Source organism: Lolium rigidum, chromosome 4 (genome assembly GCF_022539505.1).
Source record: "Lolium rigidum isolate FL_2022 chromosome 4, APGP_CSIRO_Lrig_0.1, whole genome shotgun sequence".
NCBI classification, from domain to species: domain Eukaryota; kingdom Viridiplantae; phylum Streptophyta; class Magnoliopsida; order Poales; family Poaceae; genus Lolium; species Lolium rigidum.
In genome coordinates, this window is record NC_061511.1 from 186,126,653 (window position 1) to 186,198,546 (window position 71,894).

Here is a 71,894-nt window from a genome sequence, read left to right on the forward strand (position 1 = left end):
GGACTCCGCCTTCCAAAGTGATTTCTTCCGGACTTTTCTAGAACCTTCTAGAACCTTCCATAAATGCACCTGGATCATTTCCAAACTTGGAATATGACTTCCTATATATGAATATTATTCTCCGGACCATTCCGGAACTCCTCGTGATGTCCAGGATCCCATCCGAGACTTCGAACAAAACTTCGAACTCCATTCCATATTCAAGTTCTACTTATACGACATCAAACCTTAAGTGTGTCACCCTACGGTTCGCGAACTATGTAAACATGGTTGAGAACTCTCTCCGACTAATAACCAATAGCGGGATCTGGAGATCCATAATGGCTCCCACATATTCAACGATGACTTAGTGATCGAATGAACCATTCACATACGATACCAATTCCCTTTGTCACGCGATATTTTACTTGTCCAAGGTTTGATCATCGGTATCACTCTATACCTTGTTCAACCTCGTCTCTCGACAAGTACTCTTTACTCGTACCGTGGTATGTGGTCTCTTATGAACTTATTCATATGCTTGCAAGACATTAGATGACATTCCACCGAGAGGGCCCAGAGTATATCTATCCGTCATCGGGATGGACAAATCCCACTGTTGATCCATATGCCTCAACTCATACTTTCCGGATACTTAATCCCACCTTTATAACCACCCATTTACGCAGTGGCGTTTGATGTAATTAAAGTACATTTCCAGTATAAGTGATTTACATGATCTCATGGTCGAAAGGACTAGGTAACTATGTATCGAAAGCTTATAGCAAATAACTTAATGACGTGATCTTATGCTACGCTTAATTGGGTGTGTCCATTACATCATTCATACAATGATATAACCTTGTTATTAATAACATCCAATGTTCATGATTATGAAACTAATCATCTATTAATCAACAAGCTAGTTAAGAGGCTTACTAGGGACTCATTGTTGTTTACATAACACACATGTATCAATGTTTTGGTTAATACAATTATAGCATGGTATATAAACATTTATCATAAACATAAAGATATATAATAATCACTTTTATTATTGCCTCTTGGGCATATCTCCAACACTTAGTACTAGCGGTTATAAGATTCTTATTTATATGTTTTAATGCAGAGATGAGATATCAACATAGCATCAGCTGTTGGTCGTATAGGCAATGCTGGAGCCATTGGCTGAACGTGGAGTGGAGATTGCATCACCGGGTTCGTGTAGGATTCTAGTGAAATAAAAACATGAAAGATATTATTTACTTATCTTACCTTTTGTGCTTCTGATCCAGCATCATTATCATGGTTCCCAACACCAACTTGTGGAGAAGCCATCGGTCGAGAACAAAATCCTTCCGCTTTACTCGTCAGATCGTGGACCTTCTTCAGATCGTGTGCCTTTTGCTTATGTGCATGTGCCTACAGATAGCGGCAAGATGGACTCGTGAAAAGTTGGGGATTTCCTGGCAATTCCATTTACAGAGCGGAGCTTCTACTTGTCATCCGGCGCTGCCGATTTTCCCTGGGAGCTTCAATTAGATAGCCTCGGAGATGGCCATTTTTTCCCCTCCGTTCTTGTTTGCATTACTGGTGGATTATAAGATTTGGCGGGTAGCCATATGTTTTCTGGACGCCTTGGCACGAAGGGGAAAATTTCCCTCCTATTCTGTGATCTGTTTTAACTGCAGGCTTGTACTACGGGAGGATTAGTACTTGCCCGCGTATGAGACGATCGTGTCCAATATTTTTGATCGCTTTCTCTGTTTTGTTTTGGCGAAAGTCAAGGGAGATGTGCGTGGGAGGGGGAGGTCCTTGGATGCTTGCCACGTAGCTGGGCGCACCGATGGGAGCAGAAACGGGGCGCAGGCAAGCCCTGCCCGGTTCTCGCGGGGCGCTGAATCAAATCCATCTGCTGCGCTAACACAGAAAGGGGTCCATAGTTATTATAGGAAGAAAATCATCAGCTATTAATTGGTGAGGAAGGAGAATTGCCAGTCACCCTCCAGGTCACCGATATGGGGCACGACGCATCTCGGCTCTGTGTAGTGCATCCCAAATAATTAATGTAAATCAGGGGTCATGGATGGAAACTAAATTAGTGGGAGGGAGGTGAGAAAAAGAGGCGCTAGAGGAGCCTAAAAATATTCCAACGAAAATTCAACCCATACTACCTTTGCCTCCCTGTACGTCTGTCTATAAGTAGCAATAGGGATGAAGCTACCGCGTGCGGCTAGCGCGTGCGACCGACTTAGACTTTGACTCTTGCTCGTCGAGGAGAGGAGAGGAGACTGAGCGCCATGACCGGAGACGAGATTGCTAGGTATGGTGTGATCTTTGTCATTCAAACACGGTTGGTAATTGCGTAGTTAGGCGCCTGGTTATTGGATCTCTAATGCTCTTCCATCAGCCTAGTGACTGATGCAGAAGCCGGGGTTTTATTCCCCATTTCGAAAAAAAAATCAGCCTGGTGACTGGATCGGGCGCAGGAGCAGGCGTGTCGATCGCGGGGAGTGAGCGAGGAGTAGCGTCGTCGGGTCGGGGCACTTGGGGATGACCGGAGGGGATCACCGTCGTCAATTTCACCAGGTAACTTGTTGACTGGGTAGGTTCTCTCGTTACACTTTTTCTTGGCTAAACTTTGCACAATTATTTTTTTCATGAGGATCCAATCAAAAAAATTACGTTTTTTTTTTGGGTCTTTCCTCGTGATCTGAGCTGTAATCTACTGATTGGAAGGATGCAAACATATTGAAGTGACCAATGAGAAACATGTATTACTAAAATCTACATGTGGCATATCACCCGCAATCTATTCCATCTAGGTGCGCTAGTTCCATGGAACCTCTATGAAGAAGAGCCCATCTCCAGGTGACCCTCATGTTGGTAATACTTTCTGTAGTAATCAAGTTTGGCACACTCGCAAATCCCGACGCTTCCAATTCCTAGGATATTTGTGGGGTTCTGTCATGTGAAAGCATTTCTAACTAAGTGTGAAACTAATGTAAGCGTAGGTATTTTGATACTAACCTGCCAGGGACTGTGACAAGGTATCAACTTGTCAATGCCTATGGATTGTAGGCTAGGGTTTAGTTGGAAGTAGAGGGCAAGTAGATCTCGAAGGTTTCAGCCGAAAAGTACTCGACGATTATGAAAACTAGGGTTTGTAAACAATGATTCGATGATCTGTCGTCCCTCGACTCCCCTTATATAGGAGGCGGAGCCGAGGGATTCGTGCTTTGTACAAGTTACAAAGTCCGGGAAGGTTTCTAACTCATCCCGTAAGATTACAAATAAGACTTTCTATTACAACTCTAGCTTTCCTTAATAATATCTTGGGCTTCCGAATCTTCTTATTCTTCGGGTAATGGGCCTTCAGTAAACCCCGGGTACTATCTTCGGCGAGGCTCATTTGGGATGCCTATGTCGACAGTTAGCTTCACTCGAGAATTTCTGCTTGAATCTGTAGGGGTCAGAGGGTATATAGCCTCTAGTGGCAATCCGCAAAAACCTACTTCAAGATCACGTCCCTGGACATGACCTCGGGATACTGGTGTAAACTTCGACGAGGTGCCGCTTAAGGTCTTACCATTCGTCGAGTCCCGATCAAATTTATCGGGTACCTAACGCGTCCGTTAGGATTTTTCTTCGTATCCGTTGATACGGATAAAAGTAGCAGAGCGCGAGTCTTTGGCGATGCCACGCCTCAGCGAGAACGGATCCGGGGTCTTACCTTCGCAAATTTGCGGCATTCAGAAATTGATCGCAACTTCGGCGTTCGAGAATATATTGTCGAGTGCTTTTTCGGCTGTTGGAATGGCACATTTTATCGAGTCAAAGATGACTTATATTGCTCTCCCGATGGGAGTATATGCAGAGTTATTTATAACTCGAAATATACTCTTTTGCTTTTCTATCTTTCTTCTTTTCATTCGTCTTTCTTTCTTTTTTATAATTTCATCGGGCACGCGAACAGCGTTCCCGATTGGAGTAGCCCCGAGGCTACGGCCAAGGACTTGTGCTTGGTTGTAGGCTCCACGCTTTATGCCGCTATATTTTCTTTCTCTCCCGAAGTTTTATAATTTCTCGGGTGCGCGAACAGCGCTCCCGATGGGAGTAGCTCCGAGGCTATGAACAAATATTTGTATTTGATCATAGGCTCACGCCATTTCTATTTTGTCTTTCTTGATCTTTTCATTTTTCCAAAGTAGCCCCCGAGCATTTGACCAAAAACTTGTATTTGATCAAAGGCTCTCCAATATTTTTGCATGTCGCCTTTTGATGCAGTCTGTTGAGTCGAATTTTCTCTTACGCCAAGGTGACGTTATTGCTGACGATAGCCACGATTGTGAGTCCAAAAATCGCGAGAAGTTTTTCTCCCGCTGCCTTGCGGGCCCAATTTATCCACTATATTGACACGTCGTGCAAGTGGGGGACACACGTCCTCCGCTTTTATCGGCGCACGCACCGTAACTTCCCCAACGTTGAGTTACTTTTTTACCCTTGTTGCCACGTGGCTATCATCTGTCACACATTTTCCTTATCTAACGGTTCGTCGTTTCACCGCACCCCTATATAAGATCATCTTCTTCCTCCTTGAGCACTTCCGCTCGCGCCGTCCTCCTTCTCTCATCTGCAAATTTCCTCCTGCGATCCACAACCTCTTAAGCTCCTCGCCTCCAAACTGCAAACCCTGCGCCATTGTTGATGCCACCGCGTCGATTGACAAGGCACGGTACGCCGGAATCCTCCATGGCCGCCGTGGATCTTGGGGCGGCGGAGTGGGAAAGATCGAAAATTTCCACTCAAGACATCAACATGCTCGAAGAAGCCGGGGATCAGCAAGAAACCCAAGGCATTGTGCTTCCCCGGTGAGGAGAGCTACCCAACCCCTCCAATGGGGTACCGGGTAAGTTTTGTCGATCACCTCATCCGCGGTCTGTCCGCCCCCATTCATCCTTTTCTCCGTGGACTGCTTTTTATCTACGATCTGCAACTCCACCACCTCACGCCAAACTCCATTCTTCACATCTCCATTTTCATCACTCTTTGCGAGGCCTTCCTTGGCGTCCAGCCCTAGCGGGCGCTATGGAAGCGCATTTTCTTCTGCCGCCGTAATGGCTCGCCCAATGTTGCCTATAATATAGGCGGCGTTGTAATTTCTGTTCGGCCCACTGTTGACTACTTCGACGTCAAGCTTCACGACTCAGTTCAAGGGTGGCGCAAGAAGTGGTTGTACATTCAGGAGGAGAACCATGGATGTGCGGAGGACAACATCCCTCCTTTTGATGGCGCCGAGAAAATCTTTCGCCGCCGCTCCTGGGACGCGGAGGCCACCGAAGAAGAAAGGGCGTCCACGAAACCTTGATGGCTCGTATCCACGAGTTGCAAAATACTCGCGGCAAAGAGTTATCGGGTGTCCAAATCACTTGCATACTTTCTTAGGACTAGAGTGCAGCCGCTTCAGGCTCGCAAATATCCTCTCTGGAAATATGCCGGCGACAAGGACGTAGATCGGCTGTCGGTGAATTTGGAGGTCAAGGATTTAGAAAGACTTGTCCGAAAAATTTCATCTCTCAGCAAAAAAGATGATGTCCCTTCTTCTTGCCGTGTGACACCATTCAGCGCCTCCAATCCACTTCCCAAGGTAATCTTTGTCTATTGTCTTGTTGTTGCTTTGCTATCTTTTTGTAACTTCTTTTCTGACATCGCTCCTTGTTTTATTTTGCACAGAATCATCCAGACCTTGTCTCGCTTCCTCCTCTTCCTGAAGGTGGAGAAGTCGAAGAAAGGGCCATTGTCACTGATGACAATCAAGAAGCTCCGTCTTTTGTGAATGAACCCGTGGATTCTCGAAAATCGGCGGGATCTTCCGAAGGCACTGCGTCGGCACTATCTCCTCCTCCCGTTGTTTCTCCAAAAGGCAAAAGGAAGAGGAATGACGTCGAAGATTCTGGCACTTCCAAAGCCGAAGAAGTTGATCCTTCACGTCAGAAGGCAACTTATGATCCATATCTCGCATCCCTCGTCAGCTCGTAAGTCACCTTGATTTCCCCTTATTTACGTAGTCGAAGTTTTTTGTCTCATCTTGCTTTTTATCGTTGTCGATCTTTAATCGCGGTGATGATGAGGAAGAAGTACCAACTCGTGACGTGGCTCCTCGGACGAGCGCGTCACATACTTTACTTGTTTCGGAGACGCTAGTTGAAGGAGAAGAATCCTCGCCTCCTCAACAAAACGTCGTCACCACCACTCCTCCTTCAAGCCCCCTTGCTCCTTCACCAAAAAGGACAAGGGTTGAAACGATCATCGAGCCTGCCCCTCAATTGGGTAGCTCTTCTCATTCGCTCTTAGATGATGTAAGTTTTTGACTTTCCTGCTAGTATCTATATTTCCTCTGTTTACTTCTTTTTGTGCCTTCATATTTTTCTCGTACCGATATTTTCTTTCTCTGTTCTTCTTTGACAGCCCATGATCAAAGAGCTTGTTCGCATTGGATCCCAATTCATTGGGTACCAGTGAATATGCCAGCGGAGATCGAAGGTAACAACTTTTTCTTTGTCATTGTTTCTAATCTTCTTGCTCCTATTTTTGTCGCAATTTTGATCTGTTCTTTTCTATTTTGGCAGAGAAACTTGCAGAGGCCAACAGGCTTGCCGACACTCTTGCTCAGAAATTGGAGCAAAGTGAAACGGCTCGCAAGAAAGCCGAACTTGATGCTAGCCAAGCAAAAGTAGAGGCTGATGAGGCCAAAGCAAAAGCTGCTAGTGTCGAAGAACTGCAGAAGAAACTTGATGATGTTGAAGCTGCTTTAAACGAGCACAAAGCCGCACAAGACACCCGTGAAAAGGGAATCCTCAAGCGCTTGAACACACAAAATCGTCGCTTCCTCGGTAACTTTGTTGATCCCTTCTATTTTTCTTAAGACTTGCTTTCTTTTGTTTTTACTTGCTGTCAACTAACATATAATTTCTATGGCAGGTCAAACAAGCCAAGATTTTGACCTTGAGAATCCCACCAATGATCCTCCGCTGACGCACTGTCTTATCTGGAGTTTCATGGCCAAGAAATTCGCGAAGGCGTGGTGAATGCTGACGCAGGATTGTCGAAGTTGTTCCCCTACTTCTTCCCGAAGAAAGAGGAGCCTAAGACTTTCCTTGCCCTTGCCAAGGACTTCAATCCACCGAGAGGATCTTGGACTGAAGATGCGCCAGGAGAACATGAAGGTTGCTGTTGAGAACACTATTGCCTTGGTCGGCGACGATCAACAAGCCGTTGACTTGGATGAAGGTAGGCGACACCGAGCGAGATAGAACAATCAAAATGGAGGTCGTTGATCAAGGCAGCCAAGCCCAACACGAAGAAAATCCTGGCCTATCTCGGGATCAAGCCATCTTCAACTCCTAGCTCATCAAGGCCGGAGGTCTAGTTGAATGCCTTTGCTTTTTCTTTCCTTTGCTTTCTCTATTTCTTTTGCTTTTTTGTCGCCATTTTAGCCTTGGCAACAATTACCCTGTTAGTCCCTTTGGAGAACTTCTTTTGTAATGTTCGTGTAAACTTTCTAGAAATCAATGAAATTCCTCTTGGTACTATCATTGATCCTGGGACTTTCTTTTCCAGTTAATATTTGATAATTATTCGACCAACCCTTGCTCTGCCGATGCTTCACTGCGTCTTCCTTCTCGAAGAAAATACTAGTCGATGATAATCCCCTCGAAGGTTCTTCAAGCAAACATTTGTCGGAAGATTTGCAAGAACTTCGACAACAACTTCAATCCATGAAGAAACAAACTACGGCAATGATGGAACAATCTCGGAAAGCGTCCGAACAAGAAAAACTTGCTCTCCAACAAGCCAAAAAGGCTATGGCTGCCAAGGATACTGCCGTATTGGAAGCAAAGGGAGCCACTACCCGAGAAAATAGCATGCTCGAGCTAATGTTGGAAGCTAGCACAGATATGTTAGGTATGTTTTTCCAACCTCACAATGCCTCCTCTTTATTTTGCTGTGCCCTCCTTCAAATTTCTTGCCTTGTCGCTTAATAGGCTCGGTTCTTGATGCTGCCGCCGAAGATCGAAGAGTAAACGAGAGAACGAATCTTCTTGTCAATCTTTCCCTTAACCATGGCTGTTTATTTTGGGCCACCCCTGAACGAACCCAACAAATTGTCAGGTTCCAAGATCGTGCTTGCCAAGTGCGCGAATTTCTCAATTTTTGCACGACAACATTAACCCTTGTTTACAAGACTTTGTTTCCTCGAAATGAGGTTCCCAAAACTCTTCCTGAATTGCTGGAGATATTCGAGAGATGCTCCCCGCATTCATAATTTTGTGCGAGCTCAATTGACTGCTGGAGCAAGGTTCGCCATGATTATGATAAATATTTGTCATCCAAAATTAGACCTGACGAAGATTGTTGCTGATTGCACTGGCCAAGAAATCGCGGCGAAAAAATGATATTGACACAATCAATGAGATGGTAACTCCTGTGGCCGAGTCGATGATAGATGAGCTTCTTCGGATGGACTCGGAATTCTTCGTCAAGGGGTCCTATGCTTGAACACAAAACAACCGAGAGGCTTGTCCATAGATAGTATTTTAGGCTTTGACTGATTTGTACCATATTGCAAAACCTTGTGTCTCTATCTTTTTTGATTTCTTTTTTATTTCCGAAGAAATTTGTTGTATATTGCAAAGTGCTCTATATTGTTGGAGCCCCAGAGCCTTACGGCTAGAGTTTGTCTTGTTTTTTCCATCTCGAAGATTTTTCCTTCTGTTGTAATAAGACATCCTTGTTTTTTCATTGATGGATTGCAAGCCCTCGAGTATCTTAGTGTCGAAGTTCTATATTTTTGTTGCGAGGTTCTTGGACCAAAGCAATAAGATTTTTGACGTGTACACTATATTTATAATTGTTAGCTTCCGATTTTTATATTTGGCGAGGTATTAGTGTACCAAGGCGAAATATTTCGGTAAGTCTAGTTTGTCTATATTGTACGTATTTTGAGACTTGAAGGCGTTGAGCCCCCGAGCGTGTCGAAGAATAAGAAGTATATCTCCACTATCTTTATTATATTGCAGCACCGCGAGCCCGCCTCATTAAAAACCTTTCCGGCCCCACTCGGTGCCCCGAAAAGGAAAAGAGTGCGTCCGAAAACTCGCGGGCGTTTCGGTACATTGTATTTTTACGAGAGAAGGACTATATTTCAGCTCTAGGCGTAGAACCGCCCGAGCTGCGCCACGTTCCGGGGTTTTTCTCGGGAACCCCTGTCTTCTTGTCCTTGATCTCGTACGCTCCTCCGTCGATGACTTCCGTGACGATGTAAGGTCCCAACCATGGTGACTCGAGCTTCTACGTACTTTGCTGGTTGAGCCGTAGGACCAAATCACCGACACTGGAAAGATCTCGGCCGCAATCGTCGGCTGTGGTAGTTCTTCGAGTCTTGCTGGTACTTGGTAACTCGTGACGAGTACTTCATCTCGAGCTTCATCGAGTGCATCCATATCATCCTCCCGAACTTTTCGTGATGTTTCTTCGTCATACTCTGTTACTCTTGGAGAATCGTGCTCTATTTCAATTGGTAGTACGGCTTCAGCTCCGTGGACGAGGAAGAACGGGGTTTCTTGTGTCGCCGTGTTTGGTGTTGTTCGGATGCTCCACAAAACACTTGGCAATTCTTCGGCCAGGTGTGTCGAGCCTTTTCAAGCGGTCCTAGCGGACGTTTTTTAATGCCATTGCGAGATGATACCATTGGCTTTCTCGACTTGACCATTAGTTTGGGGATGTGCAAGCCGACGCGAAGTGCAATTTGATGCCTACTTCGCACGATACGCCTTGAACTCCTTCGACGTAAAGTTGCTGCCATTATACGTGACGATGTTGTGAGGTACTCCAAATCGAAAAACGATGCCCTTCACGAACTTTATTGCTCGATGCTGCATCTGGTGAATTTATTGGCTTCGCTTCTACCCACTTGGTGAATTTGTCGACAACAACCAACAGGTACTCGTATCCTCCTGGCGAAGCTTTGTGCAACTTGCCTACCATGTCGAGTCCCCACTGGGCAAAGGGCCACGACAATGGTATTGGCATTAGTTCTGCCGCCGGAGAGTGCGGTTTTGCGGCAAATCTCTGGCACGCGTCGCAAGTTCGTACTATCTCTTTTGCGTCCTCGATTGTTGTCAACCAGTAGAATCCTGCCCGAAAGACCTTGGCTGCAATAGCTCGACTGCTTGCGTGGTGACCACATATTCCTTCATGCACATCCTTTAGGATTATTCTTCCTTCTTCGGGTGTGACACACCTTTGCAAGACGCCTGAAATACTTCGCTTATATAACTCCCCTTTGACCACTGTGAAAGCTTTGGATCGTCGAATAACTCGCCTTGCTGCAAGCTGGATCGTCGGGTATTTCCTTCCTGAGGATATACGATATGTACGCTTGCATCCAAGGGACTTCTATCATCATCACAAGTTCTTGGTCCTCTTCGTCCTCCACGGTTTCTTTGAAAGACGCCGAAGTTTTTTCTTCTTTTGCTTTTTTCTGCATCTTCTTCGGCTTCGTTGATCTCTCCGCTATTTCTTCCCAAAATACGCCCGGCGGGATTGGAAGGCACTGTGACCCGATGTTTGCGAGGACGTCGGCTTCATCATTGCTCAGTCTACTGATATGATTTACCTCGCATCCATCAAACAGCTTCTCAAGCTCATTGTACACCTCCTTGTATGCTATCATGCTATCATTGAGCGCATCACATTGGTTCATAACTTGCTGAGCCACCAATTGTGAGTCGCCAAAGATTTTTAGTCGAGTTGCACCGCAAGCTTTCGCCATCTTCATCCCGTGTATAAGGGCTTCATATTCTCGCTTCATTGTTGGATGCGTTTGGGAACGTCATCCGTAGGACATATTTTAACTTGTCGCCTTCGGGTGATATGAGTATCACTCTGCGCCAACTCCTTCTACTCTCTTGGATCCGTCGAAGTTCATTGTCCAAGTTCTCGACAAATGCGGGGGTCCCGTGTTTTGCGGCTCCATCCATTCTGCGATGAAATGCGGCAAAACTTGCGACTTGATTGCCTTTCTTTTTTCATACGTGATGTCCCGAGGGGAAAGTTCTATTCCCCAAAGGGAGACACGCCCTGTAGCTTCCGGATTGTTCAGGTATATTTGAGAGAGGTGCTTCATTGACTACTATTATCGGGTGTGCCGAAAAATAGTGGCGCAACTTTCTTGCTTGTTGTAATCACTCCATATGCTAGTTTACGATGCTGCGGGTACCGCTGTTTGGAAGGCGATAAAACTTCACTAATGAAATATACCGGCCTTTGCACTCCATGGAGTTTTCCTTCTTCTTCTCTTTCGACAACTAGCACCGTGCTAACCACTTGGGGTGTGGCTGCGATGTACAACAGGAGAGGTTCCTTTTCCTTCGGCGCCACCAGGACTGGTGGTGTCGAGATTGTGCGTTTCAGATCCTCGAAAGCTCTATCGGCTTCTTCGTTCCACTGGAATTTCTCCCCTTGTTTTATCAAAGCGTAGAACGGTAGTGCTTTTTCTCCCAGCTCGGCGACGAATCTACTCAAAGCTGCGACTCGCCCGAGTTAATTGTTGTATTTCTTTTAACTTGGTTGGCTTCCTCATCGTTACGATGGCTTGTATTTTGTCGGGATTTGCTTCAATCCCTCTTGCTGAAACTAAGAACCCAAGAAGTTCTCCTGCTGGGACGCCAAAAGAGCATTTCGTCGGGTTTAGCTTGAGGCAGAATTTGTCGAGGTTATCAAAAGTTTCCTTGAGATCTTCGATCAACGTCGTCCCCTTTTTTGACGTTATGACTACATCATCAATGTATACTTGCACATTTTTTCCAATCTGTGTTGCCAAACACTTCTGCATCATCCTTTGATACGTTGCTCCCGCGTTTTTCAAACCAAAAGGCATTGTTTTGTAGCAAAACACTCCGTAAGGTGTGATGAACGCTGTTTTTACTTCATCTTCTTCTTTTAATCTAATCTGGTTATAACTAGAATACGCGTCCAGGAAGGAAAGACGTTCGCATCCTGCCGTGGACTCAATAATTTGGTCGATCCTTGGGAGGGGAAAGTGATCCTTTGGACAATGTTTATTGAGAAACGTAAAATCGACGCACATGCGAAGGACTTTAGTGTTTTTCTTCGGCACCAACACTGGATTTGCTACCCATGTGGCCTCTGTATGCAGCTCTTTGATAAAACCAGCTTCTCTTAGTCGATCGATTTACGACAGCATAGCTTTGCGGTTTGGTTCCGAAAAACGTCGCAAAGGTTGTTTGATTGGTCTCGCTAGTGGATCCAAGTTTAGGTGGTGCTCGGCAAGTTCCCTGGGTACTCTGGCATGTCGACTTGGACACCATGCGAAGATTTTCCGGTTCTCACGGAGGAACTCGACGAGCGCGCTTTCCTATGCGAGGTCCATGTCATTTGCGATGGATGTCGTCTTTTTTGGATCCGTCGGGTGAATCTGCACCTCCTTAGAATTTTTCTCAGTGTTGAAAGTTGATTCTTTATTTGGCCTTGCAACGTCTGGCAGCACGTCGTAGTCAGTCATGAGCCTTGATGCCAAATACTCAGCTTGCATCCCGAAAGTTTCTGATAGTCGATGAAAATCCTTGTCACATTTATCGGCTAGGGCGAAGCTTCCTTTGATTGTGATTGGTCCCTTAGGTCCGGGCATCCTCCACAATAGGTACGTGTAATGTGGTACCGCCATAAATCTAGCATATGCTGGTCGTCCCAACGGAGCGTGGTATTGTGACGGGAAATCTACGACTTCAAACTCCAATTTCTCGATTCCGTAATTTTCTCGGGTCCCAAAGCCGAACGTCGAGATTAATCTTCCCCAACGGATAGCTTGGCTTCTCTGGTGTGATGCCGTGGAATCTCGTGTCTGTTGGTTTCAAGTTTGCTAGGGATATATTCATCTTCCTTAATGTATCTGCGTACATAAGGTTCAAGCTGCTGCCACCATCTATAAACACGCGAGACACGTCAAATCCTGCGATGACCGCTGGTAGTATGAGTGCTGACTGCCCTGGTCGAGGAACTTGCTGCGGATGATCTGCTATAGTAAAGCCAATGTCTTGCCACGACCAATTAAGGTACTCAGCTGTTGGTGGAGGCATTTTCTCTGCCATGAACACCTGTCGCGAGATTACTTTCTGAGTTCTATTGGATGGCCTTCCCTTCTGAATCATCGAGACCGCTCCATTAGAGTTGGGATCAACGTAAGGTGGTGGTGCAGGCGCCGCCACTATTCTTAGCTGATGTCGATTGTCATCTGTTATCGCGGGAGGAGGTGGCAGGTGAACCTCACTTCTGGGTTCTCGAGGATTTCTTTGCGCTGCCTGAGCATTAGCATGCCCTACATATCTCAGCATTGCCTGGAAATTTCGACAATCCTTCTGCAGATTTCCCGACTGTCTTTTTCCGTTGCTATCGAGGAAAAAGTGCATCTGACACGGCCCGTTCATCATTTCTTCGGGAGACACAAAAGGCCTCTGGAACCTTGGCCCGCTATTTTGCCTATTGTGTCGAGATTCATCTCTATTGTCACCTCGTTGCTCATTACTTCTCCGGTAATCATCTCTGTTGTTTCCTCCTGCACTTGCTCGGAAACCAGCCGAGATTTGACTCGGAGCATCATAACTCGAGTACTGCCGAGGAAATCGTCGCCTTGGTTGATAATTTCGACCGCGGTCCTCCTCTCGCCGACCTATGCCGTTTGTTGTGGACAGCATCTTCTCCATCCGCCCATCTCGTTTGCTATTTCCATTAATGCGAATATTGTCTTTGGATTGGTTCTTCCCAAATCTTCGACAAAATCTCCACGCCTGATCCCTGCGACAAATGCATCTATTGCCCTCTCGTCAGATATATTTTCTGCCGAGTTTTTGATGATGTTCCACCTTTGGATATATTTTCTCATTGGCTCGTCACGGCTTCTGTCGACATGCTCGTAACTCCTCTAGAGACGCGGGTTTCTTGCAGGTGGATCGGAAATTCTTGACGAATATGTCCTCAAAGCTATCCCAGTGTCGATAGACCACGGAGGAAGCTTTTTGATCCAAGATCGTGCGGCTCCACTTAAATGCACTTGGATGCTTTGCATGGCTGTTGCCCTGGTCCCTCCAGTTAATTTCACCATCTCGAGGTAATCAACTAGCCAATCCTCTGGATCTTGCAGGCCGTCGAACTTCTTGAAATTATCAGGCAACTTAAATCCCGAAGGGACTCGAGTTTTTCGTACTCTCCTTGTGAAGCACGGCAAACCGCACATATCCTCGTCGTTTAATTCTGGGGAATACCGATGTTCCCTTCTGCTTTGCCGTGCTCTGTCTACCCTTGCTTGTGCTGCCGTGTCTCTTGCTCCACTTGTTCCTTCGACATTTGCTGCTGCTGCTGCCGTAGGTCGTGGACTATTTTGCCTTGCTGCTCCTTCTGGCGGTGTTGATGCAAACGCCGTTCCCATGGCTTCAGCTCCTGCCACTGCCATGTTGTACAATGCCTCCCTTGGATCTCCTGGAGGTGGCCTAGATGCAAGGATAAAGGCTTGTGTCGCCATATACCCAGCTTCTGGTGTCTTAGGGATAATATTCCCTCTTGTGTCTATCGACATAAAAGACATGTCGAGATTTTGAACCAGGTACTCTCTTTCTCCTTCAGGTATGTGTTGCAATCTTGACCTTGCTGCGTTCCGAGCTTCTCTATGGCTATCTCCCGAGGTTCCGGATTGTCGACTTAACTCCGCCCTTCGCACCGCTTGACGCGGAGGCTGCCTCCTTTCTTCTATTTAAAGCTTATGTCTGTTTTTGCAATTCCCTTGCAGCTCGTGCGAGCCTATATTGATATGCTTGCAACTCTGCTGGCGTGGCTGTTGTAGCCATTGGTTCTGAGCCATCCATAGCTCTTGCGGCTCTATCCCATGCTGCTCGCGGAAGCTGAACTCTATCGCGAGGTTCAGGGCCGACGTATTTAGTGCCTAGACCTTGTCGCAGATTAGAGGGATCAACGTATGGATTTCCCAACTCGTCGAAAGCCTCAGATGTTTCCTCCTGGTCACGGCTTGGCTCTCCGATAACATAAATCTGATGATGCTTTGTATTCAGATCTATGTTGGGTTTGGTGACACCATCATTTAGACTGGTGAAGACCTTGCCCATTGTAGTAGATTTGTCGATGAAGCTGTAGCCGTCGACACTGCTTGAGCCATCGCTTATATAGGAGTCCGCAGATGACTCAAACGACATGTCGCTGAAGATCTTGGCGAGTTTTTCTCTTGCCCTAGTGCTGATGAAGCGTGACGACGAAGTTTCTTCCTCTCCTGATTCGGTTGACGATGTATAACTTGAAAAATTGGAATCGACCGCCGACGATCCCGACGAAATCGGAATTTCGACACGATACGATCCTTCTTTTTCGACGCGAAAGTGAAACCTTCCGAACGTCACCTCCATAGGCTCCTCCAGATGTGCATATGCATCCAAACGGGAGGGTGGGTGAGGAACAAAATCGACAAGACCAGTTGCGATCTGTTTACCTCGATCCATTGCGTTGTTTGCGGTTGATGAAGTCGACGATCTTGAACGTGCCATCGAGATCGGATCCTTGACGCCTCTAATTCCCACAGACGGCGCCAATTGACAAGGTATCAACTTGTCAATGCCTATGGATTGTAGGCTAGGGTTTAGTTGGAAGTAGAGGGCAAGTAGATCTCGAAGGTTTCAGCCGAAAAGTACTCGACGATTATGAAAACTAGGGTTTGTAAACAATGATTCGATGATCTCGCGTCCCTCGACTCCCCCTTATATAGGAGGCGGAGCCGAGGGATTCGTGCTGTACAAGTTACAAAGTCCGGGAAGGTTTCTAACTCATCCCGTAAGATTACAAATAAGACTTTCTATTACAACTCTAGCTTTCCTTAATAATATCTTGGGCTTCCGAATCTTCTTATTCTTCGGGTAATGGGCCTTCAGTAAACCCCGGGTACTATCTTCGGCAGGCCCATTTGGGATGCCTATGTCAGACTGGGTTATACTCCTTGCTTAGCCTGTGTAGGATGGTTTCTTTGTGAGTTATCCACATGTTCTATCTTTCTTTCTCAAGCTTAAATAGTAACACTGGTACATTAATATTTGATATCTTGTGGTACAACAACCATATGATAGATGCTTTTACGTGTTTCAATACTACCATAATGTGCACATGGATATTGGTGTACTCTTGTCAATAGGTTAGTGCCGGAAAATGTATAAAAGTGCAACGAAGTGTAAGCAAAACATATATAAATTGATGTAAAACAAGCATGGCTCATCAAAAATTATAGATACGTTTGCAACGTATCAAGCATTATGCAATCCTTCTCTTCGTTCTCCAATTTATATCTTGTTCCTTTACCAGCCTTGCCACCGGGAAATTGGCATAGTTCTAGCTTGGGGTCATTTTCGGGCACGTCGACATTGTAACAAGTGACCGGGTTATGCTGAGTGGAAACATCATCGGGATAGTACGTTCTCGTGGCATCTGCCATCTTTCGAAGGAATGTTGCATCAACTATGCATGCTTCAATCTTGGCCTTGTTTCCAGTTATCTTTCGAATATACTTAAACTCTCTCTCAATACAGAACTGCCAACGAAACTGCACCGGGTCACCCAAGAGTGCCTCGTTGGCGAGGTGCACAATGAGATGTGCCATGGGAGTAAATAAGCATGGCGGAAAGATCATCTCCAAATTGGATAGCAACTCTGGCACTGTTTTTTAGCTTTCCAATAACTTTGGACATATCTGCTTAGCATAGAGCGTGCGTAAGAAATGGCTCAACTGCGCAAACACTCGTCAAAATTTCTCGGGATATACCCTCGAAGCATCACCGACATGAGCCGCTGAATCCAAATATGATAGTTGTGACTCTTGAGGCTGGTGACTTTTCCCATCAAAAGATTAACTCCCTTACTTATATTCGAACAATAACCATCAGGGAACATCACGACGTATTTGAGCCACCTGAATGCCTCCTTCTTTTGGATGGAATCAAGGCAGAAGTTGGCATGTGGCTTGAACCAATTCTTTTGACGGCCAGTAGAACGCTGCATGTGTAATTTCTCCCTATCACAGAGCATTTCAACATCGACTCTAGCCTTGACATTATCCTTTGGCTTCCCGGGAATGTTCAGGCATGTGTGAAAGACGGAATCCGCGACATTCTTTACGGTGTGCATCACATCGATGTTATGGGGAAGTTCGAGGTCCTTGTAATACTCGAGCTTCGTTAAGGCTGTCTCGTGAGTCCAGTTATGCGTTACACCATATCCCTCAAATTGATGGCACGTTGGCTTCTACGGAGACACGAGAGCACGTAGCTCGGCTTCAACAAGTGTACCATCAAACTTTGGCACTGCTTTTTTCATGCACAACTTTGCCATTTTTGAAGTTCTTTTTGTCTTCTCTAAACGGATGCCTCCTTTTGAGAAACTGTCGATTTGTGTCAAACTTAACATACTTGCGACCCTTCTATAGCCAAAGGAACTCAAGCTGGTGCCTCCACACTGAGCATGGCCACTTACCAACTGTACATCATCCGCATGTTAGGGCGTACCCGGGCATGTCATGCATGGTACACTGCAACCAAACTTTCATGTAGAAGTTTGTCTTCGATGCTCGGTCGTACGTCAATGTCCCGTGGTGCCAAGAGTGGTTCAAATCTTCCACAATCGGCTGCATGTAGACACTCAAATTCTTCCCCGGTACTCGGTCCCCGGAATGATCGGCGACGAAACATGGTCTTTCTCGTCATTATGACTCCGTGAGGGAGATTGAGAGGAATAACAAACATGGGCCAGCAACTGTAAATTGGCAGCCGACATACCATTTGGATTGAAGCCATTTATTGCTATCGCAATTCTGACATTCCAAGCCTCAGCTACCGCAAGGGAGTACTTTTTATCGAAGTTCTTCCATGCCTTACCGTCGGATGGATGTGCCATCTTCACCTACTTGTTTTTATCCTCGAATCTCATCCCATACTTGTGCCACATCATCTGTTTGGCTGTCTCCTCGGGCATGTAAAGCCGCTGGATTCTTTTTATGAATGGAAGATATCGAAGAATCGACTTTGGGATGCTTGACTGCCTCAACTAACCATCCTTTCCTGTTACCTCTTCATACCTAGACTGCTTACAGATGGGACAGTACTTGTCCTCCGCAAATTATCTCCAAAATAGAACTCGGCCTTTCTTACAACAGTCTATCTTTTGATAATCCATGTTGAGGACCTTCACATTCTCCTCGTCTCGTGCAGGCTTTTAGGCAGACAATGACCTTTGGGCAACATGTCACCAGCCCATCTCAGATTAGCTTCGTAGCCGTCACAGGTGAAGTTGTCATGGGTCTTGTTGGTTAGACACCGAGAGACGGCATCGAGCTGGGACATCGGCGCACCCTCGTACAGAGGCTTCTTAGCCGCCCTCAACATTGCATAGAAGGCCTTCGTGGTTGGCTCTGCATGAAATAGTGAGTGTACAATTGTACAGCCATGTACTGATCAGCCTCCCGATGCTTCTTTGATTTAACGAGTGTGGATTCCAACAGAATGAGAACAACTAAAGTATCTCAGTTAACGCAGTCTTAATCAAAGTATACATCTACATTTTGAAAAATATCAAACAACCTTCGTAGGACGAAGGGAGTTCTTAGGATATCAAGGTCATAGGTCAAACAGTTCAACCTTAGTTTTGGGAAAAAGTTCAAAGGATTCATCTGTCACCACTGTTTTCAAAACAAATGAAAAAAATCTCCAACACAGGCCTTAGCTTAGGCATGTGTCTTCCTATATTAGAAGAAAGCCATCGAAAAACGGGAGCATTACAAGATGGTAGCCAGTCTACAAAGAAATTCAGAGAAAAAGGAAAAGGAGAACTATACAAGGATAAGAGCATCTCCGGTCGCGTCCCCCAAAGCGGTCCCTAAACGGCGCCGGATTCAACTTTTGGGGGACGACTCTGCTTCGTGCCACGCTTGGGGCGCGTCGCTCCCTAGTCGCGACCCCCAAACGCGTCCCCCAAACTTGTTTTTTACATTAAAATAACTTTTTTTTGTTTTTTTGCATTTCATTTCAATAGAGAGAAGGATCATTACACAAACTAATACATAGTTTGGAACATGGCTAAAACATTGCAAAATAAACCTAACTAGTGTTGGCCTCGCAGATTTCGTGCTTTCACTGCCAAGAAAGAACACTCTCAGGCACTCCCAGTCACCCAAATTGGAAAATCTAGCTCATTGGCCAGGGCCATCTTCGCTGCAAAGAAAGAACACTCGCCATGTTCAATAATCGTCTTTGTCGTCCTTGTTGTGGTAGTGCCAGCGGCAGGTCGTGTCGTCGAACACCTTCACGCTCATCTCCTCGCCGCGCTGGTAGTAGAAGTTGAGCACGCATCCGCTTGGAGGTCATGAGAGCGCGCAAACTTCTCCCAGCCGGTGTGGAGGTACATTTTGCCGCGCCTGTCGAAGAGCACGTCTACCGGCCACCGACAAAAGCCGCAGCTAGCCTCCCACAACGACAGCGTGGCCGGACAGCCTCTGGATGCCGAGTGGGTCGCCATTGAGGACGACGATGAACTTGAACTCCCACTCCCCCTCCAAAGACGACGACGGTTCAGGAGATGGCAACCGTGCATGTATTGCTGCTCCAGCACGACCCTGCGGCCACGGCCACGGACGCGACCTCTACCAGCCATGGAATGGCCCTTGACACCTGAGATGATGGCGGCTAGGGTTGGGGATTGAGGCTCTAGGGTTTGTGTGAGGGACAATGCACGAGCACCCCCTTTTATACGCCGGAGGGAGGTGAGGGAGCGGTGATGCGCATTAACGCCGGCACGGAGAGCTAGGCGCGATGAGACGTGTCGCTGCGCATTTGTGGAAACTGCATCGTCGCTGCGGGCCGATAACTTCTGTCGCGAGGTAGGCGACGGTTGCGCGTCGTTCGTGTGTCAATGACGCGTCGGGCCCGCTACTCCCTGCTTCGCTTCGCGCTCTATCCGTCATGCCCGAAGCGTCGCCTGTGGAGCGGGGACGATCTAGGGGCACCGGATAGCGTATTGGGCCACGCCGGGCGGAAAGGGCGTTTGGGGCGCGCGACTAGGGCCGACTAAATGTCTAGCACGCTCCAAAAAACTTTGGGAACCGCTTTGGGGGACGCGAGTGGAGATAACATTTGTCAAGCTTGCAGGTTCTATAAGGTGGCATGACTTCGGGAGGCCTAGCATGCAATGGAAGCCGGCGCAGCGTCTTAGGGCATCTCCAGCGGCACGGCCCAAATCGATGACCCACCCTCGTCCAATTTTATCCGGTTTGATCCTCCCACAGATAGTTTGAGGTGGCTTGTCCGGCCTACTCGGACAGATGCCACAGCGGGCGACCCAATTTGTCCGGCCACAATAGCCATGTGGCCATGCGCTGTGGTCCATTCCCATGTGGACATGTAAACATGGGCCACCAAAGTTAAAAAGGTGGTGGTGCTAGCCAATGGGAGCATTTAAGCATGGGAAACCATGGCCGAGCCTACCTTGCCAGCATGGGAGGAAGAGCAAGCTGTTGTCTGGCGCCTGTCCGGCTCGATCCATCCATGACGCAAGTTTGATGTGGGTCGCGCGCGAACAGTCGGTTTGTTTGCGTCGTCCTGGAGGCTATTTTTTTGGTTCGCTGTCCGCATGCACCATTCTAGATTGCGCAAGACAAGATGGGTAACCCCGCTGAAGATGCCTTAGCATTGGCAAGCATCCTGTTTTCAAATTTTCACGATTGTGTCCCTCTTTCATCACCTTTTGTCCAAACCAAAGGCCTGTTGCTCGAGAACTCTCCACCTGAGGGTCGGAGCAGGTGTGAATTCCGAGCTTCAGCTCGAGCTGCGCCTGCATCTCGCAAACTTACACAAGAATTGATCAGTAAAACCTAAAGATACGACATACACTGGTTATGTCCCAGTATTATTCGGATGGTGGATGCCCAGGCAGAATATTGCACCAGAACAGAATTTAACCAGAAAAAGCAAAGATACGGCGCTGGTGGAGGCGATGGGGATGTAGGCAACATCTTTTTTTTTAGAGGGTAGATAGGGCGCTGGTGGAGGCGATGGGGATGTAGGCAACACCTTGATAATGAATCAAAGTGAAGATTGCATACATGCATAAACTTTGAGTTATTTTAATCGGTCTCGCAATCTTCTAAGAATTTCCTAACGCCCAATCAGCACCAATATAACTATAAATCCGACCCTAAGATTCATGCAAGGTAACAACTTTTTAAACTATGGAAACAATAGTATATACCTTTTGCACTAGGTGAACAAATGGTCACAACATCGACATAGTGAACATTATTTTAGATCAGTATTAACACAATACGTTTTTTCGATAATGAGCGCTTTATTACTTAATCAAGCAATTACACCGGCCTCTGCATAACCAGGATGCACACAGCCGTCCGAGTTCCAGATATCTTAAAATTAAAACAACAAAGGTGAATTACATATCAAACATGAGAAAATGTAGAACGCCTAAGATGATATTGGAGGCACAATCCGTAGATTATGCTGTCACCCATGTAGGAAAGTATCCCTCACCGTATCCTCCAACCGTGTACAGACCTCCGTAAAGAGGACTCGGTCCTCCACTCTCTGCAGTGCAGACCACGAGCGGAGAATAGCGGTGCATCTGTAAATAACCTGCAAAAGGGAAAAAAATTATCATTAAAAACTTTGTCATTTCTACATAGCCATGGCGATCATATAATGGCAAGCGCTCCCACCCTAATAAGAGTTCTAAACATGTTATCAATACCATGAAGCCAATTCCCAAAGATATTGGTTACACTGGCTCGGAGGATACGGATCCGAAGCTACTTGAATGCATGACCATATAGATCTAGCAAAACGGCACTGGAAGAACAAGTGTTTAATTGTCTCATTGTGCTGACAGAATACACACTTAGTACTCCCAAGACAATTACGTTTCACAAGATTATCTTTGGTTAGGATAACCCCTCAACGTAGATACCACCCAAAAAAATTAATTTTTAGCGGTATTTTCATCTTCCAGATCTTCTTGTTCTTATCAACTAGTATGTTAGGTTGGATAATTGCATTGTATAACGAACTTACTGTGAAATTTCCATTGGAATGTAAGTTCCAACGAAATTCATCCGGCCCTTGGGATAACTGAATGGATTCCAAACGAAGAAGTAAGGCATTCCACGCATTAAGCCTCTGTCCATATAAATCTCGTCTAAATGTCACAGCTGGTGGTGAGGTCGCCATTACTAGAGAAATGGTATCACTTTTGCGACGAACAATGCTATATAACGCTGAATATTGTTCGAGAGAGGTCTGTTCCCTAACCAAGAATCCTCCCAGAACCGTATCTGCGATCCATCCTTAATAGAAAAGGTACCATACTTGAAGAAAAATTTCTTCGTTGCCATTAGACCGGCCCAGAAGTGCGAGTCCCCTGATATCCATATGATTTGGGATAACGCTTTCTCGCCAATGTACTTTCTCTTGAGTAGGTTCTGCCATACATCGTATTCGATGAAGTAGCTTGAAAAGCCACTTACTTAGTAAGGATGAGTTCTTGACCGCAAGGTCGTTAACACCCCCCCTCCCCATATCCTTGGGACGGCATACAACATTCCACTTAACCAGTCGATATTTCTTTTTCTCGCTATACCCTTGCCAAAAAAATCTCGATCGATAATAATCGAGCTTGTGTAATACAACTTTCGGCAAAAGGAAGAAGGATATCATATATAGTACCATATTGGAAAGTACTAAATTAATGAGTACCAATCTTCCTCCCATAGATAACACTTTACCCTTCCAACTACTCAGACGCTTCTGAAGTCTCTCCTCCACTAGTTTCCATTCAGCAATTGTTAATCTCCGATAATGAATCGAGATTCCCAAATAATTGATAGGAAACCGGCCTTACCCACAACCAAATAGTTCCGTATAATCGGCAACCGAGTCCTGGGCTTCGCGAAGCGAACAATTTACTTTTATGGAAATTAATTTTGAGACCCGATAATTGCTCAAAAACGGCCAAGATTAGCTTCAAATTCCGAGCTTTGTCGAGGTCATGTTCCATAAATAAAATTGTATCATCAGCGTATTGAAAAATTGATAAACCCTCATCAACCAGATGAGGGATCACCCCTTCAATAAGGCCATCAGACTTGGCACGTTCGATCAGGATGACGAGCATATCAGCCACTATGTTAAACAAAAGTGGTGATAGAGAATCCCCTTGGCGTAAACCTTTTCTAGTCTGGAAGAAGTGTCCTATGTCATCATTAACACGGATCGCAACACTTCCTCCAGATATGAAATTATTGATCAAAGCACGCCACTCAGGTGAAAAACCTTTCATCATGAGTGTCTGATGAAGAAAATACCACTTTATTTTACCATAGGCCTTCTCAAAATCTAACTTTAAAATAACCCCATTCAACCTTTTGGTGTGTAGCTCATGCACCGTTTCATGTATGACTACTACCCCGTCTAGGATATTACACCCTTGCATAAAACCAGTCTGCGACGGCCTCACCACCTGATCAGTCTGTGTGTTTAGTCTAATGGTGGCCACATTCGTGAAAATCTTGAAACTCACGTTTAAGAGACAGATCGGTCTATACTGTTGAATCCGTTTACGTGAAGTCGACTAAGAAATAAAATGTTATCAGTTCCAAATGCCATATTTGTCCGGATGAGCATTTGTTAAATCTTTATGAAGCCAACTGAGAATAAGGTGTTCTCTGTAGACCGAGACATAGGCATATGCTATTTTAGTACATCTCTAAATTTTTCTAGGTCTCGTGCGCACGCACAACTATGTCCCCAAATCATGTACAACTCTGAAGAATGGTTTAACTTATCAGCATCAAGTTGACAAGCTGCAGTACCAGCAAATTTCAAGGTGGTGCAGTATAGTACTTTTTTTTTTTGCCTAAACATATCAGAGCTTTCACAGACCACCGTAATAATATTAACACGTACTACATGCACATGGCATTTACATGAGAGAAAGCATTGAAATTACACAGGTTGTTTCGATCGAAAGAAAATTACAGGCCGAGTAACTGACCAAAGCATGCACTCGTACAACTTACGGCATCAAACGGACTGAGTAATAAAGCTTGTCGTTGAAGTGAGTTGATCGCACTAGTTCAGGGAGGGCTTTCCCGCGTGTGGATAGATCTTCAGGAACATCAATATGGCAATCATTTGATTTAGGTGCACAGGTGCCTGTGGCAGTCTATCAGCTTTAAGTACATGTTGCAGGGTAGCGCCACTCATTTGCGGATTGTCTGCCAAATGTCGAGCAGGGGATGTAGTTGCTAAATGATCAGCCAGGGTAGTGGTAGCTCCTTCATATCTTGCTGCAGCTTGCTCAAAAATTTCCTGCTGACTGGAACAAGTACTTTCTGCATGTGGATGGCGGTTAGGAGGAGTACTCGGTTGATCTCTCTGCAGAATTCCAGCGTGGGAGAGCAGAGCCCACAGGTGGGTGATGAGCTCGCCGCCCCGCGTGAGCTGATCGATGTGCTCGTTGACATCATCTGATGGCGCGACGTAGAGCATCATCTCTGACCAGAAATCAGCTAGGACCTTCCAGCGCCTGGTACCATCTTGTATCTCCTCGAGCTGCTTCCCCAGCTTGGCGCCGCTCTGGAAGATGGTAGCCTCTGATTCTTCTAGCCCGTAGTTCCTCAGCGCCTCATACTTAGCCCTCCTCCTCATAGATGGCAGCAGAAACTTGTTGGCTTCTACCGCGACGGCATCGAACACACGGCTTGTATCATAGTGGTGCCCAGGAAGAAGCTTTGGTGCGTGGACCACCAAGTATGCACAGTATTTTGACAGTTTTGTGGCGACACCAAGATGGGTCTTCAGTTGTGCTCCCTCATCTGGGTAGGAAGGGCCATACCTAGTTGTTCCCATCTCACAGTACCAGGTTGCAATGTGCCAAGTCATGATGATGCAGCTCGTGTCTGACGCCGAGTGCAAGTCCCGTGCACAAGCCCATGAAAGGTGTGCTGCTTCATTGGAGACTAGCTATAGCAACGCAGCGACGGGCGAGTTTAGTGGTGGTGGGGAGAGGAGGAAGGACAGCGGACGACGCGAGTTGAATGATGGCGAGTTGTTTCGAATGTGCGGTCGGGAGAAATGGAGAAGCCTCGATCAAGGAGTTATTTTGGGCCTCGCACCGGCTGTCCAAAAGCCGATTTCGGAAGAAGAAAAAAAAGTTGATCTCGGCGCGCGGCGTGAACCGGTACTGTCAACAGGGACGGAACGGGCAAATTCGACAAAAATAACCCTTGGGCGAAAGGATTGGCAAAAATGGACCGTCGGCGAAACTATTTCGCAGAACTAACCCTCGCGTGCCGCGCCTGCAACCACGGCGCTGCAGTCAGCTGTGCCACGCCCTCCGGCTCGGCGCGGCAGGCGTGCCAGCGTGGCCTGGCGGGCCCCGGTGCGCGGGAGAGCAACGCCACGGGCCAGGGCGCGGCACGTAGATGTGCAACGCCGGCATCTGGGGCGCGGCACTGGCGCACGCATAAGGCAGCCCAGGCCCGCCCGACCCGGCCACTTCGTCCCTATTTCGCTAGGGTTCCAGACCGGGGAGGCACCAGGCGGCGCGGGAGGCACCAGAAGGCGGCGGTGGCGGCGGTGGCGGCGGCGTCGGCGGCGTCGGGGGCGGCGTCGGGGGCGGCTGCTGTCCTCTCTGTCCCTCCTCCAATCCACCCTCTCTCCCTCCTTCAATCCGGATCTTGCTCCCCACCTTTCTCCAAGGTATTTTCCCTCTCAATCCCCATCTATTTTATCCGAAAATGTGAAGAAATTTGTCAACCTAGTTCATGAATAGTTCTAGAAACCAATTTTGTAGCATGGCCATAGTAAATGTGTGACTATTGTTTAGTTTATTTGTGGCCTAGATTTTGAAGTAAAATGCTCACATATTAGCTCTTGGGAAACCCTAGTTCATCAAGATATCTAGAAATTTATACCCATTTTTAATCTTGTAGGATGTGAATAGCATTTGTGTTCATATTGTTTGGGTCTTGTGTGCTAGAATTTGTAGTGACATGGTCACATATTATTTTATATTTTGTCACATTTGCTCACATATTAGCTCTAATGTTGTTACTATTGCTCACATATGTGTAGGATGTCGCTTCTCGAACCTCATTACGATACTAGACACCGTGCGTACTTAATGTCCGAGAAGAAGCAGGTAATAGAAATAAACCTAGTGGTACATATTATTTTCCAATGCTATATGCATATGTAATAATAAGGCTTCTATTTGTGTAGGTCTTTGGACCCCTCCGACTTAGGTGTCACGAGGCCTCGTCCTTACAGAAGATGCCATACGATGAGCGATACACGGAGTACATCGAGCCGCTAGGTCTACTTCCATTCATCCATATGGTGACCCGGCGGACACCGAGCATGAACCCTTCCGCCATCACTTGCTCTTGTTGATCGGCTGGAGACCGGAGACGCATAGTTTTCACCTCCGAACCGGTGAGATGACCGTGACTTTGCAGGACATGTCGATGATACTTGCACTCCCCATTGAGGGAAGCCACTATGTATCGACACATCTTGTGAAGACTCGGCGTGGCAAGATGTTTGACCTTATTGGCAAGGCTCCCGATGAGATTGTAAACAAGAGGGTGAGAAATTAAGGGTCTCCGCCGGGGCTACTTTCACTTGGATCTCACAGAACTTCAAGACATGCCCGGAGGGAGCCAGCCGTGATGTGATTAAGCTATACGCACGTGTGTATGTGTGGTATGTTATCACGAGAACTCTATTTCCTGACTGCAGGTGGGAATACCGCTCGGTGGCACTGGTTGAAGGCGTTAACCAAAATGGAGACTAAATGGAGTTGGGGTTCGGCGGCATTGGCCTTCTTGTACCGCTGGGTAATCACTTGTATCAACCCTAACCCATTTGTACATTACATCTTCATTTTGGGACAAGACTAATATTTGTTCCCTTTTTGTGTAGTTGGACGAAGCTTGTTGCAGGATCGGTAAGGACGCTTGCATTGGTGGTCCGTTGCTTCTTCTATCGATTTGGAGCTGGGAGCGCTTCCCTGTCGGAAGGCCTCGTGTTCTCGATTACAAGAAGTACAATGATCACGGCAACCAGTTGCGGCGACCCACTTGGGCTTATCAGTGGGACATTGTCTCCGAGTTCAGTGGCGACCCAATAGCGGCCTATCAGACGTACACCAACGAGTTTGATAACCTAACACCGGAGCAGGTGAATATTTTCATCCCATAAGTCCAATGCACGGTGTTTTTGTAACTTTCTTTTTTACATCATTGTGGTACGATGTAGGTGGAATGGGAGCCATATGGTCCTCGATCGCAGCTTGGTAACGCTTCAACATTCACACTTAACCCGGCTTGCATGGCGGAAGCTCATCTTTGGTATATGCATTGTCCCTTGGTATGCATGTGGGCCGTTGAGCATCATATGCCACAGCGGGTTATGAGACAATTTGGATTACTTCAGCCTTGCCCTCCCGAATGGAAGGACACGAGTATAGTACTTCACGGGTGAGACCTCCTTTGTAGCTCTTTGTAAATTGATGTATTTTCCATTCGCATCATTGACATGGGTTTCTCCATTTGCGGCTTTGACGGAGGAGGACCAAGAAGACGGATTGGCACAACATTCATAAGAAGCATGTGAAGAAATTCGTCATGCGAGTGGAGGAACGAGAAGAAAGCGAAAGGAATCCAATATGAAGAACATAGCGAGGATGCTTTCAACCAGTACCTCCGTTGGTTTCTTGACAACACTCGTGTTCAGATCCTTCCGGACGCTTATGGGCATGAGATTTTGGAAGAGCCCTTGATATTCGACGATATTGCCACCCTCAAGTACAACAAGCTTGTTAGGGAAGGGCGCCAAACCTCTTTTGCTCCAATGCTAAACTTTGTGGTAACATATCTTACTTTATGGTTGTCCTTTCACTATGGAACTTTTTTGCATTTCTCTTCGAGAGGTCATTTGTTTGCATCACAGCGTACGGAGATCCAGAAGCAAGCAGTTGAGCATGAGACCGCTTTGGAGTCGTTTCCACATGGTGAGAAGGGCGAGAGTTCATTGTGTCCTTCACCATTGCACGTGCCACAACGAGCTCTCTCACGGGGCTCTTGGAATTGGTCCGCTCCCCATTCTCGTGCACCACCACGGCCCCAACCATCCATGTCGCTCCTAAAACGCTTAGTTCTGCGTCTTCGCGTCTAACCACTTTCCAATCTGGATCGGGCCATAGTTGAACTCCATGATACTCCGGCCACTGCGATCGGTCAAGGTATGGGTGGAATCTAGGTTCCCATGTCTTCTTGATGGTCTCCATAGAGAACTCGGACTCTCTGACGGTGAGCGGGTGGTTGTAGTCCACATGTCGCGTGCGAGCAGCCGTTAGCAAATGGGAGCACGCGAGATGAAGCAACAATGGTCTTCCACATGTGCAATCACAAATCTTAAGTGAGACTTTGAATGCTCGGCCACCGTGTTGGACACCGTCACCTGTGGTTCCTCCCGGCTCGTCAACTTGGTAAATGAGCTCATCATTATCAAACAGTGTGGCAACTTGGGAGTCCGCCTTACGCGACTGAAATTCCATCCACTCGTCAATCTTTGGTGGGTACTTGTACTTGTGCTTGTTCTTCTTGAACGTTCCAGCAATTTGCATGTCGGCTTCATCGAGTACTTCAGGAAATACGTATTCATCTTGTCGAATGTATATCTCACTATTGCGATCACCGGCAATGCACGGACACCTTTCAACACCTTGTTAAAACATTCTCGCCAAGTTGCTTGTCATATGACCATACCTCCGTCCTCCCTCATCATATGCTCGTGCCCACTTAGGCACATCTTGAATGTGCCTATTGAGAAACTCGAGACCTCCGGGATTGAGTTTTTTGTTAGCAAGCAATCTGTTGTACAAGTTTGCGAAACGTCGGTCCGTGTAAGCTAGACAACAATCTTGGAGATCATCCGCCAACTCCTTGCTCCCACAAGCCCTATAGAAGTTTGCACAAAAATGTCTCATGCACCATCGATGGTGCAAAGGAGCATAACCGGGAATGTCAATCATCACCGCATTGAGGATTCCTTGATGACGATCCGAGATGACACATGTTTCTCTCGTGGGTTGGCAATACCTTCGTTCTCAAAATATGGAAGAACCACTCCCAATTATCATTGTTCTCCACTTCAACCAAAGCAAAGGCCAAAGGAACCAACCGGTTTTGTCCATCATTTGCTATTGCAACCAAGAGAGTGCCCTTGAATTGTCCGGTCAAGAAGGTACCATCGACGCGGATGATAGGCCCGCAATGTTCAAAAGCTCTCACGCATTGCTTGAAATGCCCAAAATGCACGGCCAAATACTCGAACCTTCTTCCCGTTGTAAATCCTTGTCTTATTGCCATACGGTTCAACCACATGAACCATGCCCGGGTTAGCGGCGGCCATCGCTCCTAACAACCTAGGGAGTCGGTTATATGCTTCCTCCCAATCACCATACAACATCTTGAACGCGGCTTGCTTCGCCTTCCATGCCTTTCCGTACTTCACCTCGTAGTTGAAGATAGCTTGCACAAGCTCCTCGCACACTCTTGATGCTCATTGTTGGAAGTGACGAGATGGAGTTCGAAAGCCTATATGCGATGAACTCAGATTTAAGTTGTCGGTGCTCGTGCTTGGCATCTTTTCCATCCATCCTCATTCCTCGGCACATGTGAGTTGATACACAACTAGATATGTGCCAATCGGGACCTCCCTTCAATGGTCTTGCACGCACAACCCAAGGGCATCCATCCTCCTCACATTTAACGCGTGTAACGTTGCTTGCCGTCCGAGTGAACCACCTTGTACGGACGATGATGCTTCACCGAGTACTCCTTAAGCCAATGCTTCAACTCCAACAATGTTGAGAACTTTATTCGGAAGCAATCCCATTCATCGCGTGATTATCATCACGGTGAGAAATAGGCCTCGGTCCAAGCACTACACCCATACCGCCATCAACTATGGCTTCATCCGCAAGACTAAGATCACGAAACAAGGGTACCCGATGATCTCGTCCCAATACCTTCTCGTGGGCTTCCGCCTCCTTGGCCGTGAATCCCTCTTCATCAATTTCTTCATCGGGACCATCATCATCCGAGTCTGATGCATAGCATCGACTATACGGGAGCTCACGGTCCATATTCTCTTGGATATAATACTTATCCAAATCTCCAACATTGTTCTCGTGAAGCTCAACCTCATTCCCATCTTCTTCCTCCTCATCATTTGCCTCATTATTACAACGAGGCTCGCTTATTTCCTCTTGGTTAAAAGGTTGATGACTCGTACCATTCAACGGGGAGGCAAGCCGGTTCAAGTCCAAGTGCAAAGCTGTATCAACCTTTTTGGTGGCGAACAACTCAAGAGCCTTATCTAGTGATTCCGCCACCACCTCCTTGTATGCAACCCAACGTTGCTCCGAGTTGATACGCATTGTCTTCCAACGAACATGCATTCCAAACCCCGCATTATGTCTTCCCTCCAACTCAACTACATAACTCGGGTCCATCCAATTCAAATCAATCCTAACTTGTTCCAAGACCTCTGCATAATTAGGGCTACGCTCGAACACCAAGTCAACCTCATCCGGGTCCGGCTCAATGTTTCCTTTCAAAAAGAGTCCTTGTCCACATGATGAACATGGACAATTCTCGCCATCCCTAAAATATACAAACATAACAACAAACCGCTTTATATACACCAAGCCAACATTAATCCTAACCCTAATCATAACACACCATAACAAAAGCATAACAATAGCACTAACCCTAACCTACCAATCTTAAGCAAAATGCATCATATACACCATAGGAGCCCAAAATAGGCCAAAACAACTACACATTTCATAACATTTGGGTCAATTCATATATCTAGGGATTCCAAGATTGCGGCATGTGCAACAACAAAAACAAGAATCCAATAGGTCAAAAACAAGAGAAATGAGGGAGAGCACCTCTAGAAACTTGGAGGGTTCGAAATCCACGGAGAAATGGCTCGGATCCGTGAAGTTTGGGTGGGGATTAGAAGAGGGGAGAGAAAACCCTAGCGGCCGCCGCCACTCCTCTCAACCGGAAAAGGGACGAAGTGGCCGGGTCGGGCGGGCCTGGGCTGCCTTATGCGTGCGCCGATGCCGCGCCACCGGCGCCGGCGTTGCACGTCTACGTGCCGCGCCCTAGCCCCGGCGTTGCACTACCGCGCACCGGGCCCGCCGAGCCACGGCCGAGCACGCCGCCGCGCCGAGCCGGAGGGCGTGGCACAGCGGACTGCAGCGCCGTGGTTGCAGGCGCGGCACGCGAGGGTTAGTTCTGCGAAATAGTTTCGCCGATAGTGCATTTTTGCCATTCCTTTCGCCCAAGGGTTATTTTTGTCGAATTTGCCGACGGAACGGAGCCGCTGGTCGTGTCCCGCCTGGCGCAGGAGACGTGGAGTGGAGGGACGGGAGAGTGGACCGGGCGGATGCGAGCGAGGAAACGTTGCTGTCGCTGTGGCTCCGGCTGCGTCATCGACCTGCTGCGGCTGCTGCTTGCCGAAACGCAACGGTAATCGGTAATTAAATACCCCTCTCCCTTCTTGCGCGAGCGCCGCCTGGATCTTCAGCTCGACTCTTCCTTCCCTGTATGCGCGACGCCTTTTCCATCTCGCTCCTTAATTACGTGATGATGTTTGATGGATTCATGTGCATCCATCCATCGCTAACCAAATAATACGTCTTTGGAAGCCACGACTCCGCTCACTTGATCGCCTATCTTTGCTCGGCTTCCAGGGACCCAACTAATCCATCCATCCCCTCAATCCCAATGACTTAGCATCCAAAACTACTATTGTTTTGCGCGTCTGGATGGCATGACAGCCGAATCGAATGCTCAACATACAAACACACGTACAAGACTTTACAAGAGAATACTCTTTTTTTTATCGATATCAACTGCAGAATTAAAAAGGAGCTGATTACACGTCAATTCGTAATAAACTAAAGACGGACATGTTCATCATCCCTACTTTCAAAACATCCACATCACAGGGCTGAATTAAAAAAAAAGAGAGAGATAATATGCGGCAAATAAAATAGTCTGGATCCCCTTTATGTTCTTTCCGTGAATCAGTAAATCACCTCCTTTTTCACTAACATTACTAGGAATAACCTGTTTATAGACGCACTTATTACAGAGTCCGCCGATGAGCACGGCCGCCGCCGAGCACGCATCCGCGTGGGAGGTCACCGCCGACGAGCACGGGTGCCGCCAAGCACGAGGCCGTGCCGGAGTCCGTCGTCGTTGCATGGCTGACGCCGAGCATAGAGCAAGGCGGCCAAGAGGCAGCGCCGCCGCAACGACACCAAGGGCGCCATCAAGCGGCCCGAGGACTTCGTCAAGGAGTTTCGCAATAAGGAGCTCGACTTGAATCGGATGCGGATGCGCCTCAAGGTCACATCCTGGCCACGCGACAACCTGGATGCCGGCGACTGCGAGATGCAGCTCGCGTCCTGGTCGCGCGTTCTGCAGATGGCCTGGACCACGTAGGCCTCGACGCCGGCGGCCGACCTGCTGCTTCGCCTCCGACCACTACGGGTTGCTGCTCATCGAGCCGCCGCGCTCCGGTCAGTTGCTCTTTAAAAAAAATCCTAAATGACATACCGCTGGCGAATTGGTCTTATGCGCCGGGGATAACCCCTTACCACCGGCGAGGTGATCGCCGGCGAACGCGAAGGCGCCGGCGATAGCCAAATCCATACGCTGACGGTAAGGATTTTTGTAGTAGTGTAACATACAACTTGTGGCAGATTTTGGGTACTAACCCCTGCCCAAACAATTTGTGGCAGTCCTGGGCATGGTTTCATGCTTATTTACCGCATGGGGATGATTACTTGTTATAAGCCATAAATATTCCAACATGAGCGGCTCGAACGCATGGTGCGAGGCGAAATTTTGGTTAGACCTAACTAAACGCATGATCGACTGAATCGTCCATCCAACGCACCGAATCAAACGCGTGACCAAAAAACAGATTCCATCCAACCCTAAACCCACCGCTCCTCCTGATCCGCCACAAATCATAGTCCTAGCCGGCGCCGCCGGCGCCGCCGCTCCTCCCCTCGCCGGTGCCTCGTCTCCCACACCTCGGGCGTGTCCCTCCTCCCATCCGCCACCCCCTCTCTCCGCCACCAGTGCGCCAGAGCAGATCGAACGCCGCCGCCGCCATCTCCCTTCCCACATCAAGGGAGGCGCCCCGGCCCGCCTCCTCCCCGGAGCGATCCACATCGATCGGCCCTGTGGCCGGCAGAGTCCGCTGGCCTGCGAGCTCCACGCGTGCCGGTGGCCTGCGGGTACGACCGGGGCGGCGTCTTTCCGCGACAGCGGACGACAGGAGTGGCGCTGGAGCTCGCGGCGGCGCAGGAATGGAGGCGCGGTGGATCTGCTGCCGCACACGACTCCGTCATCCTCATGCCGGTCACCTCCCCTAACCTGCTGCAGCCCCGTGAGCCCCCTCTCCTCCATGTTGTCCTTCTATTTTTTTTTTTTTTTTTTGGTTTCTTTTTATCACGTTGAGTGTGCTAGCAGTGGAGAAAACATGCCTTCCTCTTTGTGAATCCGTTTGGCGCTCTAGGTCGTGATGTCACACGATGGGCCCGTCAAAAAATGTATGGCACGATGATTGCTTCCATTAGTGCACAAATCTGAGGGAAATGTTCTTTCTTTTGTCCTTCTGGTCGTTCCTCTTAGTGTTTGTTGGAGCCGGTCAGCACTATAACCGTGACTACTAAATAACTTAATCCCATGTTTCTATCCATTCATCCCAGACAAACTGAACTATCCATAATCTTTGTGAAATCGTGCTCACTGACATATGATAAAATGAGCTCATTCTAGTAGTAGCTTTCTATATTTTTAAGAATCCCATGCTTTTTCTAGTTAACTGCATATTACTCTCTGATTGATTCAGTACTTGTTCTATTAGTATTTCATCTATTAAATGCATGTCTAGTTGTTTGTGCATGCTTAAGAATTCCTGAAACTAAACTATGTTTATGCTTTTCTGTTTTATAGGTGTTCGTCAACTAACTACAACATGGCATGATGCATATTTCTGCCAATTCCTTCTATTATTAAGTACGGCTGGTACCATTTCGATGTCTTTCGATATTTACGAAATGGAGAGGGCTTCTGAGGTGGAACGAAGCCCCATCGAATGGGGGTTTCAAAGTCTCTCCTTGCCTGGAAGCAACTGCTGCGTCGGGACATTGTTGGCTGGCTGCAGAGCATGGCGGCCATGACGGCGATGGCAGGGCGCCCTAACAGCAGCAGTGGCAGAGGCTGAAGCTGGCGCTGGAGATGCAGGACCTCCTCCATGTCCTCGATATGCCCCCGTCAAGCTCACCTGCGATGGTAAGGTCACGATCCGTTCTCCTATCCAAGTTTAGACCTAATAAAATGCAAGATTCTGTTTAGAGGAGTTGATGGTTTTAGCGGGTTCTAGCATCTGTTAAATATTTGGGCTATAGTGCCTGTATATACATATTATGATCACATAAATATAATTTTTATATATTGGAATCTGTCCATTTCGTTGTGTGGAAGAACAAACAAGCAAAAAATGTTCCTTTTTAGCTCTGAAAGAGTAATTACTCAAGCTGAATGTCTGCAAGATGTGTTAACACTTATACTGCACTATATTTCAACTCTGCACTATGAGTTCGTCGACGCACTTCTGCCATTTGGAGGTATAAATCCATCGTTTCATGTATTGTTTTGTGGTATTCAAGTGTTGTCTGTGCAAAGCATGTAGTTACCATATTGTTTACTTCGTAGCCTGTTCTGAGCATTGCTATAATAAATCTTTGTTTAGCATGTTTTCACCACTGCGATATTAAATCCTTGTTCAGCGTCCACTTGTCATACGATATTAAATAAGTTCTCAACATCCCTTATGATATGAGGATTTCTTTATTCATAAAACCCAGTAGGTGGTCTTTATATTCATATTTATGCTTCTGATTTTTTATATTACTCATGCAGTTTTTGATGTTAGTGAGATCTCTCCTTTATGCACCCAGCTAGTTAACTAGACTGAAATGATCAACTTTTTGTTTTAGAAAGGAGGATAGTTTTGTGCTGTCAGCCATAGTGTTCTAGATTTAGCATGGCAGGAGCTAGCTTTAGTTGTTCAGTACTTGATGTGTACAATGATTATGTTTGTTAATTCGTACATACCTGTGATCATTTGCTGAATGTGGTGTCTTCATATTTTAAATGGGAAGTAATAACACAGTTTGTCTTTCTAGATGATCAGTACATATTTCTTTCACTTGTGGCAGCTAGCTTCAGTACCTAGTCAATTTCATTATGTTACAAAGTTCGCTGATACTATTTTCTGTTGACTCTTTCTTAAGCAGCCGGATGAGTGGATGGGTCAGAAAGATAGGTGGGCAAGTTCTCGGAGCAGTACACCTGCTGGTCCAGCATCGCCTTCTCCTGCTCCGTCACCTCCGTCATCATCAAGGTCCTGTTCCTGTTTCAATTCCTCTTTTGTGGATTCTAGTCTCATGTTTCTCTTGCTGCAGGTTTAATTTTTCAGATATAAATAGACACCTTTTCTTCCTTAAATTATGGGGTCAACTAATCCCTCTTGTTTAAGTTTTGTATTTACTTTGTGTAGTTACTCTGCTAAATGTGTGAATCAGGGAAACATCAATAATTATAGTGCTTGGCTGAGTGGCTTGTTCTCCATCTAGAAGATTGCAACTGCAAGTGAAAAGAATAATAATATCTCATAACTTTTCTTTTTTCAGAAAGTAGTTATTCCACTGAAAATTTTCTTAGTAGCTGGTTGACTGGTTCCATATATCTTGAAAATTGCGATGCAAGTAAAAAGTATAATATTTCTTTGCTTTTCCTTCCAGAATGTAGCTAGCCAAGCGATTTTAGTTCGGAACTACTATTATTAGCTTATAAAGTTGAAGAGGCATGTAAGCATATATGATGTGAAATAACATCCACATATGGTAGTTTGTCATAGTTCCTGACATATTATTGCAAAAGCAGGTTCTGAAGAATGATGCTGAGGTGAAGTTTCTGAGGAATGCTTCATGTGTCTTGCAAGCTCCAACTGGCAACGAAGTTGCATAACAATGTAGCTGAGAATATTTGTACCTGCCCAGTGGAGCTTGAGCTGGTGCTACCGGCATCCACTATGACATGCTGCCTATGCCTTCGTTGACTGGGACGTCTCCTACAGCACCGCGTCCCCCATAGGCGTGCCCCAGAAGGTCTTGCTTTCTCACTCGGTTACTCCCTAATTACCTTGGGCTGCTCGATGTATGTATGTGTTGAGTGCGAACGAGGCTCCTTCACTGAAATATTCGATTTTGTTTACTACCTTGATGCGATGTTTGGGAAAATCTAATGCTTTTGAATTATTGAAGCTGCGATGCTTTATAAAGTTGGTAATTGTCCTTATATGCAATATGTAGTGTTGTACTGAACTCAAACTATGCTTTGTCACATTTTGTAAAGAACAATTCTGGCTCTCTGTTTTGTTTGGTGTCAGCAAACCAATTAAGGTTTAAATGCTATAGAGAGGTTAAGCACCTGTAAATGGCACTATGAACTCTGTGCTTCTGTCACTCGTGTCGACTACTTGGATTGTCGTAATGCATTTGTACTAGCAGCAACTGCTTGCAACTATCTTTGTACCTTTATCTTTTGCTGCTGTTTTCAGTAAGATGAACTATGTTTGCTGCCTTATTGATGCATGTGCTGTTAGATTACCAAGTTTTGAATTAACATGATCATTTGCTGAATGTATGTATCATTTAGGGCTTACCATGTTCTCAGTTTACATGATCATTTGTTGAGTATGTATCATGTAGATCATTTGCTGAATATATATCATCTTATTGTCTAACTTTTGTTTAGGTTGCACTATATCAAGGTTCTTCAGGAGAAGGACCTGGATGTTCATGCTGAGAAGGGCATACAACATAACCTGAAGGTCACCTTCCGTGGAGAAGATGATGAAGCGGTATGCTTGTTCAATCAATCGTAGTGTGTACTACTTGTTAAGCTTTGATGTCCACAAATTTACAGTCTGGTTTGTTTTCAGCGTGATACTGTGATTCTCCATCCAGTATAAGAAACACCTGAAGTTCAAAAGAAAGGGCAATGGTCTCTTCTATGAGCACACCTTGTCTCTCACTAAAGCTCTTTGTGTGTTTCAACTTGAGTCCGCTGCTCTCATTAAGTTAAAGTGTTAAACCCTGGTGACCCATCTGTGGACCATGGAAAAAAAACGGGACGCGAGAATCCTCTCGCGTCGCTCCTCCAGGCGACCGAGAGGGGCAAACCCTAGCCGCCGCCGCCCCGTCCGTCCTCCCCCCTACCCCCCTCCTCGTCGCCCCCCGAGGTGCTGCCGGCCGAAGGCCGCGGCGCCGGTGAAGGGGGCGGCGGGGATTTGGCCCTCGGCTGCGGCCCCCGGCGCCTAGCACAGCCGCATGGAAGGAAGGTGGCTGGGCTGGGCTTGCCGGGGCAGAGGCCGCTGCCCGGCGACGCTGTCCATCCCCGACGCGTCTCCCCCTTGGCAGGCGACTCCGGCAGCCGCTCCTCCGTCCGTGGCGGCGGGTGGCTCTCGGGATCTGGCGGCTCGGTGGCGGCGGCCTTCGGTGCTGGAGGTGCTGCTGGTGGTGGTCTCAGCGGGGGGCCTGGACGCCGGAGTGGTGGCTCCGGATGGTGGAAGTGGCGCCGTCTTCACGGCGAGCGGTGACCGTGAGTGCTGGCCCGTGGCCCTGGCCGTGTGGGCGGCAGGGTGGCGGCGAGTGTCGGTGAGGCGTGCGAGGTTCACCGTTGACCCTCCATGCCAGATCTAGGGAGATCTCCATCGCTGACTGGTGAAACTCTTGTCCTCTGGCTTGTTTTGCGACCTCGCCGGCTGGATGGTGCTGGGGTTTTCGGGACCGGGGGAAACCCTTGGCCGGCGGTGGCCACGACGTCGTCGACACCCCGGGCGCCGATTCCCTCCTTGCAGGCTTCGTTGAGGTCCCCCTTCCCCCCACCCACCCCCTGCCCTGGGTGAAAACCCTAACCCCTACATGGGTGATGGCGGCGGCTCGTCATCGTTCCCCTTCTTGAAGGCATCGCCTGGGGCTGCAGGGATGGTTGTTGAGTCTCTGGATGTTGGTGGTGGTGCTTGGCAATGCTTCTTGTGTGGCGACGACCCAGGTTTGGAGGCTGCAAGCTCCTGTCTGGTGGTTGTGGCTGTTCCTTGTCTGCCGGTCTTCCTGTTGAGCCTGCGTTCTGCAGCTTGCGTGTTCTCGGTGTCGTTGCCTCGGGTTGGCATTGGCCGTGGTGAGATATCTAGCGCGGCAGCAGGCCTTGGTCTCTTCTATGAACTTTGGTTCGAGTTTGCTCTGGAGTGTTCTTGGGGGAACCTCTCTGCCTGCCCACGGCGTGGTGCCCTTCGATCCGGGGCGAGAGGGAGGGGTCCTTCTTCGGAGTCAGAGACCGTGAGTGAGTCTCCATGTGTTCATCTAGAAGCGATGCAAGCAGTTCTTCCGCTGTTGATGCCTCCCTCTGTCCCTGTCCCTCTTGGTGGCGGCACTCTAGAAGACGATGGTCTTGGCGTCTGAAGCTAAGCTTTCTTTCTTATCCTTTGTTTGCTTTTGTCGCTGTGTGGCCTGTTAGCTGTGTATGCGTTGTAAGCACTCTGTATCAGCCGGTTTCGTGGCTTTATTAATTTAAAGCTGGGCTTAGGCCTTATGTTTAAATCTGTGGACCATGGTCGCCGTGCTGACTGGCTTTGTCTTCAAGAAAGGTAGCACTTGTGTAATCATTGTGTCTGTTTCGATGAATGGGATGTGATCAAACAACATATTCATTCATTCTTTTGGTTCATATTAATTATTGGGAAATTGGTGATCTAAAATTGTTAGTCAAAATTGTTTAAAATCTGACACCATGTGAATCATTCTTATGGCTCATTCATTAGTGTGTTGGTGTTGCCCTTTATCTCATGTTGGTTGCCATTTATTCCGATTTGAAAGATTTGTTTCTTTTTGAGTTCCCGAATACAAGCATTTGTATGTTTGGCAAGTATTGTTCTCTTGATGCTAAAGCCTGAGCTCGTGGATATTAAACTATTCATACTGTTGATGGTCATCGCTCTCCACGAGATGCAGTGTTAGGACGATGCATGTGAGACCAATCCTCTAGCCGCGGAAAATGTTTTTGGGAGAAGAAATGCAACTGTTTGTCATGTTTGGTTGCAAATCAGTTTATTTTCATGTTTCTAGGTTGGTATTGACCTGAAGCTAGTACGGGGATGCATAGCTCCTGGTTCGGTTTGCACTTTGCAGTATTGCCATCTAGTGTGTTCGGCAAACTAGGGGATCAAGTATGAATGTTCTAAGTTGTGCTAATGGCTGTTGTGGATTCTATTTTCTTCTTTAGTCTCTGGTACTAGCAGGTAAACCTGAAACGTTTCTTGATTAACCGACTTGGTTTGGTTCAGTTTCTTATCGTGGGCTCGACTAGTTCATGTTGTTATGGGTCTAAAGTGTAAACGGCTAGGTTTGGTTTGGGTTCAGACTTCAGAGAGAGAACAGTTGGGTGTGGTTGGGTCGGGGCAAAACTATTGGATTCCTAACAGCTGTGTAATTATGGTCGAGGCCCGGTTGCTGGATTGGTTTGTGGCGACCGAGCGGGAGAGTCAATAGTGACGCCGGCGGCCTTGGCACAACTGAAAGAACGCGCTCAATCGCCTGGCCAGTGGCGCTAGAAAGACCATGTTGGCACTGGTGGTGACCTTGCTGCCAAGCTGCTGCAGCTAGAGCATGCACCGGCGGGACCGACAGTGGGGATTCCGATGGTGGCGGGTACCAGGACAGCGATGGCATGGAGCAAGCCTGTAGCCGTAAGGGATCTGGGCTTCTCCCTCTGGTCGTCTAGGATGTAGTTCTGGCGCAGAAGGTCAAGGTCTGCGCCCTCGAAGTGGAGTAGCATCCTCGGCAACGGTCCCGCCGATGCGCTCCTCTCCATCGGCACCCTTGCCAGCACACGCCGTGGTCGAGGCTGCTGCTGTTCGAAAATGGCAGCCTCAGCTACCTGCGGAAGGGCCGCACCACCTTTGTCAGCACCGCCTCTGGAAACAATGTGAGCCCCGTGCCGTAGTTGCCGTAGTAATACCGGAAGGTGCAGGTGTCTGGCCCGTGGTAGGCGTGGTGCAGGATCTCGCCGCCGAGCTGGCCTGAGCACCGCATGGGCTCGTACGACGAAGAAGCGGCCGGCTGGAACAGCGCGCTCGCGCATGGCTGTGTCCAGCAGCGCTCAATCTGTCCTTTGCATCTTGCTTGCCTGTTGCTTCACTACGTGAATTTCTGTGTCTTTGCTCTGATCGTAGCCCATGAGAGCTTGCTGATAGATCGCAGACTAGCAGTATATAGGACTCAACTCATTTGAGCGAACGATTCTCAACCAATTGCAACAAACGGTTTTGACCCATAGTTTGGCACTCTTTTTTAGTTCAGTTGGGTGAAAATACGGAATAGTTTTGGTTTTAGTTGGGGGGATGGAATTATTAAATGGGTTTAGTTCCGGTTGTGGTGCCATGCCTTATTCTTTCGGGTACGGTTGAGTTATGTTGCAGTTAGAACCATTCTCGGGTTTACTAGCAGGTGCAAGTTAGAACTAGGTATTTATCTTGTCATGTTCGTGAGAAAATAGTGGTTATATGTTTCTTCCAACCCAGAGCTGTCTTGGAATAAATAAGTTCCAGGTAGCTTGTTTTGTCATGAATTTGCCATCGTACCTATTGGTTCTATGAGATGAGTACAGAAATTAGTGACCAATGAAGTGAGGAAACATTGATGGGAAAGGCATCTTAGGAGCGCCAATAGACACTGGATGCCAACTGATTGTAACCATGTGATTATATTTAGAAGTGTTGCCTTGTAAGAATAGACATATAATTGTTAAAAGACATCTTAGACTAGTCTGATTCTTGACAAAAGGTGCTGTCAATATCAAAACAAGTCTTATCTTGGAATGACCTTCCATGAACCGTTGTGCCTCTTTTTTGCCTTGTAGACAATGCGCTATATGTCCCGAGTTCTGCTGCTAGATGGTGTATCACAATCTTGAATGTATTTTCATTTTTCATTGATTTTTGCAGTGCCTGTATGGTGGTGCTCCAAAGGGCTCTCAGCTTAGAGAACTTGAGCGTAGAGCACATATTGTTGTTGCTGCACCTGGACGACTTGATGATATTCTGGAGATGATGAAGCTGAATGCATGCTTGCCATTGGTTTTAAGCCACAAACACGGAAGATTGTGGACGAGATTCCTGATAGAAGACAGACTCTGATGTACACTACCACTTGGCCAAAAGAGATTACAAAATATCTGGTGATTTATCAAGAGATCATATCCAGATCAATATTGGAAACATCGATGAACTTGCTGCCAACAATCCATCACACAGGTAATCCTTATGGCTGTATTCTTATTTGTTTGCCATACTGGATGCTTTCCTTGTTGTAGTACCTCTTATAGTGGCTACTACCAATTGGTGCTCAATATTGTAATGATGTTTAGTTCTTTGGAAAAAGGAATTCTAGAGCACCCAACTGTCGTATATTGCAATTGATATATCACATCATTTGGCTGTTTCTTCTGGATGGTCCATTTCTAAGTTTCACTGTTGTGTATGGATGCAGTATGTAGAGATAGTTCCATCAATGGATAAGCAAAACCGTTTGGAGCAGGTTTTAGAGCTGAAGAAAGGGGCAAAGATCATCATATTTTGCTCAACAGAGAAAATGTGCGACCAGCCTTCTCGTGGCGTTTTCGTTGTCTTGGTTCTGCAAGCTTTCGCGGTGATAAATCACAGGTATCATATTCTCAACTAGTTTTGGACTGGTAATGTTCCACTATTAGTAGCCACTGACGTTGCTGCTGGATGATGCTATCAACTTACTCTTGCTGTGCGTATTTGCACTTCAACATTTAATCATTTATTATCTTCATGACTTCCCTGAAGGTTGCCCTGGCTCCGGGGTTGCCACCGACTATGTGTAACGGCTAATAATACTGTACTCTAAAATGCTGAATCACAAGTCTTTTACTTTATGATGCTATAGGCCCTGTTCACCCTGTTGAGCACTTTGTGCTCACTATTTATGTTTACTTAGCTTCTAAATTCTAAGATCACCCTTTCCCAGTCCTTATTTAGGTGTAATCTTTTGGGTATAAGCATGACTGTCAGTATCCTTAAGGAGTGAGTACCTGCTCCATAAAAAGACCACCAGTGACCAAAATAAGACATTAATTGTACCTGGATTCATTGGCAGCTCATTCTTACATTGATTGATTGTTTCAATTTGCAGGGCCGTGGTGCTGTTGTTAGTGGATGTGTGAAACACAGGACAATTAAAACTGTTGACTATGTTGAGATCTTTGGTTTATTGGAGGTAAGTTAGAACCCAGTTTGTCCTTTTAATGCCTGATAAATGTTCCTGAGCAATGTTGGTCTATTAAGTTTTTTTGTCGTTGCATGAATCGGTAGTTGAATCGGGCGGGCTTCTTTGACCAACATTCCAGTGTTTGCTCTGTCCATAGACTTGAGTAGCTTCATGCAATTGTTGTGAATTGACGCAAGTTTTTAGATACATAATGATCAATAAGGTAATCCGGGTGAAGTTGCATCCGAGACTATGCATTGTAAGTCTTATATATTTGTTCAACCATATATGTACTATGGACAATGAGTTAGTGTGTTTTATATACAACACTAGGCAGAAAACTGGTGGCATTAGTTTCCTAATGGTCCACAGAAGGTTCACAAGGTTATTACCTGTGCTACCTTGATGTATCATCCCCAATAGCTCATCCATGGTCTTGTCCTGGAAAATACGGCGGGTCATCTCTCGTGCATTCCAGAACACATATATGAGGGTCTCGCAAAAATTATTTTCACTATTACTTGCCGGGTTTCAAAGTCTGACGGATGCAGACGTGCAGGCTCCATTATAAGTTTTATTTAAGGCGTAAATTTGCAATTTAAATCTGTTTCTTTTACTCCTTGTGTTTTCCTTAATGATAATAAGAAGAGAAACCTATTTGGAGGGACCTCTTTTTTATTGTCTGATGTGCCAATGCTTCTTTGCATCATGTTCACAGGAAATATTTTTTCATATTATTCATACTCAGTGATTCTTTTTTTCCTTCTCGTTGCAGTTTTAAGGCAAACACATGTCTAAGGCATGAAGTTATGTAGTTGCCACTGGCTTGTTGATCTTTGCTGGTTCTGGCCTAGCATTTCCTTTTTTTTATGTAAGTGGATTCTTTGTTGATTTGCTGGTTCTGTAGTTTCCACTGGCTTGTTGATCTTTGCTTGTTCTGGCCTAGCATTTTCTTTTTTTTTTATGTAAGTCGATTCTTTGTTCATTCCATGCGTTCTAGAAGTACATGATTATCTCACCAAAAACTCGTCTTTATCAATAGTACCTCTTTGGCTGCAGGGGTTCCAGCTCGGTGCCTTTGAATTTATGTAATGCCACTATGAAGCAGCTTCAGACATTAGCTCAGGAGCTTCCTCGTGTCAGTTATGGCACAGCATAATACATCTTAGACGTGACGATGCAAGGCAGTGAACAGCTCCCAGTGCTTTTGGTTTATTCTTTGCCCTTATCTACCTGCCATGTCAAATTTGTGCAATACTTGATGCTCTGTGCCATGATGTCTATGTTGCATCATTAGACAATCTTCACCGCTATTTTGGTTACTGGTTAGTCAGACCTCCAACCATACTATGGATAGTGCTTGATATTTTCACCACCTCTATGATTGAATGTTACTGTTGAGTAAATCACCAGCTCATCACTGTGAGCGCTTGATGTTTTCACACAATGTTCCGTCCATTTAAGCAAATACCTGATGGGCCCGACAAATATATTTTAAAAAGTAATCAATGCCTTTAAGGAATATTTTCGTTCAAGAAGTCTGTAGTCCTTCAGATAATATGATTAGGCAAAATGTTGAGAAATCATCCTACTATTTGCGAAGTTATAGAATCTACTCTTTTAAGCATATACGCGAAGTAAAACACAGAAAAACTATTTCACTTAAGAGCGTGCCACTTTATTACCCTAGTTTTTAGTGTTACTCAATACTAGTACCTCTGTTCTTTTCTAATCGACGCACAGAGTAGCCTGTGCATGCACGTATCGTACCTGCTGCCGGCGTCGATTAATTTAGACCGGAGGTAGTACTTCTTAATTAATGGCCTGCTCACTAACCTGAATGGCTGAGTCTTTTTTCTCTTGTTATTTGTCAGGTTTCAAAATATGGTAGCTGCATATTTGCAGGGTCCATTTTGGGTTTTATTTGTGTCATATATGTGCAAGTTAAAATGCACTTGTACTTATGGTATACACATATAGGAAAGGGGAAATCTTGTGATATACTTGCTGTTAGGCACCTTCTGAATTCTGATTGTTTAATATGCCAATACTCTCTACATCTTGTTCACTCTTAAACAGAGCTATCCTTAATTGTTGTGAGCTCTTTCTTAAACCTCATGTATCTTTTGCTTTCTTCTTTGGATAGAACCAAGTCATATCAATACTTGCTGATGTAGTTAACGCGTGCACAACAGAGATTGTTAAACACAAGACAAAGTTAGCGAAAAAGGCACCAATAAAATGATTTAATGAATTTTTATTACTTCTTTGTATCATATATATCTCCAGTATCAGTATGGCAGTATATATGTTAGCTTGTTATTTCAAAATTTTCATTTCTTTGTATCATATGTACCTCCTGCTTATAGAAATATGCTGCTGAATATATTTTAGGATTTGCTTCTATATATCTATCCTTCTGTGGTTTGAATTCTGCTTGAACATTGCAAGTACTTGATACTGATGCCATTTCTTCTTGTAGATGAACAAACCCTTACAAGCCCAGTAGCCAGCATGCCTGTACTTTGTTGAGACCTTCCCATGCTCTCATACTTCCATTTTTGGTGGACTCTCAGATTAGGTAAATTATTGGTTTATTCTTTTTCCTCTACTTGCTCTTTGATACAACGGCCACCAAGCAATGTTTTTTCTGTGCTCCTGCCACTGAGCCTATTACTTACTGGTTTGATTTTGTGTTGGTAATATGGCTAGGATTTGGTTGTGCGTTTTTTTATCATGGTTCAAAAGATGTCATAAAAGTGAAATGATTTGGGTTGATTCAGGTACAGGAAGTCGAACAAGGACTACACCACCGGTGGTTGTTGCCCAGCTGCACAGTGTGGGTCTCCCCGAGCTCCTGCTGGTGGTTGCCTGCCTGGGCTGCTGCTGCTGGCGTCCACCTGGAGCTGGCCATATCCGCCTCGCTACCGTGTGATCACTTGGCTTGTGCTACAAAGCGGCGCCGCATAAAATTCTTCCCGTGCGGCGGCTCTTTCATGCAGGAACAACCCCACTGTGTCAGCTCCATAAACGACTCTTTTCACTATTCGCTGCACCTTCATCATGTCATAGTACCACAAACATATTACTCTAGTAGTAAAATTTATCACATGCGTGTCTTCATAAAAGCCAGTCACATCATACTAGTGTTAAAAATATGTACTAAATGCCAGATTAATTGTGCCTGCCCGCCAGATTAATTATGCCTAGCTGCCAGATTACAAATTGTGAAAAAAATTGAGCCTGGTTTGCCATGTTCAGTTCGTTACTAATTACTGGATTAACTGGACCCTAATTACTGATTACTTATGCCTAGTTTGCCAGGCTAAACTTTTCATCAGATATTGATTGCCAGATTACTAATAGCAATTTCCAGGTTAATTAGGCCTAATTGCATGTTTTCTATTGGTGCTAGTTGCACGATTGACTACATTCAGAACTTGAAAATCTGTAGCCGTAGTCGGAGAAATCCATCTTCAACCAAAAGAAGATGCCCCTGCAGCTATTGAATTACACCGTCACCACGCCACTAATCAACTACCAGCAATCAATTTTAAAAGGGTGTTCACAAGAAAACTTGAGTAGGAGAAGGTACAGAATCAGCAGGTAACCAACATATGCTACTCGCATCAAAAAAACAAATCGAGAGGGTGGAGGAGAGGAAAAACTCAGGCAATCACGCCAGCCTCTGAAATCGACAGCGGCGTCCTCCATCAGCTCGTCGTTGGGAGCATCCTCGTGCACGTCGCGGGCCTCCATCTACTTGTCGCCGGCGGCCTCCTCGTGCTCGTCGCCAGCGGCCTTCTCCTAGCGCTCGGTGGTGCCCCTCTCGGCGGCGGCCTCCGCAGCATGCCCGGGGATGCACCTCTCCGCAGCGTGCTCGGCAGCGGTGATGCAGCACTCCGGCGCCCGTCCGGCGTGGAGCTCCGACGCCCGTCCTGTGGGGCGCTCCGGCGCCCGTCCCGTGTGGCGCTCCGACATGGTACACCGACGAGTCGCTCTGCCGCCTCTCGGGTGAGGTGCTCCTCCGTGTGGCCTGAGAGAGAAAGTAATTATGTGGCTGAGAAAGCTCGTGAGGGGATAAGGACCAAAGGTGAGAGCGATGCGGTTCCTAATAGGGAGCGATGCATTTTTTTCCGCCGCACCGGAGGCTCAACGATGCGGCGCCTCTCTTTAGAATTTCCCATCAATGATTGGCCCATATTTTGTCTTGGAAGCGCAGTAGATCTTACATTTATTGTAACTGCATTCCAGTGTTGGTTTGTGGGAGGGTGGCAGTTCAACTGATGCTGTAACTAATGCCTCTGTTGGACCTGGAGGTGGTTCTGGAGGTACAGTTCTTCTATTTGTGCGCACACTGTCCCTAGCGGAGAGCTCCATCCTTTCTAGTGCTGGAAGCTTTGGAAGAGCTGGCAGTAGTGGTGCAGGAGGGGAAGGATTCACTTCCATTGGTCTCACATTCCTATTGGAGATGAATATGTTCCTGTTGCAGCTATTGAAGGATCAATACTTGCATGGTCTGATGTGATCTTTTCTCAAATATCACATCTAATTTTCTGTCTTTCTGGGTACTCTGAATTTGCAGTATGTCTTTATGTCTTTCTGGGCACTTAACTGGGATGTATATAAACTGGACATGCAAATAAGTATTCATGTCAAATACCATTTGCCGGTGGACACTGGTTGGGATGAATAACTGCAACCTCCTTTTAGTATCTTATTATGACACAGGTTAAGCAAGCAAGCAGCTAGCTCAGATGTTACATGTAGATAATGTATTTTACTCAATCCTTGCATTTTATGACCTGGGGGAATTATGTTTCTTCTCCTTTTGCCATTTACAACTTGAATTATTATGTATGTATCACTTCATATGTTGCCATCATTAAAATTTAGCCTTCAATAGTTAATTTCTAGTTGGTGTTGTAGCCGAACTAGTAGTATTTATTTCTGGCATTTTGACTTTTAACTATTACTACAGATTTTTGTCCGGTGTGACCCGGGCGTTCCGGCTCTGGTGGTGCTTCTGGGCTGGCCGTGGCCTCACGTGCCCAGTTTTTCCATCGCCCCGATGCCGGTCAGTTCTCCACAGGGATCAGTCTCCTCAACGCTTTCCTAAGGAACAGGTTAGCTAGCTAACTAGATATGATTTGTCACTGTCAATTTATTTTTGTACTGGCATCTGCATTTGTATGTTATATCCAGTGATCTCATCCGTCGAGAAAAGATCTTCCTCTGCTTTGTGCCCTGTATTTCATAATTGTACTGTAGAGTGTATAATTAAGTACTGTATTGATGGATGTTTATATTTCCCATCTCATAATTATCTCTGGTTACCTCTCTTCTTATGGGTGTTATTGGTTAGTACTACCCAAGGATACCTCTCTTCCCTATCATTATTTTTATTCTCGGATAAGATGAAACAAGTCTTTATTTGCAATTTTGCATGGTCTTTATTTGTTTGGTGATTGGTGTGGATACATGTATTGTCCTATTTGCAGAAATATAGAGTAAGTTTTACATTGACTTTGCAGGCAGTAGGAGAGAACTTGACCTGGAGCTGCCTGGACTGGTGTGACATGGCCTTTCTACCTCCGGTGAAGCTGCTGTTGCTGTGTTGGCACACCTCGTGCATGGTTTTAGGCCTGACCATCCCTTGGCTTCGACTACCTTGCTTCTTGCCGTCGTGCTATGACCGCGAGTTCACCGCGCCGCAACCACTGTGGTGGTGATTCTCTGCCTCGTCTACAACCTCTTGAGGTGAGTTCCTGGTTCATCCCCATGTCCTTTTTTTGGCCGATGTAGCAACTGGTCATGAGTTCTGCCTTCTCATGTAGTCAGTTGATGAGCTTGTTAATCTATTGGATGATCTGATTACTCGCACAAATAAAAGAAGTAGCCAATTTGCTGGCCTCACAGAAAACGTGATATGCTCTTTCTTATATTTGAATGTAACTGGAGTTTTAATTTAAAAAAATTATAATTTATACCAATGGTCTCTCGGTTCCATACTCCCATTCAAAGAATCAGTGGTAGTGTCTCTCTTATGCATACTGTGGTCACCAGTAATAACAAGCAACAAATGCAATTTATAACAACTTGACTATTTTTTAGTCTGTTGTGTGCATGCCCTGCTAGAAAATTCAAGTCATCCTGTGTAGTTTACTTGTTCGATTTCAAAATCTACAGGAATAACAGTGGCTGGTTCAGATCAACTTGTGACAGGAGCATTTTGTGCAAAAATATTTGGCTTTGCTATTGATCATGTTCCTTGCATAATTACAGGAGTAGCACTCTTACTTCGTTTGCAATCACACTCTTGTTTCAATTGCGGTAGGTAGAGACACCCAAGTATTATAGTTTGATGCGTAAGCTACATTTTTGCTTCGAAGCGTGATGTGTGCATTGTGGATGTGTTCATATGGTCAATCATTGTTTCCTGAATGATTTGATTATTGGCTTGATCAATTAGCATCAAAGCTTGAAGACATGTAAAAGTATCAACTCATAGTACTATTTGACTTTGGAGTGTCACTAATTAGGACTTGAAAACTTTTTTTTATCTGGCACTGTCTTGCAATGCTAATAACTTGTAGTTCTAGATTATTTCTATGCAAACATGTTTTGTGTCGTGACCTACATATAATTTTTTTATCACGGGGCTTGAGCTTGTGTATGTTCCATGTTCTTCACCAAATGAGTTAATTTTTTTTCATGTGGCAGCTAACTTGAATGCTCAACCGGTGGTCCTGTTGTTATTTGATTCTTGCTAGTCCTAGTGAAGCTCTTCTATTTCAATTGCTTGGCAATTTTCTTTGTGCTAAATTATAGTTTCTCAGATTGAAGTTGTTATGTGTTCTTGTGCTCAGCAGTTCCTTATTGTTCTGCCAGTATATATATTTTTTTGAAACAATTACTCTGAAGTTTATGTGATCAATTGTCATACATCTGCCGTTAGCATATGGTAACTTCCAGGTTTTCTTTGTGGCCTCCTGATGGTGGCGACGATGGCGAGTGGTCGACCATGGCCTCCTGTAGTGCAGTCGTAGGCCATGCTTGGTCCTCTCGGCCTCCTTTTCTTCCTTTGGTTGGTGACACGGCGCTCATGCGGGCCATACCGCAACCATGGTGGTGCTGGCCTCACCTCCTTGCCGGTGAGTTCTACGTGCCTCCTCTCTCGTATGTTATCGTGGGCATCCTTGCTCCGTGTGGGATTTCTTAGTTTCTGAGATTGTACATGCTTTTCTAGATCATGCCATGCCTAGTGTCGTTTGTATGACCCAATATACAAGTCATTTAGTGACTTTTAGTTGCAGAACGATCACTTGCCTAGCTTCTAGATCAGATAGTCACTTGCTGATCAATTTTATTTGATATGATCTAACCAATCCTAATGTTGACCAAGTTTTGGTGGTCTAAATAATCGTCAGTTGTTGAACATTTTATCTGTGCATGTGTTGCTTGCGTGCTAAGCAGTAGTTCCATGTGCCCTTCGTGGAGCTGAACCTTTGTTGGCTTATTGGCGTGCAGGTGATAGGATGTACATGCAGCAGGTTGTTACGGCCGTACATGCTTTCTTTGTCGATTCCATTGACGCAGTGCTGTGTTCACTGCCTGTTAGGTTAATAATGAGTTGCAGGTGGACGGCTGTCTTTGTTTGGCCTGGAGCATCTATGTGGATGGAAGGTCCATTTTTTTTATGTAATGTTGGCATTAGAAATTTCTTCGGCTGATCATATTCAACCTAGAGGGAGAGATCCATGTGGGTTCTTTTTATGCCAAAACTGAGAGAATTAACATTTCAATGTTGAGAGATGCACATACAGCTTGTTTTGTTTTCGTCTTGTTGTATTGATGTAGAATCGACACATTTTTGAATGTGTGGAACATATTACAAATACTTGTGCTATGAGCTTCCACTAACACATGAAGGGGCGTGCATTAGACATTTTATTTACGGAATGAATGAGTAGGTGGTATCCAATGCATTTTTTTTTTTGGCCAGGACGCTCATCGGGCTCGGTATGATGCATCCTTGTACATAGGCATTTGCATGGTTTCCGGGAATCAATCTGCCATGTTGGCTTCCGATAACACAGGAAGGGATTCTGAATTCTGGAGTAGTTATTGGGGGAGAAGAAATTAGGGGTAATTAATTAGCGAGGGAGAATCTGCAGCCGCGCTCCTCCTCACGGATCTGGGGCACATTGCTATCTATGTGTTGTGCTTTCTTTGTACTTAATTAATGTAATGAAGAGCTATATATTGAAACTAAATTAGCCGGAGGGAGATGAGAAAAGTGGCGCTAATGGAGCCCAAAAACTTCGAACTTTGAACTGAAAGTGATTGCCAAGGCCATTGCTTTGTTCCTTATCGAGGAGAGGAGAGCACCATGTTTATGGACAGAGAGAGTAGATGAAAATACAAGGTACAAGGTACAATCTATTTAAGCAAACCATACAAAGGAAATTATTCCATGAAAAAGAACATTTTGCTGAATCAATTAATCATATTCCATGTAAACGAAAGCTCTCACAAATCACGGTATTGATAGTTGGATATATGCTTATAATAATGAGACAAGTTGCTGATTTTAGGGGATTGACCCGCTCCTAAAATGTCGGTTTGGTAGACTATTTGAAGTAGGGAATCGTGAAAGCGGCTATATCATTATTATATTTGGAAAAACTAACTAGTCCCGTGGGTGAGTCGTGGCAAAATAGTACTCCTCCACCCTCCATCCCCTCCATCCGCTCCTTCCAAAACAAGTGGAACAAATCAGTTATTACTAGGCCCATAATAACCGCAGGGAAATCAATCGCCGGCGCCTAATTTCGAATGAAAACCGCGGCGGCAACTGGTGGAGATGAAAAACTGGCGCCAAGTTTGGAGTTTTGAAGGAAAACATCTATCTTAGCCTGTAGTCTATATATACTAGGAGAGGTGAAGCCTACGCGTGCGTCGCGTGTGACTTAGACTTTGACTCTTGCTCGGCGAGAAGAGGAGAGGAGAGGAGAGGAGAGAGGGAACTCTGTCGCCGATTCCGATCAACTTCATCGCGTGGTTTCCGTCATCGCCGTGCAGCCGGCCACGAAGAGGGTACGTAGTAATCCTTCCTCGATGATCCTTTGATGATTTGCTTCTTCCACTGACCTAACCTCATTTTCTATTATGTACTCTGGATTGCTCGGTCGTATATATTGTTCTATTTGAACCGTGGCCTTCCTTGATATATTTATCGATCCATCTCTGCATCGATCTAATTCTCGATCTAATGTTTCTGAACCAACAACGCTAGTCTAGTATATATAGGCCGGGCAAGAAAACATAACATAACATGGTATTCTCTATCCATCGGATCCCGACAAACACAACATAGAGTATTACAGATAGATGATCTTGATCATGTTAGGCAGCTCACAAGATCCAACAATGAAGCACAATGAGGAGAAGACAACCATCTAGCTACTGCTATGGACCCATAGTCCAGTGGTGAACTACTCACTCATCACTCCGGAGGCGACCATGGCGGTGTAGAGTCCTCCGGGAGATGAATCCCCTCTCCGGCAGGGTGCCGGAGGAGATCTCCAGAATCCCCCGAGATGGGATCGGCGGCGGCGGCGTCTCAGTAAGGTTTTCCGTATCGTGGTTTTTCGCCTCGGGGGTTTCGCGACGGAGGCTTTAAGTAGGCGGAAGGGGCGAGTCGGGGGTCGACGAGGGCCCACACCACGGGCGGCGCAGGCCCCCTTGACCGCGCCGCCTTGTGGTTTGGCCACCTCGTGGCCCCACTTCGTATGCTCTTCGGTCTTCCGGAAGGTTCGTGGCAAAATAGGCCCTCGGGTCTTCGTTTCGTCCAATTCCGAGAATATTTCGTTACTAGGATTTCGAAACCAAAAACAGCAAAAAACAACAGCAACTGGCACTTCGGCATCTTGTTAATAGGTTAGTTCCAGAAATGCACGAATATGACATAAAGTGTGCATAAAACATGTAGGTATCATCAATAATATGGCATAGAACATAAGAAATTATCGATACGTCGGAGACGTATCAGGGACCATGGCCGAGCCTGCCTTGCCAACAAGGGAGGAAGAGCAAGCTGTTGTCTGGCGTCTGTCCGGCTCGATCCATCCATGACGCAAGTTTGATGTGGGTCGTGCGTGAACAGTCGGTCTGTTTGGGTTGTCCTGGAGGCTGTTTTTTTGGTCCGTTGTCAGCGTGAACCATTCTAGACTGCACAGGACAAGATGGGTAGCCCCGCTGAAGATGCCTTACATTGCCAAGCATCCTGTTTTCAAATTTTCACGATTATGTCCCTCTTTCATCACCTTTTGTCCAAACCAAAGGCCTGTTGCTCGCCAACTCTCCACCTGAGGGCCGGAGCCCGGAGTAGTTGTGAATTCCGAGCTTTAGCTCGAGCTGCGCCTGCATCTCGCAAACTTACACACGAATTGACCAGTAAAACCTAAAGATATGACAGACACTGGTTATGTCCCAGTATTATTCGGATGGTGGATGTCCAGGCAGAATATTGCACCAGAACAATATAACCAGAAAAAGCAAAGATAGGGCGCTGGTGGAGGCGATGGGGATGTAGGCAACATCTTTTTTTTTTGCGGGGGTAGATAGGGCGCTGGTGGAGGCGATGGGGATGTAGGCAACACCTTGATAATGAATCAAAGTGAAGATTGCATACATGTATAAACTTTGAGTTATTTTAATCGGTCTCGCAATCTTCTAAGAATTTACTAACGCCCAATCAGCACCAATATAACTATAAATTCGACGCTAAGATCCGTGCAAGGTAACAACTTTTTAAACTATGGAAACAATAGTATATACCTTTTGCACTAAGGTGAACAAATGGTCACACCATTGACATAGTTTTTTTTGAAATGGAGGCAAAAGCTTTGCCTCATTCTATTAATTAAGGAGAAGTTTTACAAAGAAACAAGACGGATACTTTACAACACGACTACTCTCGCGGCACCAAAAGACTCACACGTTTTGCCCCCGCGGCAACCCATAGTTTTAGCTCATTTTTTATGTTACCAAATAGTTCCGTATAATCGGCAACTGAGTCCTGGGCTTCGCCGAAGCAGAACAATTTACTTTTATGGAAATTAATTTTGAGACCCGATAATTGCTCAAAAGCAGCCAAGATTAGCTTCAAATTTCGAGCTTTGTCAAGGTCATGTTCCATAAATAAAATTGTATCATCATCGTATTGAAGAATTGATAAACCCCCATCAACCAGATGAGGGATCACCCCTTAAATAAGGCCATCAGACTTGGCATGTTCGATCAGGATGATGAGCATATCAATCACTATGTTAAACAAAAGTGGTGATAGAGGATCCCATTGGCGTAAACCTTTTCTAGTCTGGAAGAAGTGTCATGTGTCATCATTAACACGGATCGCAACACTTCCTCCAGATACGAAATTATTGATCAAAGCACGCCACTCAGGTGGAAAACCTTTCATCACGAGTGTCTGATGAAGAAAATACCACTTTATTTTTATCATAGGCCTTCTCAAAATCTAACTTTAAAATAACCCCATTCAACCTTTTGGTGTGTAGCTCATGCACCGTTTCATGTAGGACTACTATCCCGTCTAGGATATTACACCCTTGCATAAAACCAGTCTGCGACGGCCTCACCACCTGATCAGCCACTGTGTTTAGTCTAATGGTGGTCACATTCGTGAAAATCTTGAAACTCACGTTTAAGATCGGTCTATACTGTTGAATTAATCCGTTTACGTGAAGTCGACTAAGAAATAAAATGTTATCAGTTCCAAATGCCATATTTGTTCACTAGAGGAACAAGTTATTACGTCCGGATGAGCATTTGTTAAATCTTTATGAAGCCAACTGTAGACCAAGACATAGGCATATGCTATTTTAGTACATCTCTAAATTTTTCTAGGTCTCGTGCGCACGCACAACTATGTCCCCAAATCATGTACAACTCTGAAGAATGGTTTAACTTATCAGCATCAAGTTGACAAGCTGCAGTAGCAGCAAATTTCAAGGTGGTGCAGTACAGTACTTTTTTTTTTTGCCTAAACATATCAGAGCTTTCACAGACCACCGTAATAATATTAACACGTACTACATGCACATGGCATTTACATGAGAGAAAGCATTGAAATTACATAGGTTGTTTCGATCTAAAGAAAATTACAGGTTGAAAATTGAAAACATGCTGAAAAATAACTGAAGGCAACAGGTACAGGCCGAGTAACTGACCAAAGCATGCACTCGTACAACTTACGGCATCAAACGGACTGAGTAATAAAGCTTGTCGTTGAAGTGAGTTGATCGCACTAGTTCAGGGACGGCTTTCCCGCGTGTGGATAGAATCTTCAGGAACATCAATATGGCAATCAATTGATTTAGCGATATCCGGCAGCACAGGTGCCTGTGGCAGTCTATCAGCTTTAAGAACATCTTGCAGGGTAGCGCCACTCATTTGCGGATTGTCGGCCAAATGTCGAGCAGGGGATGTAGTTGCTAAATGATCAGCCAGGGTAGTGGTAGCTCCTTCATATCTTGCTGCAGCTTGCTCAAAAATTTCCTGGTGACTGGAACAAGTACTTTCTGCATGTGGATGGCGGCTAGGAGGAGTACCCGGTTGATCCCTCTGCAGAATTCCAGCATGGGAGAGCAAAGCCCACAGGTGGGTGATGAGCTCGCCGCCCCGCGTGAGCTGATCAATGTGCTCATTGACATCATCTGATGGTGCGACGTAGAGCATCATCTCTGACCAGAAATCAGCTAGGACCTTCCAGCGCCTGGTAACATCTTGTATCTCCTCGAGCTGCTTCCCCAGCTTGGCGCCGCTCTGGAAGATGGTAGCCTCTGATTCTTCTAGCCCGTAGTTCCTCAGCGCCTCATACTTAGCCCTCCTCCTCATAGATGGCAGCAGAAACTTGTTGGCTTCTACCGCGACGGCATCGAACACACGGCTTGTATCGTAGTGGTGCCCAGGAAGAAGCTTTGGTGCGTGGACCACCAAGTATGCACAGTATTTTGACAGTTTTGTGGCGACACCAAGATTGGTCTTGAGTTGTGCTCCCTCGTCTAGGTAAGAAGAGCCATACCTAGTTGTTCCCATCTCACAGTACCAGGTCGCAATGTGCCAAGTCATGATGATGCAGCTTGTGTCTGACATCGAGTGCAAGTCCCGTGCACAAGCCCATGAAAGGTGTCCTGCTTCATTGGACACTAAGGACGATTTCCCATTCGCGAGTTCACCATTACTACGCTTCAGGGAGCAAATAAGTGCCTTCTTTACTTGTGCAGATACCTCTGTAGGTTTTCCATGTTTCCCACGGACCATCCGCACATACGTGTTTGTTTGTTTTTTGGCAAATAAATACATGTTTGTTTGTTGGAAGATGCCTATTTGGTGTCCAGGAGTGGGAGGGGCATTAAAATACCCAGTCAGCTTGTCACGGTATGTAGGCTTGAAATCAAGTAATGAGTACTGCCCAAGCTTGTGCTGCCAATAGTGTTTGTTTGGTGCACAATGCACACCAATTTTGGCAAGAAACTCATTCAATCTTATAGTCATGCAGCACCAGCAACCTCCCCATGTGTTCCATCTTGCTTGCTCTCTGACATAACCACAAACAAAGGATACTCTGCTCCAAATGCTAGTCCAGTAAAGTAGCAGCTGTAGCAATTCAAGAGAAGCAGCGGATGCAAGTACGAATAAGCTGATAACAGTATCAGCATCTGTCATCTCCTTGCCTTCTTTTGACCTGACTGTCCACATTATTGTAAGAGAAAGGAAGATAACTGAAAGCAAGGACAGAATCATCGCCACCCTTGATCCGTAATAAGTGACAGCAGACTTAGTGAAGAAGAAATCATACATAAAGGCTAACTCAGTCTCAATCACCCTGAAAACCCGATTGCAGTCCGTGACACCTTCCTCATTCTCCAATAGCAACCCCTTGAAGACGAAATCATGTGCCCTTTCCTTGGATTCGCCACAGGTAAACCCAAAGAAGCGCCTCCTCAACAGGTGAAAAAGAGAGAAGGAGAGGCATGTATCCTTTAGCTCTTGGTCCAGTGACAGGTTACTGCACAGCCATATCTTCTCTATGTCAATGACATGATCAACATGCCCTGTAAGTTGTGCTGCATATGATGGAGCATCCAACTTAGATTTGTTGAGGGGCCAGTCGACCAGGTAATGACAACCTTCCATGGTGGCTGGGACAAATTTTCCCCTGGTGTGCTCGTTATACATGTAATCAGCAACCATCTTATTCAAGTTCCATGAGCTGCTTGACAGCACACATGGTGCTTTTAGGAAGTCTAGTTTTAACATAGCAATGATGTACAAAGGGGTAACTAGAAAATACAAGGATGAATTCCCAGCCGCAAGTAAGGTTCTCAAAAGCAAATACCCATTTGCATAGTAAAGCAAATAGCGGTATTGAGACCTTGTTACTTGTTTGATGTCATCGAGTTTATAGCTTGTATCGGTACAAGCATGAAGGATGAAGAGACTTCCAGCCCAAAGGGAGTACATGCAGCTCTTCGCCGCGGAGTGAGATTGCATTGAGCCTAGTGTGTATGCTCCCAGTGGGAAGGACAAGGTGTGCGCGACAAAGAGACCTTTCTGGATGAACCAACTTGTGGAACGGCGACGCTGGGACCCTAAGGTGGCAACAACTAGGTAGGCCATAGGAGTGAGTAATACAAGTACCTCCATGTGGACACTTGGACTTTCCAATAGCGCACCGACATAACTATACCCAAGAGTAGCAGTGGTCTCATTCTTCACCAGCTTGCAGGTAGCATTAACCTAATGAAATCAGATCGAAGAATAAAATTCCATACTTCAAACATGTAAGAAAAATAAATAAAAAGGAAAATCTCTAGCCTAAATTTGCATATAGGAACAAATAGAGTTAACATCGATGGAGGAAAAAAAACCCTGCCATCAGCAGGGGACTTGCAAACCTTCATCGGCGGTGGAAGACAAGCCTCATTTTCAATGTTTTAAATCGCATTTGTTTGGCTTCATCAGCTATAGCTATGACAACTATTGTGGAAGATATTGCCATTTGCCAATAGTGTTTTGACATTAGAAGTGCATAGTATATCAAATAAGCACATAATTGAGGAGAAGTAATATCGACGAAAACTAAGAAACTCTAGTAATTTGGATATACTACCAATTGGAGCTTCTACCAACTACCACTGGTCAATTCCTCTATGGGGCGACCCTTCACTCTGCTATCATGACAAAAGAAAAAATATCAAGGTAACATACCAGTTTTTTGTGTGTATAAGTATTTAGATCCATTTTGTGCTATTAGCTACTCTGTAGAGACCAGCTCATATTTTGTTACATGAAGCCCATGTAGATGCACCTATGGCTAGATTTGTCATCTTAGCTGGGATTTTTCAGATAAGTATTTCAATCATTCAAAGAATCATCAGCCACATTAAGGATCTTAACGTCACTGTATTAGAATTTACAGTATTATTTTCAAATGATTTGGTCATACACCGATATACATAGTCAACGTAGTTTACACCCAGCTACAATCATTATGGCTTAGTTCTGGTTCTGGCCCATGTCGACTTATATATAGGAAACAACATTAGCTCAACAAAATTTTAGCTAAGACAAGTAGTTCATGTAAACGTAAACGTAATTAGTCAAGTTTGCTAACGAAATGGGTGAAAACAGAAACCTGTTTGGAGTTCCTTGTCCAATTTGCAGGAGGTGGTGCAGCTACTAATCACCCAAATCACCTACTACTACTGAAAGAAATCTGTAAACTCAAGAGTGGAAACCAGTGACGAACTGGTCAGAACTCAACAAATCTGAGCGGCGCGGCGGTGCTTCTCTACTCGCAAGGAGCTGCAGAACAAAGGATGTGGGCGAGTAGGAGAAAAAGGGGGCCTGCACCGGTGCCGTCGCTGCTGCTCGACGGGGAAGAGTTCGCTGGAGGAGATCGGGGCGGAGGGATGCGGATCGGAGGACCGCCCGAAAGAAACTTTAGTTCAGGCGGTGGATGAGAGGCGAGCGACGCGGAACGCTTTGTGACTCCCCGACGGAAACCAAAAAGCTCCCTAAGATTTGCTCCTTCCGTTTATAGAGAGGGCATAAATATAAGACCCAAACATACACTAATTTTGAAACAAGAAGTAGAAGAAACCAAAAGATTAATTTTCTAGAAGATTGAGATCGAGAGTGGTAAATTTGTTTTAATCACAACAAGAAGAGATGCAGAAGATTGCTTTTGTTTGAAGATTCATACCGTAGCTGCACTTGCTCCCATTGGCTCTACTGAGCTCCCTGCACTTGAGCCTACTCTGTCCTCAACAGGTTTATCGTGTTACAGAAGGGCCCACTTGCCGCTCTACAAGTCTAGCTAGCTAGATGCTGCGAATGGTGTGTAGACAGAATTCCAATAGCAAGAAGATATATGGGGCTGATCTGATCGATGACTAACTGCCAAAGTAAGCGCCCATCGCCCTAGCGGAAGTCTCTATCTTCACAGTACAATACAAGTCATAGAAAACCGCGTTTGCTTGAATCTGTGGGTCCCACCATTTTGCATGGTCAGAAATCTACGTTTATCCGCCATACAAGTCATACAAAATATCCTAAAAAGTGCCCAGAAAATGAATACATTCGTAATATCCTCATAAAGACACCGGTACCAGAAAACCCAAGCTCGCTCCGAGAAGGAAACAGTTCAAAAAAGGCAGAGCAGAGTGAAGGGGCTGATCTACAACATCCGGGGTTTTGGACGGCAAGGGTGCCGGACTCAACTCCGTGATTATATGACAAGGGAGAGGGCCGACATTATTGGCCTCCAGGAGACGGTGAAGAAAGAGTTTTCTGCTCCGAAGCTTAGGAGCTTGGAGCGCGGAGAACAATTTGCTTGGATTGGGCGCCGGCTAATGGGCATTTTGGGGGATGCTCTTAGGTTTCAGGGGCGGGTCGTGGAAGAAAGGGGAGTTGTTCATTTTTGCGGAAATCCGGCAATGAAACACTAGACTCAAATGGCGCTTTATGCTGGTATACGGCCCGACCGACCACTCAAGGACTGGGGAGTTTCTTGACGAACTGGTGCGCGAGGTAGGGGTGACATAGGCATCCCAAATGGGCCTGCCGAAGATAGTACCCGGGGTTTACTGAAGGCCCACTACACGAAGAATAAGAAGATTCGGGAGCCCCAGATATATTAAGGAAAGTTAGAATTGTAATAGGAAGTGTTATTTGTAATCTGGCGGGATGAGTTAGAAACCGTCCCGGACTCTGTAACTTGTACAAAACGAAACCCTCGGCTCCGCCTCCTATATAAAGGGGGAGTCAAGAGACGAAGAGATCATCGAATCGTTGTTCACAAACCCTAGTTTTCATAATCGTCGAGTACTTTTCGGCTGAAACCTTCGAGATCTACTTGCCCTCTACTTCTAACTAAACCCTAGCCTACAATCCATAGGCATTGACAAGTTAATACCTTGTCAATTGGCGCCGTCCGTGGGAATTAGAGGCGACAAGGAGCTGATCTCGATGGCACGTTCAAGATCGTCGACTTCATCAGTAGCAAGCAACATCATGGACAGAGGTAAACAGATCGAAACTGGTCTTGTCGATTTTGTTCCTCACCCGCCCTCCCGTTTGGATGCATATGTGTATCTGGAGGAGCCAATGAAGATGACGTTCGGAAAATTCGATTTCCGCGTCGAGAAAGAAGGAGTGTATCGTCTCGAAGTTCCGATCTCGTCGGGATTTTCGTCGGCTGGTTCTGATCTCTCAAACTCAGTATCATCCGTCGAGTCCAGCGATAAGGAGATTTCGTCGCCACGCTTCATCGACGACGAGGGCAAGTGAAAAACTCGCCGAATCTTCAGCGACATGTCCTTCGAATCATCGGCGGACTCTTATATAAGCGATGATTCAAGCGACGCTGACAGCTTCGACTTCATCGACAAATCCACCTCTATTGGGAAGGTCTTCACCAAACTCTATGATGGTGTCACCGAACCAAGCAAGGTGAAAACTCCAAAATATCATCAAGTCTTTGCCATTGGAGAAGCAAGTCGCGATCAAGAGGAAACATCAGAGGCTTTCGACGATTTGGGCAATCCCTATGTCGATCCCTCAGATCTAAGGAGAGGTATGGGCACTAAATATGTCGGGCCCACACCACGCGTCAGAGTTCAACTTCCACAAACAGCACTGGGATAGAGCTGCAAAAGCCTTAGATGGTTCGGAGCCAATGACGACAACTGCTACGATCCAAAAACCGCAAGCTTATCAATATAGACTCGCCAGAGCTGGAAGAGAACTGGAAAAACAGACAGAAGCTTTAAATAAAAGAAAGGAGGCAGCCTCCGCGTCAAGCAGACGAAGGGCAGCCTACTTCTAACTAAACCCTAGCCTACAATCCATAGGCATTGACAAGTTAATACCTTGTCAAGGGGCGTGCACCACTCCGCTGGTCATCGGGGGTGATTTTAACTTAATCAGAAGAAGTGAGGATAAGAGTAACGATAATGTCAATTGGCCTAGGGTGCGCCGGTTCAACGACGTTATTGCCTCTCTCTCTCTTAGGGAGCTTAACCGAGCAGCGACTCTGTTTACCTGGACGAACAGGCAGCGGGCGCTGATCCGTTCGGTTCTGGACAGGGTATTTGTGACGCCCTCGTGGGAGGAGTTCTTCCCTCTGTGCTCCCTTACGGCGGTCACACGAATTGGGTCGTATCATAATCCCTTAATCTTGGACACGAGGAGAAAGGGATCACGGTGAAGCCCAGGTTCTTCTTTCAAACCTGGTGGCTAGGGGTGCCAGGCTTCCAGGATCTGGTGTCCAGCAAGGTTACCGAGTGCATCGTGGGGAAGGGGACTCACCGGAGCAGTATTGATCTTTGGAAGTGCATTTCGCGTGTCCTTCGCCAATTCTTTAGAGGGTGGGGAGCAAATTTGGGAAAGCAGAAACGTGAGGCTAGGGAGGGGCTACTCCAACAGCTGAAACATCTTGATACCCTAGCAGACTCGTAGGGGCTAGATGAGGATGGATGGGCACTAAGATATCACCTGGAAGACCAGATCGTTGAACTTGACGGTATTGAAGAGGAGTACTGGCGGCAGAGGAGTCGGTTGCGATGGACCATGCAAGGGGATGCATGTACTGCCTACTTCCATGCGATTGCCAATGGGCGTAGATGGAAATGTATGATTCCGCGCCTGATTACCGTCACCGGGGAGGTGTCGGAGCAGAGACTTGTCATGGAACTGTTTACAACTTCTATGGCAACCTCATGGGTTCTCAGGGGGAAGGCCCGCTTGTTCTCTCTCCACCCGGAGCTTTGGCCGGTGGAGAAGAGAGTCGCGGATGAGGAGAATGGTGCCATTTGCCTAACTTTCTCCTCGGAGGAGCTAGACGACGCCCCGGAACCGGTACCATGAGGATTCCAGCGAACCCGCCAAAATCCGCACGATATCGATTCAGAGACGCCCTCCGACACGACGTGCGCGACGAATCACACACGTGATGCCAGAGGAATTAACACGAGTGGTAACATTACAACAGGATTACAATAGAGCCCACAAGATACATATATTACAACAACGACTCCAACGAGTCAAGATACAGATATACAATACAAAGATCCGAATCATACAAAAGATCAAATACGTCCGAGTACGGACAAGATACAAATTGGACTAAGAGTCTTGAAGATAACCAGTGGCGTCCATAACCCTGCCCAGGCCAAGCCGGAAGGGTAACCTTGCTAACATCGTCATCTTGTACCTGTCGAAGTCGGGTCATCGGTTGCCGACAAAAGGGAGGAAACAGAAGAGAAAGAGAAAAGGCGAAAGTACCAAGGAACGAACTCCGGCACGTACTTAGCGAGACTAGAAATGGCTATGCTCGCCAGGCAAATATATCGCCTGGGGCTATATGGTAGGTTTAGCGGCAGCAAAACTATAACCAAAAGATACACGCTACAACATCCATCTAACCAGAGAACATAAGAGAGCGCATAAGGTAATAGGTAAAATACTACACAAACATAACCCAGCCGATTACACATATCCCCTTCAACAAAGCGAAGAGGCAATGTAAAAGGCACTCAACGGTGGACAAGTTTTATTAGGTATCGGTTGTAGTAATGCTATATTACTATGCAAGTTATTATCAGATTATTAGCAACAAGATAACGGTGTAAGTTGTTCTATGATCAAGCTATACAATTCCAAGTCGTCCATAACCGCGGACACGGCTTATCGATAAGATGTACACCCTGCATAGGTTGCCCAAATATAACCATACGCATGCTCGACCCGCTTCTTACATGCGATGTCTCACAACAAGACTGTTCCCAGTTCAACAAGATAGTCTAGGGGGGCCACCCAACTAAGCTACCTGTGACGAAGTTCGGCCGTACTCCGAGATGGACCCAGAGGTTGCGTAGGCGTCTAGGCGGGCACTAACGGCCAAGCACCAGATAAGTCGTCTAGCAATTATGCAGTACAGTACAGAATATAAACACTCGAAGGCAACAGGAAGTAAACATCCGAAGGCAACAGTATATAAACATGCATGCACCAAATAAAACCAAGGTTGTGGCCCCCTTTTCAACTGACTTGAGAAAAGGTAATGGGTGAGGGGGCTCCCGATAATCGTCCCCACGTACGGGTAGAGCGCTCAATCTCGGAACAGATAACAAGAACTCGGGTCCTAGGGGATATTAGCGAGTCAAAGTTCTGATGCTTTCGCAAAGGGGCTCACAGATGCCTCTGCTTACAATTTTAGTTGTTAACAAATAAGTAAATCATGTGTATCTCCAACAACTGATATAGCATGTGATAACCTCCCAACAACCCAACATATCCCGATAAAAGATCGAGATAAACAACAGAGCCTAAACACGCCTACGACTCGCAAGGCTCAAACATCAAGCAACGGCTATGGGTAAGGAATGATGCATATAGGATTATTATGGTAAACAAGTGGAATAGGACACGTGACTCGATAAAGAAGCGCAACCTATGTATAGCAGTGCGAGGGAGAGAAAAATATAAAATAGGTGAAGAGGGAGGGCTCGCCTGTGAAAAGCTGCAGAAGAACTTGTCGGAGAACTCGTCGTATCTCACATCACCACTTCGTGATCCTATCCGGGAAGAAGCAAATGCTGGAACACACAACGTATGCAAGTCTTACTACTACGGATAAAGAAGATCGAGCATGATCAAGAGGATATGCATGACATGGCAGCGATGGTGCAATGCATCTTATCCAAATTAATCGGAGTCGGAACCCCGGACAAACAAATTAAGTTTGGAGTTGCAATTCTACCGAAAAAGTTAAATGTTGGTTAGCATGGCATAACATGGCAGTGGTGCGCTACTTCAATATTAAACAGGGCGGGGAAAACCATAGTTGAAAATCCAAAATACTCCGCATATATGTGAGGTGAACATGCATAACTATCATCGTGCGACATGATTTGAGATTCAAACAGGTATATGGATGACATATTCATGTTCCTTGCATTTTTCTGATCAACTTTCATATATAAAACATTTTATTTCGAGTTACCAATTAAAAGTTATTAACATATTAGGATTTTGCTATTTTAAAAGTAAATAAACAGATTTATTTTAAATGGGAAGGACCCAGAAACAATTTTATACGGGGGGCAGGACCCCGGGTTAGTTTTCACAAGTTTCTTGGGGTTTTCAAAAAGATGGTTAGAAGCAGGTGCTGCGGTTGATGCACGAAATTGTGCAGGGGGCTGAACCAAAACAACCAGATACGATCTGGATCCGAGAGAGGCTCACCCAAGGTTTACCTAGCCGCATAGGCTGACGAGGAGGGCCCACGACGCCAGCATGGCAAAGCTTGACTGCAACGCGCTGAAGGTGTTCGGCACGGGGTGATGCCGCTCGCGGCGAGGGAAGCGGTGGTCACCGCGGCAGGACGGAGACGCGCACGGGCGATGCACAGGGCTCCAGGAGACAAGCGCTAGCGCGGCTGCCGCGCCTCGTTGCCGCGGTCCAGAAAATGGCGGCGCTTGGTCGAGGGGGTCGCCGGAGCTCGCCGGCGGGGAGGGTCTGCGAGGCACGGCGTCGACAACACGGTGAAGAAGAAGAAAAGGGGAGCGAGGAAGAAAAAGGGGTTCTAGGGGAGGCTCAGACTCACCCTAAAGCTCTATGTGTCGACGGCGGAAGCAGAGGAGGAAGGGCGGCACCGGAGAATGAGAATTTGGCCGCCGGTCGGAGCGGGGAAACAGCGAAATCTACGATGATCCAGAGGCTCCCGAGTCGATTCCTTCGACTAGGTTGGTCCTGGAGACGCGGCGCAGCTCGTGGTGGCGTTGGCTCGTCGAGGGAACGGCCGGAGCAACGGCGCCATGGTGGAGTTCGTGGTGGAGGCACACGGGAAGAAACCCTCTACGCCTGATATTGGAGAGGAAGAAAAGAGGGAAGGGGAGAGGCGCTGGATGCGTGAGGCTGCAGCTGTCTCCAGAAAAAGGCAGAGGAAGGGGAGGCTTCACGTGGGGAGGGTGGTGCGATGGTGGATAGCGAGCACGCCTCCTGCGTGCCTTTTGTTGTCGTCTCCCGTCGAGGACGAAAAAGATGAGGGGACCGAAGGGGTACTGGCTGGAGAGGAAGGAATTGGCCTCGGGCCGGAAGAGAAGAGGAGGAGGTTGGGCCACCGTGTTGGGCTGCTGCTAGATCGGCTGAGGGAAAAGAGAAGAGAGAAGAATGGGCTGGGCTGGAGAGTCGGGGAGGTGGGCTGCTGAGAAAAGAGGATCCAGGAAGAGAGGGTTAGGGTTTTATTTCGAAAATATTTTCTCTTTTCTTTTTCAAAACTGTTTTGCAAAGATGATTTGAAACCAGTTCAAACTAAATTTGAATTTTGAGTTCAGAGGTGGGAAGAGATAAAACAAGATAACTTTATTGTTTGTTAGTTTTGGTTTTAGGGTTTTGTTGAAAGAAAAGGAGAGGTAAGGTTCTCATTTTATAACCATATGAGAGGGAAGCACAAGATAGTTTTTATTTAAAATAATTTTATTTGATAAAATCTTGTGGATGATATGATGCATATGCCATGATGATGTATAAAAGAAAAAGAACAACAAATCTAATAGGGGTACTACCCTGGGCCGTTACAAGGTGCTAGAGAGCATGAAACCTGATTCAGCGCCTGGGCCGGATGGGTTTCCGGTCACTTTCTTCAAAAGGTTTTGGGGAACCCTAAAGGGAACGACGCTGCAAATCCTGAACGACTTTGCCTTAGGGAGGGTGGATGTTGCTCGTCTCAACTACGGCATCCTTTCGCTTATCCCTAAGGTCAGAGAAGTGGACCATATCAAGTTGTTTAGACCTATTGCACTGATTAATGTTATCTTTAAGTTCATTGTGAAGGCCTATGCGATACGTTTAGCCCTAATTTCCCATAGGACCATTGACAGCAGTCAGACTGCTTTTATCAAGGGCAGGAGCCTGCATGAATGGGGTTCTTGCGCTCCACGAGATTGCCCATGAACTGAAGGTGAAGAAGCTGGGGGGCTTACTTCTCAAGCTAGACTTCGAGAAAGCGTATGAGAGTGGATTGAGACTTCCTTAGGGAGGTTCTATTGAGAAAGGGATTCTCGGCCGGTATGACCCATCGTCTAATGCAGCTGGTGTCCGGGGGACAGACGACAATTAACATGAATGGGGAGGTAGGTTCTTACTTCAGGAATGCCCGAGGGGTCAGACAGGGGGACCCGCTCTCGCCGATCATGTTTGATTTTCTTGTTGACTCATTGGCGGCGATTATTGATAAGGCCTAGGAGACGGGGCACATAATGGGGGTGGTGCCTCACCTGATCCGAGGGGGAGTTTCTCATTTACAGTATGCGGATGATACGATGATCTTGATTGAACCAACGACGATGGGAGTCGCCAACCTCAAATAATTCATCCTCATGTGCTACGAGAATATGTCGGGTCTGAAGATCAATTATACCAACAGTGAAGCAGTGGTCACTGGTGTGTCTGATTCGGACAAGCTAAGGGTAGCTAATGGTCTGAACTGCAAATTGGGGACCCTTCCCATGCAGTATTTGGGGCTTCCGGTCAGCAACAAAGCGCTCTCCATGGCAGATTGGCATTTTCTCACACAGAAGGTGGGTCATAGGGTTGACCCGTGGTAGGGCTTATTCCTCGCCGCAGCTGGCAGGCTTGAGCTCACTAACTCATGCTTGTCCAATTTACCGATGTTTGCTATGGGGCTTTACCTGCTTCACGAGTCAACGCATGGGGCGATGAACCGCTCCAGAGCTCGCTTCTTGCACTACTAGGAAATGGCTATTCAGTGGCGCACCACTATTCCCCAGCAGTGGCGCACTGCTGGTGCGCCACTACTATCACGCCACTGCTAACTTTTAGTAGTGGCGCACTAGTGGTGCGCCATTGCTATTTGGCTTAGCAGTGGCGCACCAGGTAGTGCGCCACTACTAGCTTCATGGTGCGCCACTCCTAAATGTCCGAGGTGCGCCACTAGACAGAAACAAGGTGCGCCACTACTAAAATTTGAAATTTCTAGATCTGGATCTGGCACATTTTTTTCGAAATTTTTTTGGCTCGTTATTTTTTCTCGTTTTTGTTGCTAGAATTATTTGTGCAATGTTCATTCTCATTTTTCTTAGCCTAGCCGCCGGTGAGGATGGATGAGAGAGGTAGGAGAGGTGAAGAGAGGTGAGGAGATGGAGGATGTAGAAGAGGATGAACAAGAGGACGAAGGCTAGAGGTAATGGAGGCCAGAGGGTCGCCGTGAGGATCGTCGGAGAGTAAGGTCACCGGAGGTCACCATAGCGGAGGAGCTCGCCGGAAAGTAAGGTCACCGGAGGTGGTCACCGGAGGTCGACATAGTGAGGAGGTCACCGGAGGTGAAGAGAGGAGGAGAGGAGATGAGGAGAGGGTAGGAGAGGTGAAGAGAGGAGGAGAGGAGAGGAGGAGGAGAGGAGAATGAGAGGAGGAGAATGTGTGGAGGAGGAGGGAGGAGGGAGGAGGGGGTAAGTGGCTGGCTCCTTCCACTTTGAATCCCGGCCATTTTGAAATTCGTGGGCGGGAAGCTTAGCTGTGGCGCACCAAGGCATGGGTGCGCCACCGCTATTTTTTTTCTATTTTTTGAAATTTTTTCATCAAAATCTAAAACCTGAAAAAAGTCCTGTTTCTGTTTTCCAATTGACGAATCCATTTTTTTCCAAACGGCCGTAGGCGGTTGAATTCGAATAAGAAATTTCGCGTAGATAGATTTTGATATAAAAAAGTTTTTCATCGGAGGTCGTATGCAACCAGAAATCCCGTTTTACCGAAAGATGACGCCATTTTGCATAATATATAAAAATTCATTTTTTAAAAAATTTCACTAAACCTAGATGACATATTACATGGGCATCTCGAAGGATTTTATTTTTTGAAATTTCTATCTATTTCTTTTATTTTTTCCAAACCCGAAAAGGCGATCCACGGTAGGGGGGTGTGGAAATGTTTGGGCACCACTTAGCAGTGGCGCACCATGACATAGCAATGGCGCACCATGTAGAGGTGCGCCACTGCTACATAAAATAGCTGTGGCGCACCTCTACATGGTGCGCCATTGCTATGTATAAGGCTGGGTCAAACCCATGGTCAAACTTAGTGGTGGCGCACCACAGAAGAGGTGCGCCACTACTACATTTTTTATAGTGGCCCACCACTTTCCGGTGCGCCACTGCTAAGTAGTAGTGGCGCACTGCCCTCCTGGTGCGCCACTAACACCCATCTTACGGCTAGGCCTTTTCCTAGTAGTGTTGTGGGAAGGAGTGGGAGATAAGCGCAAGTATCACATGGAGGAGTGGGCCACGATGTGCAGGCGGCGGGAGCATGGGGGTTTGGGGATCCTCAACACTAAATATATGAACATCGCCCTAATGCTGAGGTGGATCTGGAAGCTCTATCAGAACAAGGAGAGTCTATGTGCAGATCTCCTGAGAGCTAAGTACCTAGGGGATAATGATCTGTTCTCCCCGGCGGTACCGACTTCGGGCTCGCAGTTCTGGAGGGACATCCAGAAAATCAAGTGGTTTTTCAAGATGGGAGCTCGACATAAGGTCCGCGATGGGCGTAGAACCTACTTCTGGCTAGACTGGTGGACTGGCCGGGCCCCCCTGAGGGCTATTTTTTCCCACTTGTTTGCCTGCTGCGACAACCAGTACGCGATGGTGGCGAGGGATGGCGGATTAGATTTCAACGGCCGTTCGGGGTAGATGAGACCGTGGAATGGGACAACCTCTGCAGGGTGTTTGACCTACACCCGTTCACGCCGGGCGTGGATGAGGTTACGTGGGCGTTGGAGAGCTCAGGACAATTCTCCACTAATTCAATATACCACAAACCGGCACAGGGGGCGGCAGTTGCACATTTCAAACAAATTTGGAAGGCCAAGGTTCCTCCTAAGATCAAGGTGTTCCTTTGGCAGCTTCTAAGGGGTAGACTCCCGGCTGGAGACCAGTTGGTCAAGCGGAAGGGTCCGTCAGATGGGAGTTGTGCCATGTGTGGGGAATGGGAGGATGGAGAACACATTTTCTTCGGGTGCCACCTTGCCAAGTTCATGTGGGCAGGAGTTAGGGAACTCCTGAAATGTACTTGGTGTCGGGGACTTTTTGTCCATTGTGCAGGGCTGTCAGGGTGGATGCGTAGATTAGTCTGGTTCACCTTTGCGGTGCAATCCTGGACGCTTGGAATATTAGAAACAAGCTAGCTATCGAGGGACACATCATAAATAGCCCGGCTGACGCCATCTTCAAAATTTCTATCTATACGCAGAGCTGGAGGGTACTAGTCAGACGGACGAACATGACCTTTCTCGATGCGGCGCTAGACGAGGTTAGGAGGCTATATGCGACGACGAGGACTTGAGCAGCGGTGCCTTCTTCTCGCCGGTTTTCTATCTTGTATCAGTGTGTGTTGTGAGTTGGTAAATGGAGCAGGGTGCTTCATGTGTGTGGCCTTTGGTATTTGTCGAACCTGTGTATGGTGTAACTGAATGCTTTATGCGCGCCGTTGTGGTTTTATATATAAAGCCGGGCCTTTGGGCCTTATGTTTTAAAAAAATATCCTCATAAACCCTGACATATTTACCAAATGCTCTAGTAAATGAGAGGTTTGAACTACAAGTATGTCAGGACCAAGATTTCTCAAAATGTGAGACAACTGGCCTGAATAGTGTGGTAATTTTCAGGAGAAAAACAAAAATGTTAGTTTTCTATGAAAATAGCCACAAACTAGGTAGTCTTACAAGACTTGGTTACTACTACCTTCATCCTAAAGCTTAAGGGCTTGTTTGATTCAAAGGATTTGCATAGGAGTTTTGTAGGGGTACATCCTATAGAATTTTTTTATATGATGGGTGTTTGATTTGTAGGATTGATTCCTATAGGATTTTTTCCTAAGGATTCCTTGCACTAGATTTTATAGGAAATCAACCATCCACTCACACCTCCTTTTAGAATTCTTTGTTTTTTCTTTGACATTGCAATCCTACATTTTTTTAATTCCTAAGTTTTTCCTATCCTGCAAATCAAACATGCCCTAAGGCTTATAGTATTTTTTTAAAGTTAAACTATCTCAAGTTTGATTAAATTTTTTACCAAAAATCATTAACATGCAAAATACAAAATTAATAATATTAGATAGATAATGAAATATATTTTCATATGGTATCTATAAAATATCATATTTGTTGATAGATCCTTCTAGAAGTTTAGTCAATTTTTTACTTGGTTTGACTTTTTTTTTTAAATGTAAGTCCTAAGTTTTCACTTTTCAGATGGAGGTAGTACTTTCAAAAGGAAAGAGAAAAGATTTGCTTACTGATTCATGCACGCTTGAAGCCAATCACTGTGATCACGAAAAAAAGGAAGAACACAATCACCAGGGTAGTTTAGAAACAAGTGCTTCAGCTCTCAAATTAACTGCAAATGCCAAATTTTATTCAGGTGCAATAATTCAGTCTTCAGCACAAACAGACCCCCAAACGAGCAAATCACATAGGTACCAACACCAGCACACCTGCGCCAGACAAAGATGCAGGCCCTATAGCTAATACCGCACCATGAACCCAGGATGCTTGCATCATATAGTGAAAGTGACAATGGCTTATTAAAGGAGGGCTGCTACTTCAGGTTCATTTGAGGTTTTTGTTAAACCAATCAGTCATGTCCGCCAGGGCTTCCTCAGCGTTCTTCACAGCAGTTGCGTCGTTGCTGTCATATCTGACAGTCCATCCATGAGAAACACCAGGGAAAATCTTGACAAAGCAACCAGCCTGCAGGCCCAAAATGTAATGTTAGGACGGAATATTTTCAGCTCCAGTTCCAGACATCTCATACCGATAATGTGTCTCCAGTTTATTGATAGTGTGCTGTACTTTCTGACATTTTTCTCAATATATTATGTCTTTTCCGTTTACATCATTTTAATTTTGACACTTTCCGGAAATTGTTGAATATAATAATACCTACCTAGTTCCTTTCTTACAGGAAACAAGATGTTTAGATGGGTAATAATACTTGCTAATAAATCTAAAATTGTTAAGTACAGGGTGACTTCCAGGGGTAAAGGTTGGATGCTCTTAATTACAAAATGGCCACTAATGTCAAAAGGCTGATTACACATTCTATGAATAAAGTAGAAACACGTAATGCCAGAGCAATCAAACAGTAATCTTATGAGATATACTGTTTGGCACTGGGGCTGTTTCAAGTTTGACAACTTAGGCTATTCTATACCTTGAGTACATCATGGCTGACTTGAAGATCCGGTTGTTCGAAATGAGAACTTACCACTGTGTTAGACGACGATAGAACCTGCTCAAACTGCTTGACCAGTTCTGGTGGCGACATCACATCAGTTTCAGCTCCAAGTATAGCGATGGGGCACTTCACCTCTGAAATATAGCACATGTCGTAGTGTAAGATTAGAAGCCATACAAATGGAATGTTAAGTGTGTATCCGGATTCTGGAATTCTCAAGGAAGAGATTTACCTTTGATATCATCAACAGTAACAAAAGAAGGGTGCGACATAACAGCTGCCTGGATCTCATTAGCTTTCGCTAACTCTGCAACCACCTTTGCTGATATATGGAGAGAAGAAGCACAATGCTTAGCAGGCTAAACCTTGGCATTCAGGTTCAGATGTGAAAAAACACAACAGTGCTTACCACCCCAGCAATAACCTGCAGCC

General features: G+C 46.1%; 2 protein-coding genes and 1 long non-coding RNA gene across 7 annotated transcripts in view; 1 reads left to right on the forward strand and 2 right to left on the reverse strand.

Annotated features, from left to right (window-relative positions):
• The first annotated feature begins 33,553 nt into the window (after positions 1-33,553).
• LOC124706615 lies at positions 33,554-50,516 on the forward strand. Of its 4 annotated transcripts, none has more exons than XR_007004499.1 (15): positions 33,554-33,647; positions 34,217-34,555; positions 35,563-35,669; positions 36,212-36,435; positions 37,085-37,190; positions 41,331-41,639; positions 41,875-42,047; positions 42,544-42,627; positions 43,394-43,489; positions 43,678-45,199; positions 45,402-45,635; positions 47,600-47,744; positions 48,153-48,378; positions 49,594-49,772; positions 50,149-50,516. It is a non-coding gene; the product is annotated as an uncharacterized LOC124706615 (long non-coding RNA). The 4 variants fall into 4 exon arrangements; XR_007004500.1 differs by lacking the exon at positions 43,394-43,489 and having other exon boundaries at positions 43,678-43,828; positions 45,101-45,199; XR_007004498.1 differs by lacking the exon at positions 43,394-43,489 and having other exon boundaries at positions 49,577-49,772.
• Positions 50,517-54,701: 4,185 nt separating this feature from the next.
• Positions 54,702-59,049, reverse strand: LOC124706614. 2 transcript variants are annotated; one of them, XM_047238293.1, is made up of 2 exons: positions 58,913-59,049; positions 54,702-57,444 (listed from the first exon to the last, which is right to left on the reverse strand). In XM_047238293.1, exons 1-2 carry the CDS (start codon positions 58,931-58,933, stop codon positions 54,955-54,957), a joined length of 2,511 nt encoding a protein of 836 aa, XP_047094249.1. In that variant the 5' UTR covers positions 58,934-59,049; the 3' UTR covers positions 54,702-54,954. The 2 variants fall into 2 exon arrangements, with proteins under 2 accessions (XP_047094249.1, XP_047094250.1); XM_047238294.1 differs by lacking the exon at positions 58,913-59,049 and adding an exon at positions 58,343-58,899.
• An 11,569-nt stretch (positions 59,050-70,618) lies between these two features.
• LOC124706616 (endo-1,3;1,4-beta-D-glucanase-like) overlaps positions 70,619-71,894 on the reverse strand; it is a 2,665-nt gene continuing 1,389 nt past the window's right edge. Inside the window, exons 4-7 of the mRNA XM_047238295.1 lie at positions 71,872-71,894; positions 71,695-71,784; positions 71,493-71,596; positions 70,619-70,975 (exon numbers count right to left, since the gene is read on the reverse strand). The exon at positions 71,872-71,894 is cut by the window's right edge and continues 68 nt beyond it. Of these exons, the coding sequence (XP_047094251.1) occupies positions 70,835-70,975; positions 71,493-71,596; positions 71,695-71,784; positions 71,872-71,894 (358 nt within the window). The 3' untranslated portion in view covers positions 70,619-70,834. The remainder of the gene's footprint in view (positions 70,976-71,492; positions 71,597-71,694; positions 71,785-71,871) is intronic.

Coding starts and splice junctions, on each gene's coding strand:
- LOC124706614 (XM_047238293.1), bottom strand. CDS start 58,933: ATGGGAGCAAGTGCAGCTACG. Junction 57,445..58,912: donor TGGGAGCAAGTGCAGCTACG/GTATGAATCTTC, acceptor TGATTTCATTAG/GTTAATGCTACCTGCAAGCT.